This window comes from Vulpes vulpes, chromosome 5 (genome assembly GCF_048418805.1).
Source record: "Vulpes vulpes isolate BD-2025 chromosome 5, VulVul3, whole genome shotgun sequence".
Taxonomy (NCBI): domain Eukaryota; kingdom Metazoa; phylum Chordata; class Mammalia; order Carnivora; family Canidae; genus Vulpes; species Vulpes vulpes.
The window spans coordinates 97,918,124-97,990,212 of record NC_132784.1 but is presented as its reverse complement, the minus strand read 5'-3'; the positions used below and the strand labels follow the sequence as shown (position 1 = coordinate 97,990,212).

The following is a 72,089-nucleotide window of genomic DNA, read 5'->3' as shown; positions in this document are numbered from 1 at the left end:
ACTGCATGTTAACTAACTTGAATTTAAATAAATATTTGGTAGAAAAAATATCAAGTAGTATAATTCCTCAGCATTAATATTGTATACTTAAGATATATAATTTCTTTTCTTGGTAGATGGACTGGAGACCTTTACCAGATTTCTTAAAACTGAATTCAGTGAGGAAAACATTGAATTTTGGATAGCCTGTGAAGAATTCAAGAAAAGCAACGACCCTCAACAAATTATCCCTAAAGCAAAAGCAATATATGAGAAATTTATACAGACTGATGCTCCACAAGAGGTATAGTAAAGATGATTATAAAAATTTAAAACTCCTTGAAAAATTTTTAAGAGAGTCTGCCTTTATCAAATTGGTATCTTCATACATTCTACAAGAAAGGTCAAGATTTTATTGAAGCAAAAATGAGTATTTATGTAAATTCCTACATACAAACAGAATGCATTTAAGGCTTTTCCATGGAAGCAAAATTATAATTGAAGTCATTCCTTGGGGTTATTTTTATTCTACACTAAGAATGAATACAATTACTTGCAACATTTAGATTCATTCACTTATCCATATTAATCATCTAAGCATAAGCAATGTGCCATCAAAACTAATGATTTCTATATGTGAGGAAGGCAAGACAAATTGAAAAGTTTGTATAATATAACATTATGTGTGAGCACATCTACCTATGCAAAGTTTTGATTATCCCAAAATAATTATTCTCTTTGATAGACTAAAAGAAAATTTTATAATTGATAGATGAGGGAAATCGAATTTAACAAGGTTCAAGTGAAAAAACAGTTGTGATTTTCTTTGATTGCAAGCTCAATGTGAGATAACTTTGTGATACAAATACTAAAACTATAAAACTAGCAAATATTACCTGATTACCCTCAAAAATAATTTAAATAGAGTTTCTGTATTTTTATTATGTATTCAATAAATAGTGTTTCTTCACTGGAGTGGTAGAACTGGTAGTCTATCACTATTAAAATTTATGTTTCACTATAAATTAGTATTGTCCATAAAGTAGCATTGTCTATGTGGATATCATTTCACATGGAATGATGACTGTTTTTTCTTGTTTCAATATGATTCAATCTGTTCTGTGTTTCAATACATTATTCTGTTTTTCCCATGGCCACTTTTATACACAGATTTTTTTATAAACAGCTAGTTGTATGGTGTTATTCATGAGGGAAAAAGAAGGAATCCTAACTGAAAACATACCTCTATCAGAATCAGATATAGCAGTAATGCTTTGATAAAAAGCATTAAAGAATTTTTTATCTTTAAAAGACGTCCATTTTCAGCACAAACTTGATGGTAAGAAAGCATCATAATAAAATGAAAAGAGCATGGAAATAAAACAAAAGCCTCACATTGAAATCCCAAATATGCCCCAAACTCACTGTTTACCCTCATTCAAAATAATCTAATTTCTATGAAGTTTTAGTTTCCACTTTGAAAATGATTTAACCTAAAGGTCTGTATGATATTTACAATGTTTCATTATTCTAAATTAGAGAGTGAAAAGGGCCAGGATTATAAAAAGAGAAGAGCTAGATGAAATGCCAGCCCAGAATAAACCATTGGATCCCAAGACTTATAACCAAAAAACAAAAAAAACAAAAACAACAACAAACACACAAGCATCCAGGTGCATTATGCCCACTCCAGCGCTGGATCAATCCTGCACTGTTTTTCAAAAGTGTTTACTTAAGTAGATTGACCATAATCATACTTTTTTATTATTATCATTCCAGGTTAACCTTGATTTTCACACCAAAGAAGTCATTACTAAAAGCATCACCCAACCTACCTTACATAGTTTTGATGCTGCACAAAGCAGAGTGTATCAACTTATGGAACAAGACAGTTACACACGTTTTCTGAAATCTGACATCTATTTAGACTTGATAGAAGGAAGACCTCAGAGACCAACAAATCTTAGAAGACGATCACGCTCATTTACCTGTACTGAGTTTCAGGATGTAAAGTCAGATGTTGCCATTTGGTTGTAAAGAAAATTAATTTTGCTCATTTTGATGGCAAATTTGTAGTCTGCTTTTAAGATATAACATGCTTACTTTTAACAAATAGGTACATCTTTAAAATAAAATGCAACATGTCAAAGGATTTTAAAAGTGTAAATGAAAACTTAACATTTTAACAATACATACTATATCTGTCAATGTATTCTGTAAAGCCTTCCATTTGACTTAATTCCATTCATAATCAGAAAAACCTATTACATAATGGAAAGGGAGTAAAAGAGTAATAGCAATGTTTTATAGAATGATTCATAAGACTGTAAAGTTGAATAGAAGTTAAGCCAATAGTTAGACCAAATACCTAGTTTGGATATTTTTTTTCTAGATGTAAACAAATTAATGCCCAGATATCCATATATTCAGAATACATTTTTCATAATGATGAAGATTCTTTTTTGCTCAGTTATAGAGAAGTGGTCCTGTTCTTATAATAGGAGAGGGCAATCATCTGTTCTGCAGTTACAACCCTGGGTTTGAGAATAAACAATGTATCACTTCTAGTGATAAGCCAGAAACAGAAACTCTGGGGAACAGATTCACTTATATAGAACTTCCAAGTTAAACATAATCCACATTGAAAACTGATAATAGGATCCATGTTTGGGCTCATTTTTAAGTAAATATGAGCATGCTCCAGTAAGTGGAACACATTTCCTCTTTTTTTTTTTTTTTTTTTTTTTTTTTTTTGTGGAACACATTTCTAACAGTCACAGAACCATGACCAGATTCTACCTAACTCCAGACTGGGACTAGGAACATCTCACTTGCTAACAGAAATTACTACTAAAGTACTAAAGTAGTGGGCAGTCGGTGGTTTGAAGGAGGCCCAGGGAAGATTTATCCCAGCTGTATTTAGGTTTCATTTTTGGACTTTCAGGAGCGGGATAGAAACTAGAAATGAGAGGAGATAAAGAAGCAAGGAGTCCAAACCCTGGAGACTCATGTATCTGCTACATTGTCTCCTATAAAGAAAGTGTTCCCCCATTGAGCATGTTCTTGTTCCTCATCTCATTGAATCATTTCATACTATATTATTCAAATAAGATGCTCATAAGTTATATATATGTCTCTACTTTAGGGAAATATTTAATTTTAGATGTGTGTTGCATGTAAATGTCTATATCTAAAGATGTCATACATTTGGCTTTGGCAAATGTTGTTTTAGTTGAAATGTAAAATATAAAAACTGAGAATCACCTATAGTAATAAATATTTTTAATTTCTTCAATCATATAGTTAATGTTTATTTGACCACTAAGTGCTCTTCCTGACTGATTATCCTTTCTGTCACCAAACTACACATAGACATATTTTCTTATTTTAGAATGATACCGGGATAGAAAGTACTTATTATTTTTTCACTGATATTAATGCTAATTCAATTCTTTATACTATTATAAATATGAAGACAAGGTGCCATGCATTTCAAAAATCCACTAAGAGATGATTTTTAATTTTTCTTTGGCTGATTTGTAGTTTTCTGTGGAAGTGTCTTTTCAGAATCTGATTGCTTCATGCACAGTTAAGACATGATATACAAGCTTTCTGATCTCATTAGAAAAATCATGGACTGATTTTAATAGCATTATTCAGGACCACAAATACATATTATGTTGCTTTCTCATTTGTAATACTTTTCAGATGTGTCCAATATCTTGTTTAAAGTATTCAATGAGACCTTTCAAAAACACACCAGGACTTTCTGATGAAGTTAATGCCCGACTTCAAGGAACTTCTATCCATGGGAAGGACAATGTGGTCACAAACAGGAAACAAAACAAACACAGAAGTGAAAGAAGCCAAGTAAAAATGTGCAGACAGTACTGAGCACTGGCTGAAGGAATTACAGACATATGTAATGAAAGCCTGAGAACTTGAGAACCTCAGTGTCTGGGTTCCCGGAACAGATATGTGAGCCTCAGAAGCTCATTTAACTTCTAAACACCTTTACTTGACACATTTTTATATATATATATATATATATATATATATATATATATAAAGGCTCAGGATTTCTAATTCTAATCCTCTACGGTCCCTACATTTACTGATTCTAAGTAGACCACCTGATATTCTGCAAAGCACCTCTTGATTAATGCCCAAGCAAGGAAAAGAGGCAAATAAGTATGGCTAATTGAAGGAAAACTTCTGACTAAAAATTAGTATGGGCTATTGGTCTAAGAGTAAAAAGTCACATCTTTGTGTCTTCACAATATGTCTGAGTATATTTTGTAGTATGAGATTAGATATTGAATTGTTATCTTTCCACTGTAACTTGCTTTAAAATGCTTATCTCTAGAAACCTGAAGAGATCTCACAGAAGAGATAAATGGAATTCATTCACATAATTTGATTCATTACAGGCCCCTTTTAAATAGTTTTCAGAAATGTATTTATATTTAATTGACAGAAAATTACATAACATAGAGGCTTTGAAAGTAAATATTTGATTAAAAAAAGTGACATGCAGAGTATTAAGAGACTCTGATAAATGAATATCAACCGAAAAATCAGGTGAATAATATCTGAAACTATGAAATAAATTCATTAAAACATCATGATTCAAACCATAAAATTTTATTTAACTATTATTTATAAGCATATTTATTGTGGAATAAAATAAACATAGTCTTTAAAAAAAACACATGCTTCTGAATAAATAAATAAAAATCTTAAAAAAAAAACCAAACATAAAGCTAAATTCTTTCCAGGCACCTAGGTGGCTCAGTCAATTGTCTGCCATCAGCTCAGGTCATGATCCCAGGGTCCTGGGGTTGAGCCTGCATCAGGTTTCCTGCTCAGTGGGGAGTCTGCTTCTCCCTTTTCCTCTGTGTGTGCTCTCTCTCTTTTTCTCTCTCATTTAAATAAATAAATAAATAAATAAATAAATAAATAAATAAATCTAAAAAAAACCCTAGATTCTTTCCTTCAAATTTATTTTTGCTGATTTACATAAGTATAAAAATAAAGGTGTATAAATAAATATATGTAAATGTTACTGAATATACACATGTACATACATAATTGTTGAAAGAAATACAAACTATACCAAATCAATTTTTAAATTTTATTTATAAAATTCTAAAGACCTTACAGTTAAATCGAATGGTTATCTTTATAGCAATGAAAATTCACAGAATTTTATTTTATGGAAGAAATGAAGTAAATTAATTACAGGCATATCTCAGATATTTCTGGTTCAGTTCCAGGCTACTGCAGTAGAGTGAATATCACAATAAAGCAAGTCAAATGACTTTTTTGGTTTCCTAGTTCTATAAAATTATGGTTACACTATACTATAATCTATTAAGTGTGCAATAATGCTTTTAAAAACAATGTATACACCTTAATTATTTTTTATTTTATTGTTTTCTTAATTAAAAGATATTTTATTCCTAAAAATTGCCAGCCATCATGTAAACTTTTATCAAATCATAATCACTGATCATAGATTACTCTAACAAATATAATAATATAATGAAAAAGTTTGAAATATTGAAAGAATTATCAAAATATGAAAGAGACATAAAGTGAGCAAAAACATGGAAAAATGGCACTGCTAAGTTGTTCAATACAAGGTTGCCACAAGCCTTCAATTTCTAAAAAAAAAAATACCACAATATTGGCAAAGCATAATAAAGTCAAATACAATAAAAACAGACATGCCTGTGTATTAACTGGTCTAGTATCTGACTTTATCAGTCATAATTCATAACATTATTACAATTTTAATTATATGTATATGCATTTATATATGTGCAAAATTCTCAATTTCCAGATTTTGGAAGTACTGAGATACTTAACAATATGCTTTATATTAAAATTGTATATCTAATTTATATAACTACTCAATTATAAAATACTAAGTTTAGGTAGTTTGGTATTTGGCTTTTAACTGAGAATATGTGTCATATAATAATGAGTTAATCTCTTAAATTCATTTTAAATAGAAGTTATCTTAATTTTTTAATATTGAATTTTAATAAAACAACTGGAGCTGCTGATTTATTATTTTGTTTTAAAAAAAATCTTATTGTTTCTTTCATACTTTATATATGCTATATATACCTGAATGCCAGAATGAGTAATGGCAGTTAAAATTAATGATATAAAAAGTGAACATTTTAATTGTAAGTTTTGCCACAGAAGTTAATTTTTCTCTTCTACGTTATAAGACTAAGTCTTTAGCAAGGATAAAATGGGTTGTTTGCTCAAGTCTCTTCAAAGGGCAAGTGATAATTCAGAGCAGACTTGACATCAATGAGGAAAAAAAAAGAAGGATTCAGATATCCAATGCAAAATCACAATTATACATTTGAAAGATTTTGATGAATATATCCTCTTTAAAGCCTCTAATTCTGCCACATAAAGTAAAGGAGCATTTAACAATCTAGTAAAACATGGATCATACAGAAGGAAATGTAGCCTGTGACAGAAATGGGAGGGAAAAGAAGGGAGGTTGGAGAAACAGAAAATTAATCTCTATAAAAAACTTCATAAATGGGAAAGAATCTTGTATATATATTAATATGTTATATGTAACTGAGATAATTTAATAAACAATTATAGAATCTACAGATATTTTTGTTTCCCGGTCCCTGACGTCAAAAACTTGCCAATTTCATGACTTTATATGTGGTCATTCTTTCTTCTACATCTGAAAAAGAAAGATTCCTGAAAAAGAAATTGGGTCTCTTAATTCCATAGGCTTGGTTATTTTATCTCTCAGACTTCATCTTCTTAAACTAAATAATAATTTATTAAGATTGTTCTAAAATCTATAAACTCTGTCTTTACAGGTGTGATCCCTTTAAGCCTAACTTATAAACAAAACTTTTTTGGGTGGAAAAATAAACACCAATGCTTCTATTTTTGATTCTATGCTTGATGTTACATTAAAAAACACTTTAATATGAAAATTGAATCAGGATGTTTAGATAAAGGAAGTAAAGTCCATGTAATATGATTTCAGAGTGTTGAAAATAAGATGCAATGTGAATTTAAAATAAATGGTGTATAGGAAGCCCAAAGTTTTTCTCCTTCTTTAGTATACAGGACATCAGTGCCAAGAGGCATCATAAGGTTACATTTGCAAATTTTAGGAGGCAGCTGAGATTTTTGTGAATAGAAAATACACAAACTATAATTTTATTTTCCTCAGAAATCATCAGAGGTTAAAAACGGTTCTAAAGGGGCTCCTGGGTGGCTCAGTCGCCTAACCATCTGAATCTTGGTTTTAGCTCAGGTCATGATATCAGGGTCGTGAGATCAAGCCCCGTGTAGGCTCTGTACTTATAAGTAGGAGTCTGCCTATCCCTCTCCCTCTGGACTGTCCCCTACTCATGGACCTGCTCTCACCCTCTCTCAAATAATTAAATAAAATCTTTAAAAAAATGTTCTGAGAGCACTCTCAAAATAGAAAATAGTTTGTTATTTGTAGTAACATGCAAAATTTTGTTTCTAGGAATTGTTTTAAAGATTTTATTTTTTATTTATTTATTCATGAGAGACACAGAGACAGAGAGAGAGTCAGAGACATAGGCAGAGGGAGAAGCAGGCTCCACACAGGGAGCCCAATGTGGGACTTGATCCTGGAACTCCGGGATCACACCCTGGGCCAAAGGCAGGCGCCACACTGCTGAGCCACCCAGGCGTCCCTGTTTCTAGGAATTTAAGGTATTTTTATCCTAATAAATGAATTATTGGAAGTACAGATAGAGGATTTTCAGACATTTACAGAATCTAAGTGTCTTTGTTTCAATATGTGTTTCACCAATTTCAAGCAGCCTGAGGAAAATGTCAAATAGGCCAGTATATGGTTAGAAAAGCATCTTGAAATCCTGAAAATATTAAGAGCTAATTGTTGCAGTTACCTTTTTCTGTTCTACTCTATTCCAATATTTTAAACATTGTTATTTCATTTTCATCCTGAGACAAACCAAGTATTTTAATTTTCTATCAATTATCTAGGTTTTCATTTCATTATATAATAGGATTGATGACTTGGAATGCTAAAGGCTCTGTTGAACCTCAATAATGTAGAGGAAGAGACTTTTTTTGAAAAAGATTTTCCTAAGCAGATTCATTTTACAATTTAATTTCCTTCAATGAGGTAAAGGTCAGTGTGAGGCTATAAGAAAGTTAATTTGCATGAGGTATGCACATGGAATATGAAAACAATATAATATGAAATATTCATAATTCAAGCTTTAAAAACCAACCTCAAGGCTAAAAAAGCAATTATTATAGGAAATGGCTCAACAATTACAACCAAGTTTTTGTGATGATGTCAAATAACGTACTTTCATTCTTAGAGACATTAAGAGACAATATTGTAGAATAATGACAAAGCCTGAGTGTTAGCAATTGTTTTTATTGCTTCTTTTATATATTTATCAATGCTAAGTTTGTTGAGCACTAATATAATTCCCTATGCAATTCTACTAATCAAGTAATTCTATGTCAGTTTTATATTTATGCCAATTGTCTCTTTGCCTCCCATCAAACTTCTATTAGTATTTTTTTGACCATGGCAACCAACGCACATGCCTTTATTAACTATGTTCCATGTTTATCGATTTGAACAAGATTAAAATTGCATTCTTATTCACAGTAGTGTGGCAGATGTCTGTGGATCTGTTTCTTCTTTATATTAAAATCAAATTAGTTTAATAAAAGTATCATAGAATTACAGTCTTTCTCCGGGTCACCCAACTGGTTCCTACCCTGTTCCTTTTAAGCCAGAATAACTAATAATAACTAATAAAGAAGTCTGAATCTCATGAGCCTTACTGAGCATGTGAAAGAGTTTCTTGAAACTATATAAAGGGTCCTATAAAATTTTAATTCAGAAACATGATCCTGTTTCTCTGCTGCTCAGAATTGACATAATACCTTTAAAAAATCACATTTCATGACATGTCTTGCTCCCAGCTTTCTTCCTGCAGCATTTAGGTTTTGGTTATTAAACTTCTTATAGTGCCTCTTTGCCTCTCACAGCTTCCTCTCTCAAGACCTCCATAGCCACACAGTTCCATTGCTTCCTACAATCAGCTGTTGGGAACTGGAGAGGACATTGCCCAGATTTCTGTTGGAAAAACCAAAATCGAGCTTTGAGAGAAACAAAACATCTTCTTGCATAATTTTAGTTAGCTTCTTTACCATGGGATCAAAGTTAGGTTATGCCATTAAATGAAGTGTGGGTTAAATGCTTTTCATTCACTATCTTTTTTTCTTAAAATGAATGGAGATCTTACCTGTAGTAGTTTGCTTCTGTTTTCATTTTTATTGTCTTTCTAAGCTTTTGTCTTTTTTTTTTCCCCTGGGCTCCCTTGGTCAATATTGAGATAATCACTGCTAAACAGAAGTTACTCAGAATTAGAAGTTCTTTCCCTATTTAATTTTATACTACTCTGGGATAGGTTCTATCCTAGAGAAGTTCTAACATAATATGGCAACAGTGCTAGTTAAGTGTATGTGTGTATTTGGATCCTTTTGGTTTTTCTATAATATTTTCTTTTCTAAAAATCCAAAACAATAACCAAATTAATAGCTATTTATTGAGTATATAATATATGTCAAACATAATATCATATCATTGCCACTTACCAGTGTTTTCTTTGTGCATGTATTCTATTATAGAAATATTATATATATTATTCTATACTCTAACATATTCTCTATGTTATTCTATGTATTTTAACATCCTATCATTGCCACTTACCAGTGGTATCTTTGTGCTTTCTATTATTTAAAAAATAATATTAATGTTGCCTCTCTTACAGTTTCTGGAGGGTTAAATGAGCTAATGTTTCTAAAGAATTTAGGTGAGTGTCTGGCATATAATAAGCAGTCAATATATGTTAGCTATTATTCCATGAAACAAGTCAACTTCAAATAGCTGAATTACAGGTAGAGAAGAATCACCATTACTTTTTCCTTCTCTGTATTTCTGAAAGAAAATAACAATGAGAAAATGGTAACAATATTATTTTAAAGATTTTATTTATTTATTCATGAGAGACCCAGAGAGAGGCAGAGACATAGGCAGAGGGAGAAGCAGACTCCTCACAGGGATCCTGATGTGGAACTTGATCCCGGGACTCCAGGATCATGACCTGAGCCAAAGGGAGAGGCTCAACCGCTGAGCCACCCAGGGGTCCCAGTAAAAATATTTAAATGAGGAATCTCTTTGATTTTGCCTCAGATTGTGTGTGTGTGTGTGTGTGTGTACATAATTATTTATTGTAGTGGGCAGAATTCTAAAATCGCCCTCAAGCGTCTCAAGATTCTTGTTTCCTGGCATATAGACCTTATAGAATCATCTGCACTTGAATGTGATGGATACTCATTCCCTTGGTAGTTTATATTATATTGCAAACTATGATGGGATAGTCATTCCCATAGTTATACAACCCTGGCCAATTCCTTGATTTCAGTCTGGTGAGATCCTGAGAAGAGAACCCAGTTGAGCTCTACCCAGAATCCTGACTTTTTTTTACATTTGTGGTAGTCTGTTATGAAATAATAAAAACACTAATACATTTCTTTAAATTTCTAAACCCTTCATATATACCTTTTATGGCATTTACATAGTCATCATCTGATATTAATTCAGATATTAAGTATTTATTGAAGAACCACTATTACATATCATAGACATATAAGAAATGCTTGGGATACATGAACTGATAAATTTGACATGATCAATTACTCCTTTTTAAAACATTACACCTAAAATTGATCAAATACATTAGATGATTTCAGACCAGTGCAAAGTTCAATGGGACCATTGATCTGACTGTACACTTTGACTCAGACAAAGGGAGCAATAGATTTTCAGGGGCTATTTATTCAATGTTAGGTCATTTATTCCCATAGAGAAAATTCTTTTTACAATGACATTTTTAAAGAGATGTTTCATTTTTCACAGAGTTACTGTGAAGCACTACAAAGATATTTTAAAAGCAGTTTCAGCCTCTTGAAGGAAGCACACCTTATAAATGCAAAAGATTACTGTTAACAAAAGAAATTTTATTACCTTATTTATAAAGTACCTTTATCCAAATATTTTGGACAAATAGGGTGCTATTTAAGAACAGACTTAATTTTTAGTAATTTCATCATATCAAATATCTTCTTCCATCTTTGAAAATGTTAGGCAATGATTAGTGTTAGAAATGACAATTAAATTACATTTTCATAAGCATAATAGTAACTTTAATTTCAACAAGCATCAGGCTCAGTTGATTATGATTTTATAACTTCAAGTAGTATAGTAAATTAAAATACAACCTTATGTTTAATCTTATCATTAATATTCACACAGATTTCTTGAGACAAATGCCAGACTGGAATATTGTCTAACCTAATTATTATTGTTTTACCACCAATTCCTGTAGGTCTCCAAAAGTGACAAGTGTTACATTAAAATTCTAATGTCCAATTGCCTGCTGCCATACTTCATGACCATAGGAAGCAAAACCTTTGGGTCAGATTGTAACTCGAGTTGAAAAAAAGGAACACTATAAAAGAGTAGGCAAACAGTTTTTCAAAAAGTCCAATGAAATCTATGATTTGATTTGAAAAAGAACATTGGTAAAAAAAAAAATACTTGCTTTTCATATCACATATATACACACCTATCTGTCTTTAGCTTGCAGTAGAATAATAAATGTCAATTAGAAGCTACTACTGGTGTTTTGGAGTGAATCTAAACCTGAAAGCAGTGGACATTTCTAAAAATACATATTGTTATTGTGGTTTGGAGACTGATGCATAGTAAAAACTATTTCATAAGCACTTTGCACCATACTAGATATTTGAACTTCCTCTCTTATGACGAAAATGTGTCTTGCCCACTGGGAGACACATTGCAGGAAAATGAGGGGAAGGTTTGCAAGATCCTAGGAAGGCAACCAAATTATTCTGATGTTAGTTCCCCCAAAACAGGAGGCTATCAAAAAGAATCGTATATGGGGGAAAGTGTTTATGAAACTATGCTTACAACATAACTGTAATATTCTGGTCATTGTGACTCATGACTGTTTATTCGCCTGCCTTTCCATGAAATCCAGGAATTCCCCAAGCATAACACAGTTTGGCAAAAGAGAAAAACAGACTAGTGTTGAAGTCACTCAGACCCATGTTTTGTCCTGTTCACTTTCCACCTGTGTGATTTCATTAGCCAAAAACTAATAGTAGCTTTAAAAAATAACAGCCTAATTTTTCTCACATAATAAGTAAGCCATGACGGTCTTTTGGCTCAGTCTGACATCAATGAGCTAGGTTCCTTTTATCTTATTACTCTATTGTTCTTATTATTCTATTGTACTCTTTTGTCCTTGTGATTGCAGTGTGTTGTGGCAACAGCAGTAGGCCAGAGAAGACAAAGGGGAATGAAGAGTGCAAGGGGCTTCCTCTGGGTACAGCTATCCCTCCTGTATGGAAGGACAGTCTCCCAAGGGACCTCTGCCTAACACCATGGGCCAGAACTGTGTTTCATGTCCACAGGTGGCATAGGGATACTTACTTCAATTTTATGATTTTAATAAGGGTAACATTTAATTTATATATATGAAAAACTTACCACAGCACCTGACTCCTTCTGATACTGATGCAAAATAAATATCAATTTACACAAATTAATACAGAGAATATATTTATTTAGAAATTAAAAAGTATTTGCTGAAGTATTGTGTTTTTGTTTTTGTTTCATGGGATAGGGTATGGTGGTTTGTATTTCAGTATTTCATTAGTAAGCTGGGTTTTTAGAACTAAAAATAGATTTTTCTAATCACACAGCTCATTGAGTAGCCTATTTAACACAAAATATGCATACTTCTCTTTAACCTGTAATATACTCTAACTATGCCTGCAGAATTATGTATATGTTGTTTCTGAGTCATTGGAAGCTGAGCTAAAATGAACCACATCCAGATGTGGGGGAGGTATCTTAGAAAGTGTATATTGAGATACTTGTACATTTATTTATGGAAATATTTGTAAAATTTGTATAATATTTTACATATGATATAAATTTATGTGCTTGTATGTAATTAACTGTTTAAATGGCAGTGTTTCAGTTTTTATTTAAAATGTAGATTCCATTTATCTCAATTTATTTTTATATTATCCTTTGAAAGTCATGAGTTGGGATAAATTAATAGATTTATACCTAATAAATGTAAGCTAACAGATCAATTAAGGGTAGATTGAACAGATCAACTAAGGAGAACTCTTTACAGAATGACTCAAACTTTTATTTCTATACAAATTAACTCAATAAAGATGCCCTGAACTAAGGGATAACAATTTTGGTTGTTCTAGTGTTATTTACAATAGCCAAATTATGGAAGCAGCCTAAGTGTCCCCTGATAGATGAATGGATAAAGAAGATGTGGTACATATAAAATGGAATATTATTGAGCCACAAAAAATAATAAAATCTTGCCACTTGTAACAACATGGATGGAGCTACAGAGTATAATGCTAAGTGAAATATTCAGAGAAAGATAAACACCATATGATTTCATATATAGAATTTAAGAATATGTAGAATTTAAGAAACAAAACATACGAACAAAAAGTGGAAAAAAGGGAGAGAGAGACAAACCAAGAAAGAGACTCAATGATAGGGAACAAATTGACTGTTACTAGAGGGAAGGTGGGTAGGGAGATGTGTGAAAAAGGTGAGATTTCCAAGCACACTTACCATGATGAGCACTGGGTAATGTATAGAATTGCTGGATCACTATATTGTACATCTGAAACTAATATAACACTGATGCTAACTAAACTAGAATCAAAATTAAAATTTTAATCGAAAAAATGCAATTTGGGCTGTTCTAATTGCTTATAGAGCTTACTACAGAGCTTACCTATAAATATCAAGGGGGAAATACAACCACAGGTAAGTGAATTATCAACCCCACATGAAGTCATTCTTGTGGTAGATCTGAAAATGACTTTGGTACATCACTGGCCTCAACTGATTTCTCTGCTTTACACTTTAGAATGTCCCTCATTCTTTAGGGACAAGTACAGCTTTGGGTCTGTAAGTACTATGGTATTTGAATTCCCTTCCTGAGGTACACAGGAATGTACAGTGTTTAGAAACGTAGAAATTGAAATATAATGAAGCCAACTTTAAATCTCTGTTCTAAAATTTAATTGTTGCATAGATCTGCTCAAGTTGTTAATGGCTTTTTACTCATAAGTTTTCTCATCTATAAAATGAAAATAATTATTTCTACTTCATTTAATTGTTTAGAGAACTAAATAATATATTTATCTAAGTAATATGTGTTTAATATCTACTATGTTCAGGGCTCATAGTACAGGAAAGCTTCTTCAGTTTATTATAAATACATTTTTCTTTATCATCTGGCCTACTCAATATCTCTTGATTTTGCTTTTTGCTGTGTACTGGTGGAAGCTTCATATTTTTTCTAACCTTATATCACCATTCTGATGCAATTATCCTCTATCACATTTATAGTTATGTCTATTATATCTCTCTCATCCTCCTTATATAGAAGGCTCATTGAAGATTCTAACTATGGTTTATTCATTTTTGTATTCACCACAAGGTTTCATATACAGAAGTTGAAAAAAGTTTGAATCAATGAATGAATGGGCCAAAAAGTGAAACAAATATTTCTAAAACTTTACACTAAAATCTTTTAAATATCCACCTCCTGTTTTAAGCATTTTAAGATGATAGTGGTTGAAATGGTATTAAAAGTCAGATTTCAGGGGTGCTTGGGTGGCTCAGTCTGTTAAATATCTACTATCAGCTCAGGTCTTGATCTTGGGGTCCTGGGATTGAGTCCCACATTGGGGAGCCCTGCCCAGCAGGGAGTCTGCTTGTCCCATTCTCTCTGCCTCTTCTGTCCTCATGCTCTCCATCTCTCTCTCTCTCTCTCAAGTAAATAAAATATTTTTTTAAAAGTCAGATCTACCTCAAATCCAATGACAATGTCCCTCCCTATTACTTTCCCTAATTAAATCAATAAATGAGAAGTACAAAAACAGAAACATTTAAAGGTACAATTATAGTATTTATTAAAGGGCTTTTGGGGGGTTTAAAGTCAAACTAATTTTATATAAAATATTTTTAGTCTTGTACTAAATTAAAACTAGAAAAGAAATATAATCAGAACTGTTTTAAAAGAGGAAAAAAGTAATAGGTAATTTTATATGCATTGTCATACATCAGACCCGGCATATTTTGTTTTTGAGACTTTTATAATGTGGAGGTGTCTGATATTCTTGTTCGTATTCTGCCCAAACAGCTGCCATTCACCACCTGCTGTGCAAATCCCACTCATACTTTTAAAAGCTTCTAGAATTATGTTTAAAAAAAAAAAACCCTCTTCTTCCAAATCAGTTAACGATACTTCAAATGTCACCCACACCTTTGCTTGGCAGTCAAAAAAAGTATCAAAGCGAGAAGGTAAATAACACTAAGATTTACTTCTTACTCTCATCCAAACCCACAAAATCTTTCACATGCTAGGATAATTTACTTTGAATTATTCTGAAGAGTTAGAGAGTGAAATGAGTACAAGAGAAAAATGTGTACAAGAAGCCACCTATATTTCTATAGTCATGTCTACCTGGAACTCAAGTTGTTAATTCTCAGAAGACATAAATGGATCCTAGTTTTAGGACTCATGCCAGCTCTGAGGAGGAGACCCTTGTATCTATCAAATTTATAATGTTTGTACTACTGAAGCCAAGTTTACAATTATTTTCATGTAAATACCTGAACACTTTTGTGACATCAGCTTTTCAAGAACAATCCAGATGCTTCCACCAATATCTCAAAGCTGGGGTAAGCACGGTTGCATGGGCTCTGGGTTCAGCTTAGCTACTCTATCCCCAAATGAATAGTACATGTTTTTAGGGACATAAAGAGATTCCTTTCTCTTTCACAGTTATGACACTGCTCCTTCTTCAAGAGCCTTTACATGTTGGGGACAAAGAGGGACAAAAGGTGGTCAGGTGGAAAAGGCTTGCTGTGGAAAAGATAGTGGCAATTTATTTTAATTGATACACACATATACACATAAATCTATATAAATTTGAGGGTTTTTTAAATATTTTATTTATTTATTCATGAGAAACACAGAGACAGACAGAGAGAGGCAGAGACACAGTCAGAGGGAGAAGCAGGCTCCATGCAGGGCCCCTGACGTGGGACTCGATCCTGTGTCTCCAGGATCAGGCCCCGGGCCAAAGGCCGTGCTAAACTGCCAAGCCACAGGGCCGCCCAAATTTGAGGTTTTAATAAGGATAAACTTTATATTGTTTAATCGGTTTCCCAGGATAAGTAGCAGAGGACAATAGGAAGATGGCCCAGGACCCAGGAGGTTGGCCCTGACTCTTTTTACTAAAAATATATCAATATTATTCTATCATTTTCCACACACATGGTATCTTACTTGCAGTTTAGAAAACTAATAGAAAGCCATTTCCTTTCACACTTCAGAAGAATTGTAATACTATATGAATAAGGAAGATCATTTAAGAGTAAGGTTTTTCCTAGAATTTCAATTTTCAAATATTCAGAAATTCAGATAGCTATTCTCATAATTTCCAAAGTTCTACTTATGCAACATTGACTTATTCCACCATAGGAGATTTAAAAAAAATTCATAAGGTTGCCAAAAATATTGGAAGCTCATCAAATTGGGGAAGTCCTGACAAAGTGAAAAATAATAACCACAAAGAGAATTAATTCTGAAAAGTAATTTCCTAGCAAATAATCTAAATACCTTTTGTAATATCAAAAGAAAGGATACACAGTTTTCTTTCATTTCCAATATGCTAATAGGCACAAAATGCTGAAAAAAATAAAGATTTAATGCTCTTTCAAAGAAAAAAGATTTTAATCTAATAGGAAGTTATTTGAGCCATAAAATTTGATAAGAATAACAAAGAATGAATAAAATATAGGCTCTGTACTCTTATGAGGTTGTTGTCATTTGTCAAAGTCTCTAATGTTCAATGTATTGGGTGTCATATATAAAAAAGATTGGACCACTTCTTCCCTCAGAATTTAGGAGGTGACAGTTTATGCTTTGTTTCTGCCTTCTTTTATCAATGGACTATTTTGTATCATTCTTTGTTCTTACTGCTTACTATGCACGTTCAGAAAAATTACATTCTATTTCTGCTATAATAGTTACAATAATTAAAGGTGAAAGTGGGAACCTTTATAAATTAAAGCTACCGAGAAGATAATGGGGTGCCCAATAGAAGAGAGTCAAGGAAAACTGATGAAAACAGGCAACCACCTTCACTTTTAGGTAGTTATTATGGATAAAGATTTTGTAACTGCAACAATAAATAGAAATACAAGTTATCACTGGACAGATGTATATTACTATTGTCACCTGCCTTCTTTATTCTAAGTTCACGATATCTCCAGTTGGGATCTCTCTTGACTATGGTAATTGCAACTAATCCCTTGGCACAGTAACACAAAAATCCTCTGTGAGATGCTTATACAACATGTGTTTTTACATTTATCTTGAATAGCCTGTGGATATTATTGTATAGACCTCAAAATCATCATTGTTGAAATACTGGAAGCATAAGAAATGTTCAAGACTGTTTCAAAACCAAAGTGATATTGAGACACATCTTGGATAATGGGCAGAATTGTATAGATGTGGAAGATGGAAAAGGCATTTCAGGTTTGTGAGAAAAAGACAACCCAACCAGACATTTGAAAGTGCTTGTTATTTTCTAAGAATGGCTACAACTGGAACATAATGGTACATGAAGCTGAAGGGGAGGAGTTTTGTGGATGGTGCAGCTGCAACGAGACTTAGGAACAGACTGTAAAGGGATTCAATGGTCGTTGAGTTTTGAGTCCATTTTTTATTCTGTCAATCATTTAGAATGTCTTTGGGATATCTATTAGGTATTAAAGATTTTTTTTTATTCATGAGAGACACACAGAGAGAGACAGAGACATAGGTAGAGGGAGAAGAAGGCTTCCTGCAAGAAGCCTGATGTGGGACCTTGACCCCAGGACCCCGGGGACATGCCCTGAGCCAAAGGCAGATGCTCAACCACTGAACCACCCAGGCGTTCTGTTCTATTAGGTGTTAAATTATCTAAATTGTTCAGATCCAGTAATTTAAAAAAAAAAAGCCATAGTGTTTCACAGACGCTAGAATGTGATTGGAATGACAACAATTAGGCTATTAATTATAATACATTTTGATAAATATATGTCCCATGCCAGCCAGCAATATGAGGACACCCAACATTTGAGGGTGTCAGGAACAAATTTCTGAGGAAGTAACATTTAAACTCTGAATTGAAGCATGAATCATTGCCCTCTGGAAAGGAAGAAGAAGGCTAGCATAAAAGGATATTGGATTCCAGGGAAAAAAAATAAACTACTACAAAGACAAAAATATTAAGTATTGGCGAGGATGTGGAGTAATTAGAACCGTTATAAGTTGCTGTTGGAAATGAAAAATGGCACAGCATCTTTGAAAAACTGCCTGGTAGTTTCTTAAAAGGTGAAACATAAAAGTTACCATATGACTCAACAGTTTTATGAAAATGATACATCCAAGAAAACTGAAAACATATGTCCACACAAAAACATATGCACAAATGTTCATAGCAGCACTATTTATAACAGCAAAAAGTGGAAACAACCCCAAAACCCATCAACTGAGAAACAAATAAAGTGGAGTAATATACATACAATGGCAAGTTATTTGACAACAAAAAGGAATGAAATACTTATTCATGATACAATATAGATGAACCTTGAAACCATTATGTGAAGTGAAGGAACATGGACACAAATAATAATTATGTGATTCTATATATGACATGTCCGCAATTCACAAGTCTAAATAGACAGCAAATTAGTGGTTTTTAAGGTTGCAAGGGGGAGGGCTAAAGAAGAGAGCAGTCAAGGGAGATAGAGAATGCTTGCTAATGAGTTGGAGTTGTTTTTGGAAGTGTTGAAAATGTGCTTAAATTGGTTGTATTGATGATTGTACAATTCTGTAAAAACACTAAATGCCATTGAACTGTACACTTTAAATGGATGAAATTTATGGTGTGGATGTTATCTCAAGACAGCTATTAAAACTATTGCAAAGCTCAAAATGAAAGAAAAACATAAGCCCTTCAAGAAACATAAAAATCTGAAATAGTTAAAACTAAAGTATATGCTAGGTAGTGATACTAGAGATGTGAGCAAGGGTCAGATATTTCTGGACTTACGAGGCATGTTAAAAAGCTTGGATTTTTTTCTAACACTCAAAGAAAACAATTAGGTTTTATGAACTAGAAGAATGACAGAATTGAAAAAAAAATTTAGGTAGGTCATTAAGGCTGGCATTAAGAAAAATAAATTGGAAAAAATAAAACAAGGGACGAGGAGATCATTAAAATGCTGTAGCAATAATCCAGAAAAATGATGGTGAATGGTCGAATGTATTAACAATGGAGACATAGGAAATGAATGTGTTGAGAGCAATTTAGAATCAGGTACAATGAGGCTTGGTAATTACTTAGAGGGTACAGTGAGGAACACAAAACAGTTACAAACTACACCTTGGTTGCTAGGTTGGCTATTTGGGAAGATATTAAAATAATTCACAAAAATTAAAAATGAGAGCTTAGGTTTTATGATGCTACATAAAAGAAGTTTACAACATTACACATACTTACTTTCAAACACACATTAGGGTAGCCCTGGTGGCCTAGCAGTTTAGCACCGCCTTCAGCCCGGGGTGTGATCCTGGAGACCCGGAATTGAGTCCCACGTCGGGCTCCCTGCATGGAGCCTGCTTCTCCCTCTGCCTGTGTCTCTGCCTCTCTCTCACTCTCTCTCTCTCATGAATAAATAAATAAAATCTTTAAAAATAAATAAATAAACACCCATTAAATGATCAAGTAATATAGGTGAAGGAGTAAAATGGCTCCAGAGCCTTTTTTTTTTTTTTTTTATGATAGTCACAGAGAGAGAGAGAGGCAAAGACACAGGCAGAGGGAGAAGCAGGCTCCATGCACTGGGAGCCTGATGTGGGATTCGATCCAGGGTCTCCAGGATCGCGCCCTGGGCCAAAGGCAGGCGCTAAACCGCTGCGCCACCCAGGGATCCCCTCCAGAGCTTATTGATTAGAGATGCATTAAACCCATAAAATGCAAAAAAAAAAAAAAAAAATCATGATTTACAATTTTATTCTTCACAAGAACACATATACTAAAGTTTCCTATTTCTCAATAACATTTTGCATTATCTTTATGAATCATAGAATCTGTAAAACTTCCTTCCATTTTGAAAATATATTGTAAATATAATTTTTAAATTATTTTTGTTGGGTCTATGATACTCTGTAAATCACAAGTTGACATCAACATGTACAAACAAGGCAGTAAATTAAATATTCAGCATTTGATATCTGTATGCATTTTTAATGCCATTTGTTTTTCTATAAACCTATCTATCAAGCTTTTAGCAATCTGAAACAATATAAAAATCTTGTTTATTTTTATTTATTCAAGTAAAATATCAAGTAGAAGTGTTTACTGAGGCATAATGATAAATTTCTGTCACATTAAGATCTTGGCCAATTTCATAAATAACAAAATAACAGTGGAAAATGTTTTCCAAGTCTAAATTTAAATCAGTAAATTGTACTTAATCTTTGAGCCAATGTATTTGATATAATATGGTATCTTGGAAAAGAAAGAATGTTTAAATAAAGTTTTTAAATGAGTCGCTTCTATTTGATGATTGACACGCAAATAAAATTATAAATGCAATTATATTTTAAAAACAAGAATAATAGTATTAGATGATAGTGATTTTTTAAGGCAACATAAAATTAAATGTTAAGTAAGTACTACAATCATAATAATAATAGTAGTGACATGATCATTTGAGCATCCATTATGTACCAGGAATTAAACTAAATAATACATGCACATATATCCCTTACCCTCACAAGAACCCTGAAGGAAACGTATATTTTATAACTGAGAAAACTGAGTTGAGAGAGAACAGTAGAAGTATCAGATATCTAAGAGAAGTAATTGGATCACAATAGCAGTATTTACTCACTCCTCCTCATCTCAAATTCCAAAAGACCAAGTCTCCTTACATTGCATCATAATGTTTCTAGAAAACGGTGGAGCAGATTCTGTTTTATTTAATAGAAAATAGTGAGCATGGTTGTATCTCTGTTGTTGAATATACTTATTATAAACTTAAAATCATGCACTTTCTTTATTCAAAGTCTTAGAGCTTTAAATTATTGTAATTTTAATCTTCAGTGATGCTTAGTATTCACATTTGGATTGCAAATTTTACCAAACCTAATATACATTTTGCCCATCTCTTAATTTTTAAAATTTCTTTGTATTTGGTTTTGGATATGTATGTGTATATGTAATCACATATACACATAATCACATTTCAAGATGATTTTCTTGAAAATCATGTTTCTTGAAAATCTTTGTTTTATAATAGTCAAATATAAACTAAAATAATTTGTTTTTATCCTGATTATTATTTGGATTAGTCACATCCTAATTCTTTTTATTTTTTGTTTGTGTTTTACCCTTAACACAGCCTTCTATAATATGGAAAGTAATCTATCTTCTATGCAAAACTAATATAAGGAGTAGGTATTATTTATTTCTCATTTTCTCCTTTCAAATAAGTGCAACTTAAAGTTTTTAAAAGATTTTTCTCTTAAAATTTTATAAGCATATTTATATTTATTTAATCTTATATTTAATTCCAGAGATGTTAAAATCTGCTAGACTTCAATCTTGTGAGAGAGAACACTGAGGTCAATCTCATTTTAATTTTTGGAATTTTTCTTTTTTTGCTTTTTTACTTCTAGAGTTTTTAAAAATTATTCTTAGAAAGCAAAATACATCCACTGTACAGTAATCATGGACTAAGCAATTCAGTTCAGAAAACTTCTGAAAACAATTTAAAAAGATAGAAGTATAGAAAGAATCTTCCTTAAGTCATGGAAAAGCCTCAAAAGTCAGTAAAAAATTATGTGATCAAGATCCATGAAAAGAAAACATCCCAGAGAAAATATATTCAACATTTTATGGCCTTTAGCTGTACGAACTTCAAGCCTGTTGTGATGTTCAAATTGTAAGAGGTATTTCTAAGGAGCTATACAAACAGAAATGGAATCTAGGGCACTAAGGGAGAGTATACCTGATAAAAACAATCTCACAGAATTTGCACCCTGAAGGCTTCCATGCAATGGTAAAGGTGAAAGCCAAGCTAGGAATAAAGTGAATGCTAGCTTCTAGATGTCTCAATCTCAAAAAGTGAGTTAAGAACATCTGAGATGACCAGTCAGTCCTTTAGCAACTCAGATCAAAAGCAAAATAAATCTTCTCTGGGGCAGATAACATCATCTTAACTCTCAAATTATCTTGACAAGTTTTGATATAAACTATCCATAACTCAATTCAAAATAAGAGGATGTTGTTAAGATAATAAAAGGATAAATAAATAGGAAAAAAAAGTCTGTAGAAATAGATTAAGAAACAACACCAAAAATTGAGATACTATACACAATGATTTAACAACTATTTTCAACATGTTACAAAAGATAAAAAAACAATTGGGCAGAAAATAAAAAATTACAAAAATATAAAATGAGAATTCTAGGACTAAAAAAATGAATGGATAAAAAAGTGAACATTGATGGGTAGATTTAACAGGAGATTAAACACAGATAAAGATAAAATTATTAATCTGAAAGGTAAGTCAAAAGAAAATATCCAGACCGAAAGTAGAAAAGAAAAAAATAATAGCAATTTCAGAAAACAATAAAAAACCCTGAATAATAGAGTAAAATGTTCTAATACTTATTTTACTTAAAGTACACTTAAAAAAGGGACAGAGGAAATAGGAAAGAAAATATTTGAAGAGGTAATACCTGAGAACTTTCAAAAGCTAATGAAATGTTAGTATACCTATATATCTCAAGCCAGGATTATTACAAAATTAATCTAATTGCACCACAATAGAACTGATGAAAATCAGAAACAAAGAAAAAATCTTAAAAACTTCAACAACAAAACAAAAACATCATTGCTGGTGGGAATGAAAAATGGTGCAGCTTATTTGGAAGACAGAGTTTGTCATTTTCTTGCAAAAGTAAACATACTCTTACCTACTATTTAGAAATCACATTCCTTGGTATTTATCAAAAGGAATTGAAAACTTATGTCCACACAAAAACCTGCACACATATGTTTATAGAACAGTACTGTATTGTGGTACAACCAGACAATGGAAACAATGGAATTTTATTCAGTACTAAAAAGATATGAACTTTCAAACCACAAAAATACATAGAGGAATCTTAAAGGCATAGTGTTAAGTGAAAGAAACCAACCTGAAAAGGCTGTAAACTATATGATTTCAACTGTATGACATTCTGGGAAAGGCAAAACTATGGAGAGAGTAAAAGGATCAGTGGCTACCAACAGTTTGGGAAATTTTAGGGCAGTTAAACTACTCAGAATGGTACTATAAAGGTGGATACACATCATTATATATTGGTCAAAGTATATAATGACTCATAGACCATACAACAACAAAAGTCAATCCTAATGTAAATTATTGACTTCAAGTTATAATGATGTGTCAATGTTGGTTTACCCATTTTAACAAATATACTGGTGTGGGATACTGATTGAGGAAGGTGTGTATGTGGGAGGGGGCAATATATGTTAATTCCCTGTAATTTCTGTTCAATTTTGCTGTGAGCCTAAAACTGCTATAAAAAAAAAAAACTCCATAAAAAAGACCCCAAATAGAAAGACAATATATTAACCAGTTCCAAGCTACAGAAACTACATAATCATTTGAATAAAGAATGTTTAATTTAAGTAATAACTAACTGTAATAGGGGATTAAGGTAATGAAGAATTGGCTGAGAAGTAAAGAAAAATCTAAAAAAGGAGACAAAGCAGATATAAGGAGCAGCCAGTATAATAAAACACCCCTTCCCTATACTGAGATCAAGGCCTCATTCAAAACAGTGCAACTTTAGCACATGGAATAGTAATGCTATTAATATGTAGTGCTGGTGGAACTAGCTAGAAATCTACCATCAAGAAAGGTGAGGGAAGCTATTCAAGGGAAGTGTCACACCTAAGAATTTGATGCAAAGCCACAAGACAAGTGGTAAGCCACTAATGGAGGTGGCTCTCCCCGGTGAGGTCACCCAGTGGCATGCGAGGGGCTGGGTGCTGACAGCTTCTCTGTGTGCAGGAGATTGTGCTGGAGAAGCCCTGCATGCCCACAGGAGCCAAGCACTGGAGAACACCTACACAATGCAAACACTGGTGATAAGGTCACCTTGGAACCAAGAAGAGAACACCTTCATTCCCCACTGTCTCTTCCATGCCCTCTGCTGACAAAGCTTAACTGCAAAGAGAATTCCAGAGTTTGGCCATTTGATCCCAGAACAGGCAACAGTGAGTGGTTTTGGAGCTGAAAGGCAATGAATCAATAACTGGCACCATCAGAGATGTTTGTAGGAATCCAAAGCAATGCAAATAATAAATAAGTATATATAAATCAATACTGACTGTACAAGGTATAATAATCATTTATTTTCAGCTTTAAATAACACAGAGAATGAAAATAGCATCACTTACAGTAGCATATATGCTCCTGGATATGAAATATGATATAAGTAATCCACTCACTATTGAAATGGTAAAGGAGGAGAACCTGGATAGCTCAGTTAAGTGTGGGACCCTTGATTTCAGCTCAGGTCAGATCTCAAGGTCATGAGTCTGCTTGGGATTCTTTCTCTTCCTCTACTTCCTCCCCTCTCCCTATTCCTGCACTCCCTCTACCTCTCTCTAAAGAAAATAAATAAAATCTTTAAAATGCTAAAGGAATACCAATAACTGAGGTAATAGAAGGAGAAAACAAAACTGTTAAAATATATATGTATTTCAAACGAAAAGCTGAAAAGATAAAAGAGAATATGAAACAAGTCAGTACAAATAAAAAGCACATTGTAACATTGTAAGTTTAAACCCAAATATATCAATAATTATGTTAAGTAAATAAATATGAATAAATGTGAACAAATTAAATATTGCATTTAGGATTGCTAGATCATAATTACTTTAAAAGCAAACATAGCCTGTTTTTAAGAGACAAAGCTTAAACATAAAAGCACAAAAAGGTAAAATATAGAAAGATGAGAAAAAAGCAACTGACAATAACTACTCCAAAGAGGCAGTAGCTATATTACTATTTCAAAAAACAACCTTTAAAGAAAAAATACATCAGAATACAGAGAGATATTTCCTAATAGGTGAGAGTTAAAACTAACCAGTATAATATAAAAATTCTAACATTTTATGCTTCTAATAACATGGCTTCAAAAAACAAAACAAAACAAAACTATAGTGACTGAATAAAACAGCTACAGACAGAACAATAGTCATAGCAAAATATCATTATGCATCTTTCAAATAAATAAGGATTAGTTATTATTTAGAAGTGAATTTAGGAAAGTTTCTGATGCAATTTCAATAAAGAAGCAACATGCTCTTGAAGAAAACAAGTTGGGTGGACATTCTTACCAGATATAAACTTATTAAAAATATGATAAGTTAAATATTATGGCATTAAAAGAAGTAGATACAAGCAGTCCAATGTTAAAGACTGAAAATAATTTAAGGGATCTTTTTATCGATTATCCATTAAAAAAAAAAGTTAGGCTCAACATTCAACCTTAAACAAACTTCAATTCCACATATTCCATCTATATGTGACAAATAAAACAATAAAACAAACAAAAAAGCTACCACACAATAATTCAGTAGAATATCCTATGGCCTTGGGATAGAAAGAATATATTTTAAACATGACAAAAGAAGATTTAACCATAATAAACATTGATATATTAGTGAACATTAAAATTAAGATTCTATTACTCACAATACCTGTAAGAGAGTGAAAAGGCAAGTCAAAATGAAAGGAAAAGACTTTTGATACATCAAAGTTAAAGAGCTTACATCCAGATTATATATATACATTTTTTAAAGAAAATAAAGTCTATTGCTTCATAAGACTGAAAACCCAATATGAAAAAAGACAAGCATCATGAACATACAAACAGAATAGATGGTAGCCAAATAGCAAATAGACATAAAAATGTGTTCAACGTCATTTTCCATCAGCGAAATGCAGATTTAAATTTAAAGTACAATGGTACATATATGCAACACATGTATGTGTCCACACATGTGTTATCTACCAGAAATATGGCTAAAAATAAAAACTAATGAAAATATGTAGCTAAAGAGCAATGAAAACTTTCACATAGTGTTGGTAGAAGTACTAATTTGTAAGTGTAGTCTTTTAACAAATGCTGAAAGAGAGGTGCCGATGGACAGAGAAGTACTATTTCAGGAAGACATTTTCATGGAGGAATTCATATGGCTTATCAAATGTCTAGTGTAGCATTCATTTCAGCCAGGCCAGATCCTAGGGGCTGGGTGTTGGCCTCCAATGGTGGCTCTTCCACTAGGTATTTGATTTCAGATTGGTAGAAAATATAATGACTACTATTTATATTCCTTACTTCTATGCCAGAGAGCTTTGATACAAGAATAGTTGTTCCTGGTTTCTACTTCATAGATATTTTATTCTTTGTTTTCAGTATGCTTGAAAGTCTTATTTCCTTTATCTTTCCTTTTGTGAGCTTCTTTTTCTCCCCTTATAAATGTCTTTTTGTGCATCTTATACTATTTTGGGAAAAAGTCATCAAGTTGCCTTAGCTTGTTAACAACAGCTTAAAAAATAAGTTACCTAAGCACATTTCAAAAAAACATATTTTATTATGCTTTTTTTATAATCCCCTGAAACCCATGCAAACATTAAGTGGGCAGATAACATTCTGGTTTCTACTTCCCTCAAGTAGTGAGGGCTAGGAATGCTTCAAATACTACACATACTATATTTTTCCACATGTTAGGAAACTGCTTAGATTAAAAAATATATATTTGACCCTATCAAAATAATTGCCATGCACACTAATCATTTTATTAGCTAAGTATGATTAGTTATATTTCATTCTAGATTATTCTCTTTAGCTCAAAAAAAATGATAGAGTGGTATCTGTCATCATATGTTCTTTTAACAGGTTAAAATAGTTATTCTTTTGAGAACATTTTGTTAACTTCACTTATAGAGATATAAATTCTATCTAAACCAAAAAATATGATAAATGAAAAAAAAATCAATTGGAAAAAATAAGTAAGTAGTGTTTTATGTTGTAGAAATAGACTCTAAAATAAAATTGCAATTTCATAACTTTATTGACCTTCCCTTTTGGTAGGATATATGTAGAACAAAACTCAGTTGTCAGATGGAGGTGAAAAGAATATGATATATAGAAATAGTGAAGGCTGTGCCTTGTCCTCAAGGGACTGAGGCAAAGAGGAGAAAAACATTCAGTGTCAAACACTGCAAATACAATGAATGGCATTTAAGACAAAAGAATAGAGTCAGGGTGTGTTCTGAGAATGTGAACAGTAGTGCTATGCATAAAATACACTCAGAAAAAGACTAAACTGCTTATAGAATCTTTGCAATTGGTTCAGAAAATTCCCCCTAACAACCTGGGCTGAATAAATTTATTTTCTCTCATTCAGATATATTTACACATGTTTCTTTTCATTATGGTATATATTTTTAATTTTTTTTAAATTTTTAGTTATATAAATCATCTCTTGTGGTATAATTTTTTTTTCTGAAAAAAATTTCTCAGGTATAGCTACTAGCTTCACCCTACAGGAAAGTTATATGCCAGTTCTCTGGTTGATTTTACTCTCATTTTTCAATTTCTAACACAGTGATCATATTTACAGATGCAGAGGGGAATTCATCGGAAGCAGACTGTCATCCTTAAAGATGATGTAGGTGAAGGAAATGCTAGTGTCAAGCATGATAACATTTACAATTGTTTTGACATTTTATTTCGAATCAAGAAAACGGAAAATCAAAACATATCTTTCTCTTATTTTGGTAAAAAAAAATTATTTATCTACTTGCTATTGTTACTCCAAAAAGCATCAGAAATATGGAAAAGTACAAATACTGAAGATTATTTTTATGAGAGTAATTGTATAATTAAGTAAAGCATATGACACTACAATATAAAAACTATGGACTGCTTTCATTGAATGATCAGAGGGTTGATCATTGTTCATTGTTCTATTCTAAGAACTAACTTTTTTTGAAGATTTTTTTTTATTTATTTATTCATGAGAGACACAGAGAGAGAGAGAGGCAGAGACATAGGCAGAGGGAGAAGCAGGTTCCCTGCAGGAAGCCTGATATGGGACTTGATCCCAGGAACCCAGGACCATGACCTGAGTCAAAAGCAGATGCTCAACCACTGAGCCACGCAGGCATTCCTCTAGGGAATAACTTTAAACAAAGTTCTTGAAAGCAGAGCCTCTAGGTTTTTAGTTGTACTTGGAAAATTTGATGAAAATTTAGGATGTCTTTCAAGCTTATCATCTTGAAAATAGAATTTAACAAGTAGGATGAGAATGTTCAGTTTGTTGATGTTTTTTAAACTTCATCTTGTTTTCTTTCCTCTTTTCTTTCTGAACAATTCTCCTTTCTGTGAGATTATTTGATTCAGGTATCATTTCAGTCTTGGTTGCTCTAGAGACACCACAGGTGAATGAGAAAGCAGTAAAGATCCAATAACTTGGCAAAATATTTATAAATAAGACATCTGGTTCCCAGTCTGACATATATAAAGCTTGGAAGTCATCACTTCCATCCTTATAATAAGAAACCAACTGAACAAACTGAAAATCACCTCTCTTTAAATCCAGCAGAATCGAGGTCACAGGACAAACTACTATCCTGAAAACTACACAGATGGATATGGAGAATGACATCTTACCAAGAGCAGAAGCCCAGAAGCAAAAGCCCACAGCTCAGCGAATATCAGTAGGAATATTTTAACCAAAATTGACTGGTTGTTGAAGCACAATGAGAGTTAAAAACTTCAAAGGGATCTGGGCTTAAAGGAGCTCCCACATTTTACCCCACCACCTCAACAGAGTTACTGTAAAATAATAGGGAATTACAGATAAAAGAACCACAAGCTTCAGATTTAACTTAAGTTTTTGGGAACACCTGAAAACAACATGAGATACAAAAAGGATGATGCAAGAGAAGAGCTAAGCTTCTGACAACAAAACTACAGCAAACAGTAAAAACAACCTAATTTCTAGAAAGATAACCATAAAACTCCATGCTTAAGGTCTATCTACATCAGTTCCTTTTACCTGATACATCATCCCTAGTTTCAACAAAAAAAATTACAAGGCATGCTAAAAGGCAAAAGCCGAAACTAAATGAAATAAATTAAGTCTGAGAACCAGGTTGATAAATGGCAGAGATTTTAGAATTATCAGACAAATAATTTAAAATAACTATGATTGGGCAGCCCCAGTGGCCCAGCGGTTTGGCGTGCCTTGGCCCAGGGTGTGATCCTGGAGACCTGGGACCGAGTCCCGCGTCAGGCTCCCTGCATGGAGCCTGCTTCTCTCCCTCTGCCTGTGTCTCTGCCTCTCTCTCTGTCTGTCATGAATAAATAAATAAAGTCTCTTTAAAAAATTAAAATAACTATGATTAATATGCTAAGGATTTGGATGGAAAGTGTAGATAATATGTGAGAACAGATTAGAATAGAAACGGTGATGGAGACTCCACGAATCAAAAGGAAATGTTACAAATCAAAGATAATTAAAAAAATAAAAAGTATAGTTGAAGAGTAGACTGGACTTGGTCAAGAAAAGAATCCAAGAACTTGAAGATATGTCAGTAGGAAGTTCCAAAACTGAAATGTGAAGAGAAAAAAGAATGAAAAAGATGGAATAGAATATCCAAAAATTGCAATGGAAGTCCCAGAAGAAGAAAATAAGAAAGGAACAGGAGAAATATTTGAAGAAATAATGACTGAGAATTTTCCAAAATTAATGACAGCCACTAAACCACAGATCCAGGAAGCTTAGAGAACATCTAGCATAATAAATACAAAAAGAACAACAACAAAAAACACACAAACAAAAGCCCTCAAGGGATAACCTATTCAAATTGCAAAAATCAGAGACTAAGAGAAAATCTTAAACTAGAAAAAGTTGTCCCTCTGATTCATCTAGATATTAACTATCTTTGACAAGACATGGGAAAAAGTGATTGAATAAAATATTTGACATATGGAATATGAGACAGGTAATAAGATGTCATATAATCAAGTACCCAAGAGTACATTAGGAAAACAGAGATTTAGAGGAATATAGTATACAGCCATAGCCTAATAAACCAGGTAAAATATAATATTTCCTTTGGCTGATGCATAGGATTTTATTTAGGGGTTGGTCAAAAACTTGGATCTTCCAGGAAGGAGAGCTACATGATCAATTTACCAACCAAGAAGTGTGTATTTTGTTTCTGTTGTTTGCAAGGTACCTGGCAAAGTGCAATGGATCATAAAAATGCATCAGCCAAAGACTTATTTTTCAGTAATTTAAAATCTATTGGGAAAGAAATGGTAGCCATCATATAAAAAGAACATGCTCCAGTTAGAAGTCAGAGATCTAAGAATCACTTATACTTTCTGAAATTAATACGTTGTGTGACTTGGGGAAATTATTCTATCAGTGAAAGTTTATTCCCTTTTAAGATGAAAACAATTATATGTATTTTATTTGTGTTTTGTGAAGATTAAATAAGAGTGTATGTGAAGTTACCTAGCTCCTATTAGTGGTTTAATATTGTTGAATTTGTTGAGTAGGGCATTAAGGCATGAAAATTAAAAAACAAGAATTTAAGAGCAACTCAAAGCAGCCACAGAATTGATGTCAGAAGATCTCAGGGTCTTATGATTGAGCCTGCAACCAGCTCAGAGCTCAGGACAGAGACTCTCTCCATCTCCCTGTTTGCTCTCTCTTTCTTACTCTCTCGAATAACTAGATAAATAAATACAAACATTTTTTAAATGTTTATGGACATCTAAGCCAAAGAAGCATTGATTTTAATGGTCCATTAATTAAAAACTCGAAGTGAGATTTGGAAAGATGCATTTGTAATAAAAGGTATTAATGAGCACACGTTATAGGCTTATATTGGAGGAAGAAGCAACTGGAAGTTCCCACCCTGGGAGTTATTTGAGGAATATAATTCTTGCTGCCCTGAAAAGGTTGTATTTAATTCAGGGGAAATCATAACAAGAGCATTTAGCAGGGAGATGATTGCAAACAGCAATCTGACAGTAAACGCTTGGGTCAGTGATGCTCCTGCACATTATTCCCTATTCAAAGCAACTGTGGAAACTGCATTTCTAGGAAGTGACATTTAAAAGACAGGATAAAGTTTTCAAAAATGTAGTCTTCTACACCTGTAGTGACCATTTCAATGATAATTGCAGTGGTGTGAGCTTAAAATAAGGTAAACAAAATTTCATTTTCATACAAAATGGTAGGAAAAAATAGAATCAGAAAATGGGTAAGCTTTATATTTATTTTAATTGGCTTATTATCTATTTTACCATTTGCACAGAATATTTATCAACATCTGTGGTTTGTATTTTTCCTACTTTTCTCAGTAAGTCCTTCTTTATAAGGTAAGAAACACTTCAGAGATTTTAGGTCTCCCCCCTTTTTTTTTCCACAATGAATCCCATGGGCCCACTTCACATGTGAAAAGCATGCTAAAAAGATAGGTAGATAAATTCCTTCACTTGGAAACTTTCAACTTAAAAGTTTCCACAATAAAGAACACAATTGCACACCAGAGTAAAAAGTGAGTTAACTATTCCTGACACCAAAAAATGGCAATATTGGTCACTTGGTCATCTTTAAACAAATGGCCTTAAGAAGAGCCATTGGGAGAAAACCTGCACACAACTAAAAGGGTCTTATCAATTACCGTTGTCAGTTCTTAACTCTGGTAGAGTGAGATTCATTCCTCCGAGTCTGGTGTGGGTCATTTTCTGGTCCTTTGAGCACAGCCGTTCCAAAGACTGAACACACTAAAGGCAACTGCAAATGAAGATTTGCAAAAAGCTTTGAGCAGTGGTACCATCGTTTCAATACGTAGATAGAGCAGACATTGTTGATGCCTCACCGCATATTACAACAGTCCTTCATGTTTATCTGCTACTGTAACTCCCAGCACAGCAACAGCTTCTCACCTTACATGTCTCGCCCCACCCCTTCTCTGCCTTAGGTTTTCTTTGGCACCCCAAAAGATTGTTCCACTTAGTCCAGGAATTCATCTCCTGGGGGAGCTCTTCAAACAATAGTAGATGGGGGACAATGGATAAATGTTCCAGTCTCCCCACCATCTGGTAGAACAAGTGTGATATTTGCTTCTCAGGATGTTTTCTGTAATATTGAACCCCAATTTCCCACAATGGTAACCCATTTAATAAAACATTCTAATATTTCCTTTTCATCTTCTCCTTAGCCTACAGTCCACACTTCTCCATTTGTGCTTTCTGAAAACATCTCCCATACAAAATACTTAAAATCAAGTCTTTATCTTAGGTCTGTTTTTAAAGGAACAAAATTGAGAGTTGGTGCCGAAAGTAGTTCCTGAAGATGAGATTCAGGAATCAGTCCATTTTCTAGTCAGAGGACAATAGGGATCACATTCCTGGTAGCTACCTAGCAATACTGTAGAATCATAATTATTAAAACTCTCATTTCTCCTGGGTTGGACTGAAATAAAGGTGGAAGAAGTACTAGTTTACACAAGAGCTGTAGGTAGCACTTGATGTGGAGGCAAAGGTAACTATAAGGAGCATGGAGTTACCTGCCCAAGAAGCCTTTATATAGAACAATGATAAGCTTGGGGCAGCCAATTATCAACTAGCATCATTTGAAGAGACTTTTCTCTTAAGTAGCTAAATATACATTGAACTGAGTATTTTTGTCTAGAATTTGATCATAAACATCTTGAAGATACAAAGAAGACTGAATATACATCCACAGCAGGTCACCTATGCTAAAATCAGGGCCCTGACAGAGAAGGAGTGAGACATTGAGACTCGTATGGGAGTATTTAGTTGAATTCTTGAGAGGCATGAATCCTGTTGTTCTGAGCGCTCTAGGCTGCCCAAGTGTCCCCATTCCCCAATCTTGCTGTATAGAAGCCTGACATTTTGTCACTGGATAGAGATTAAGCAAAGGCTTCACCTGAGGCACATGCCTTTGTGACAGTATTTGTCCTCATAAGTTTTTGCTCCTTCCTCCCTGCATTGTCTCCCATCTATTGGAGGAAGCAGCTTATTTACCAAGGGAGCTGCAAGACCTGGTAAATATGTGTTAACAGGAATAAGGAGAGTCTCTATACAGGAGAATCTTGAAAGTCTTATGACCAGCAGGGTGGTGGACTATAAGACTGGTTACAGGAAGAATTATTGATATAGTCATCCTCCAATGACTCAGTATTTAATCTAAGCCAGCTTTGTTGGTTTGCTGAGATGGCTCTCAGAATCTCAAACATGATGGTGGTGGTTAATTAGTTGGATATGCTGGAACAGCTTTGAGAGGTTACTGAGATAAAGATCCAGTGGCTCAGGGAGGTAAGCAAGTTTTAATGGATTTATTACCTGATATAAGATATCCCATTAGCTGGCTATATTCCCTGGGAAGACCCAGAGGACACTCCCTTCACTAAACAGCAGAGAAGCTCTACAACTGGGGATTCTCAGCACCCAGCCCAGCTTCCTTCAAAATGTCTACTGCTCTGGGGCAGCCCAGATGGCTCAGCAGCTTAGTGCTGCCTTCAGCCCAGGGCATGATCCTGGGACCCGGGATCGAGTCCCATGTCAGGCTCCCTGCATGGAGCCTACTTCTCCCTCTGCCTGTGTCTCTGCCTCTCTGTCTCTCTCTCTGTGTGTGTGTCTCTCATGAATGAATAAATAAAAAATCTTTAAAAAAATCTCTACTGTTCATTAAATTCTCTGCAAGCTCAGCTTGGAGGGTGATCACTCCACACCCTGAAGTGCATATGGGTCAGTTAAAGCATACTCCAATTTTGATGCTGAGCATGATGCTCTGAACATTGAAATGGCCATCAAGACCAAAAGTGTGGATTAGGTCACTATTATCAACATTTTGATCAACCACAGCAATGAACAGAGACAGAATATTGTCTTCTTCTACCAGAGAAGGACCAAAAAGGAACTTGCATCAGCATTGAAGTTAGCCTTGTCCAGCCACCTGGTGACCATGATTTGGGGCCTATTGAAAACACCTGCTCAGTATGACACTTCTGAACTGAAAGTCTCCATGAAGAGACTGAGGATTGGTGAGGACTCTCTCATTGAGATCATCTGCTCAAGGACCAACCAAGAACTTCAGGAAACTAACAGAGTCTACAAGGAAATGTACAAGACTGATCTGGAGAAGGACATAATTTCTGACACATCTGGTGACTTCGTCAAACTGATTATTACCCTTGCAAAGTGTAGAAGAGCAGAAGATGGCTCTGTCTTTGATTATGAACTGATTGACCAAGATGCTTGGGATCTCTATGATGCTGGAGTGAAGAGGAAAGGAACTGATGTTCCCAAGTGGATCAGCATCATGACCAAGAGGAGTGTGTGTCACCTCCATAAATTATATAAAAGGTACAAGATCTATAGCCCTTATGACATGCTGGAGAGCATCAAGAAGGAGATCAAAGGAGACCTGGAATATTCTTTCCTGAACCTGGTCCAGGACATTCAGAACAATGTCCCGTATTTTGCCAACCAACCATACGACTCCATGAAGAGCAAGGGGACTCATGATAAAGTTTTTATTAGAAGCATGGTCTTTTTCAGTGAAGTGGACATGTTGAAAATTAGTTCTGAATTCAAGAGAAAGTATAGCAAATTCCTGCACTACTACATCCAGCAAGACACCAAGGGCAACTACCAGAAAGTGCTGCTGTACCTGTGTGGTGAGGATGACTGAAGCCCACCATGGAATGAGCATCTAGGAGTTGTGCTTCTTTGTTTCCAGTTAACAGTTCTAGAAAATAGCCTGTGACTAACAGTCCCCTTTTACCCACCCCCACAAGGATGATGGATGTTAGCATAGTTCCCTCCCCATCCTTATTTCAGTTGCCTAAGCGTTGGCTGCCTTTCATGTCTAATCTCTCCTTTTAGCCAAAGAAATGAACATTCCAAGGAGTTGGAAGTGAAATCTATGATGTGAAACACTTTGTCTCTTGTGTACTGTGTCATAAACAGATGAATAAACTGAATTTTTGTTATAAAATTTTTTTTTAAATTTTAAAATCAGAGAATATATTAAAGAGGTAGACAGTGACATGATTGACCAAATGGTGGCTGTTCTCTGCAGGAAAGCTTAATGCTATAAGATGTTGTTATGGAATTAGGCTTTATAGGATGGGCTCCAACCATTGTGTGAATTATAGTATTCTAGAATAGCAGAGACCAGGAGGTGTCTGAAGTAAAGTGGGCTTTATTTTATATAAGCGACAGTTTCTAGGTGGTAATTAGAATCCTAACCCTGAACGATCTATAGCAATGGTTTATGAAGCTCTTGAATGCAACATAGTTGAGGAGCTATTCGATAAGGATACTGCTTGGCTATTAACAACAACAAAAATAAATCAATATGGGTGAGCAGAGACAGTTGAAGCCAGACCCCACAAAAGAAAAACACAAGCAGTCTACTAATTTTCAAAACTCATTCCAACTGACTAATAGGTTCTCCTATTATTATGGGAACTTAGGGATGACAGTGAAAAGTGAGGTCCTAGTTTCTTTCCATCTGACAAAGGGTCCCATGAGTTTGTGGACCCATTCTATATCTGCTTCCCTGTCTCATTGCATATAATTGAGATGGATATGCTTAGCAAAACCTCCTGGCCAGTGGCAAAGGAATCATTATGGTACAAAAAGTCTAGTCAAAATCCCTAAAACTATCCCCATTAGCCATAATAGTGAATCAGAAACAATAATACACTTTGGGGGAATCCCTGGGTGGCTCAGTGGTTTAGCGCCTGCCTTTGGCCCAGGGCGCGATCCTGGGGTCCTGGGATTGAGTTCCGCATCGGGCTCCCAGCATGGAGCCTGCTTCTCCCTCTGCCTGTGTCTCTGCCTCTCTCTCTCTCTTTGTCTCTCTCTCTCTCATTCTGTGTCCATCATGAATAAATAAATAAATAAATCTTTAAAAAATTATAATACACTTTGGGTGAAATTATAAATATTGGTTCAAAGTAGTAAAATGACAGTTTTCACTCTATCCCCATTCATCACACCAAGATGGGTTTAAAAAAAAATGAATGGATCATGGGGCTGATAATGAATTATCACTAATTAAAGCAAACAATAGATAAGTTGCAGCTGCTGTGCTCTATATATGGTGGTACCTTCTGCCAGAGGTCAACATTGCTTCTGGCACTTGTTCTGCAACTCTTGATCTAGAACTGGAATCAGCAATATTTCTTCATAAAGGGCAACTCAGTAAAAATTTTAGACTTACAGGCCATATGTTCTATGTCACAATTACTCAACTCTGTCATTACAGCACAAAATGATCCTTGCACAATATGTAAATAAATGGATGTGACTATGTTCCAATAAAACATCACTTATAAAAATAGATTTGGGTTCAGATTTGGGCCATGGGCCATAGTTTGCCAAATGTTGATCCAGAGAATATTATTTTTCTATCAGGAAGGATGTTCATCTTTACTTGAGCAAGAAATCAAACCATATTCACTATCTTTTTTAGGGCTATTTTAACTCCCCTATTCTCTATTTAAAAAAAATAACTAACTTGACTCTTTAGGTATGTTTCACTGGTCCATTATATTGATGACTTTATACTAATTGACCCGGTGAATAGGAATTATCAAGGATCCCCTAGTAACACACAGGGAATGGATCCCCTAGTAACACACAGGCACCAGAAGGTGGGTGAGAAACCCTACAGTAAACAGAACTCTGCCCCATCAATGAAATTTTTGGAGGTCCAATGATCTTGGAATGAGGGGACATTCACTGTATGCTAAAAGACAAGTTACTAGATTCTTACCACAATGAAAAAGATACGTGATACTGTTTTTTTTAGGTTTGGACATAGCATATAACATTCTCCGTAATACTTCTTCAAGTCATGTATCAGGTGACTTCATAGGTGGAGAAGGTTCTTCATCAGATTTAGGATGAAGTACAAGCACTCAGATTCTGGGACCATATGATTCAGAAACCCAAAACTAACCCATATTAGATATGCATGCTATGTGGAATTTCGTGTATGTCTCAAATGAAGTTGAAGTGCAGATCTCAAGGAGAAAACTACTCATCATATTAAAAGGAACTTCTGGGGACGCCTTGGTGGCTCAGTGGTTGAGTGTCTGCCTGTGGCTCAGGGTATGATCCTGGAGTCCCAGGATCAAGTCCTGCATCGAGCTCCCTGCATGGAAGCCCCTTCTCCCTCTATGTCTCTGTCTCTCTCTCTGTGTCTCTCATGAATAAATAAATAAAATCTTTTAAAAGAAAAGAAAAGAAAAGAAAAGAAAAGAAAAGAAAAGAAAAGAAAAGAAAAGAAAAGAAAAGAACAGAAAAGAAAAGAAAAGAAAAGGAGCTTCTGGTATGCTACTTTTTAGTAAGGACTATGTGTCTGACTATGGAATGCCAAGTTGTAACAAAACTAGAGTTGTCAGTATAATCTAGATACTATCACATCCACTAAGACATAATTTGAGTGTACATAATAGAATTCCTCTGTATGATGGGAATGGGATATCTGTAATCAAACCTAATTTGATCCAAAAGACACATATATTACCTGAATAGGTGACTACATAAACTTCTCGCCTATTCCTGTTACACAATTGGCTCTCTCTAAAGTCATACACCCTGATGGTCTTGTTGATGTTCCCTATTCAATTGAAAGAAAAGAAAAAAAAATCCTAAATCTAGTTTACAGATGGGTTACCTTGATATCTGAGGGAAAGCCAGAAATGAGCATTCTCACACATAGCTCCATTCAAAGTTTCAAAGGACATAATGAAGACAAATCTTCCCAGCGATAAGAACTTTGAGCAACACACTTGATCGTATCCTTTTAGGGAAGAAGTGGTTGAGATAAAGACATATATGGGTTGTTCAGCAATGGCAAATGATTTGGTTAGTTGGTTAGGGGACTAGAAGGAATAAGATTGAAAGATTTAATAAAAAAGTTGTAATGAAGAGAAATGTGGATGGGACTATGTGAATGGACCTTAAATGTGAAGATTTTTATGTTCCATGTCAATGTCCACAAGAGAACACGCACTGCAGAGGAGATACTGAAGAACACGAGAGATAAGATGATTTGTCCAGTAGATGTCAGTAAGCCTCTATCCTTTGCTAGCCCTTTGCTTGCATGATTAGCTAATGAGCAGGACAGCTATGATGGTAAGGACAAAGGCTATGAATGAGCATAAAGGTAGGGACACGCTTTTGCCAAGGCTGTGAAAGTCATAGACATTGCTGAACATCTGAACTTTCAACAGCACAGAACCACTGGCTAGCATGTTGCACACACCAAACCTCTTATATCATGAAGGGAACAATGTTTCCCTTCAGTACAATTGAAACTTACTTTGGAACAATATTTTTCTTCCTTGCACCAATACTACTATCCAAGTCTTTGACAGATTCACTACTATGGTATATATATATATATATATATACCATAGTAGTGAATCTGTCTGTATATATATATATATATAGCCTTAGACCCAAGGAAGTAATTTTATAGCAATAGAGATGTAACAATAAATATGTGCCCATAAGATTCACCAGTCTTATCATATAGCACATGACCCATAATTTCACATCCTGAATTTTAGAATGAACACTCAAAAGTTTAAGATAACAGCTAGGAGGAGATATTCTGCTGGGTTGGAGCAATATCTTAGAGAATGTGGTATAAATATTGAGTCAGTGGCAAATAGATGGCATTGTGTGTCCAGGAGCTAGAACACATACAACCAAGAACCTTGGGACAGAGTAGGAGTGGCTCTTATTGCCATTCTCAGTGATCTCTTTGGAGAATTTTTATTTACTCTCCATGGAACTTTAGTCTCTAAAATTGTCTGGATTGGTTTCATCAATGGGACTGTAGTTTGCTTCACTAATGTTTAGTTTAAGATTTTTAAGAGATTGTAGCTGCCATCATCCTGGAATACCAGTAATTAAGTATTTTCATAAAGTATTTAAGAAATGCTAGGGATTAACAGCGGCAGTACTGCTTATATTTTATCTCATGTCCCCTTGATGTACCTGAGTTCACCTAAAATTGTAGTTTCTGACAAGAATGCATCAGGGATAAAGATGTTTCAAGAACGATCTTCTGCTGAAGATGGAAGTATAGGCATAAAGTCTAAGGTATCCTTTCGGGAAAACCGAACATAAGTTATATATCTCAAAATATGTAATGTAGAAGTTAAATATATGTAATAATATGAATATGTGTTCATGTATATATGTATATACATATGTAATATATGTGGTATATATGAATACATATAGTAATATGAATATGTATATATTAAATACACATAACACAAAACCAGTTACATCACTTTATATGGATACTGAGTACATTGTTTCTCCTCACAGACAGATCTTGCCCAGCAGTCTTGTAGGCTAAGAGAATATGTGAGTCATCCTCTGATCCTAGCAATAGGAAACATACTAAAACCGTTCTAACTCATAATGAATATAGACACAATATAATTAGATCAGCAAATCAAGCAGAGAATTCAAGGTCTAAATGGAAGACAATTAAAATGGTCCTCATTATTCATGCTGAGAAACTGATCTTGGACAGCACATGCATTGCAAGAATTGTTATGAGATAAAAGGGCAAATAGCCTGCACAGTCTGACCAATAGCACATTCCCCAACATGTTCTTGGAAAAGCTTGTAAGAGAAGAATTAAACCTACAGAATTAAACAGTGGAAAAATGGTTCCTTTTGCTGCAGCAAGAAAATCTTTGGTTTATAAGTTTAGAAATGTATAGAGAAGGCTTATTAGGCACCAGGAATAATCTAGATGCCTGAAATAATGTGTGAAACACAAGACACCATCACTTTAAATTTTCTTCTTCTATTCATATGGATGTCAAGGGTCAGAGCCAAAACCTGAAACTTCAGTTATCATTCTCAACAGTTAAAATTAATTACAAATAATTCTTAATAAATCAAATGTTGAAAATATATTCTTAAGATAGAGATAAAATAAATGCTGATAGAAATAGTTCAGAAAAGCAAAATAATTTAAATATGTAATATTTTCAAGTCATTTTAACCCAGTTTAATATGGAATTAACTGTTTTGATTTACTTCACTTTGCTTTACTTTGCTCAATCCAGAGTTGTTTCTTTTTTCTTTCAATTCCTTTGCTATCACCACCATGTTTAATAAATAATCTGTTCTGTTACATATTTTTATTAATTTAAGTTTATTTAAATTTTTTGTTGTTGTTATTTGGCCCTTAGTACTTTCATTTTGTGGCAGGTATTGAGAGCCTGAAGGTGGGAGCGGAAAGAGATTTAGATGAGTAACTTTATTTTGGTACAAACACTATGGTAAAAAGACAAAGGGAAGAAAATGAAAGAAGTACTGAAAACTGTACCTTTTCTGACCTGCTTTTTGGTTTAATTTATATCTTATGAGAATTTAGAAAATCAGACAAAATTATTCATTGGAAAAATATAAACTTTCAAAATATCATTGCACTGTAATCTCCCAATAAATTAAAGTGCAATGAATATTTTTATTAAAACTTAGTAGTCTGCACTAAGTAAATAGATTTTCTGGGGAAAAGTTACCATTTTGTTTTTTATTCAACTTTTGTAGAATAAAAAATTTTCATTAATAATCTAGATATCATTTTAAGCATTGTCCAGACTTGAATTTTGAGTTAATATCCATTTCCATAAGTATATCATATAATTCATATTTTCTGTCTTTCATATCAGAGAGGTATTAGATAATCTCAGAAGAGAAATATAGAATTATTGCTGAATATTGGGTATCCCTGGGTGGCTCAGCATTTGGCGCCTGCCTTTGGCCCAGGGCGCGATCCTGGAGACCAGGGATCGAGTCCCACGTCGTGCTCCCAGCATGGAGCCTGCTTCTCCCTCCTCCTGTGTCTCTGCCTCTCTCTCTCTCTCTCTCTGTCTGTCTATCATAAATAAATAAATAAATCTTTAAAAAAAAGAATTATTGCTGAATATTAAATTTTATAAAAACTTGAAACTTTTTACTATTAAAAGCAAAGTGTCTATAAATGAAACAATTTTTACTCATAATCATGATGTCATAAATAGAATAAACAAGAGATAATCTAGACCAATCCTTGTTTTGCAAATGAAAAAAAATCTGTGCTTGGGGACATTTAATGACTCTAATCATTTAATCCTAAGTGACAGACACTGAATAGTAAACAAAATATCCTCTGAATTCTTTCTTCCATACTATCTTAAATGTAAGGAATGACCATGGTTTTGGATTAGATGGTAATCATATCTTTTTTTAAAGATTATATTTATTTATTCATGAGAGACAGAGAAAGGCAGAGACACAGGCAAGGGAGGCTGTAGGACTCCATCCGAGGACCCTGGCATCACAATCTAAGCCAATGGCAGAGATGCCATTGGCATCACAATCTAAGCCAATGGCAGAGATGCCTGGCATCACAAGCTAAGCCAATGGCTCAGCCACTGAGCCACCCAGATGCCCCCAGGCAGTAATCATTTCTGATTCCAAACAGATAGGGAGAAACCTGATGGGAAAGAAACTATCCTTCTTAAGGTATAGGAGATATCCTCCTATTTCTGAAAAAGTGCTCCAAAACTCTAGACTCCTTCAAATTTGAAAAACTATCATAAAGTATTATTTAGTTTTCCTGAACATGATTTTTAAGTGATCTTAAAAGCAATCTGTGAGGGGAATCTGGTGGTTCAGCCAGTTAAGCATCCCACTCTTGGTTTCCCTCAGGCCATGATCCTGTGGTTCTGGGATAGAGCCTGGCCTCAGGCTCTGTGCTCAGTGCGGAGTCTCCTCCTTCAGATTCTTTCTCCTTCTCCCTTTCCTGCCCTGCGCCTGTCCCCCCACCACACCCCCCCCTCCCCGCGCCCCACCACTGCCAGCTCCTCCTTGCTTGCTTGCTCTCTAAAATAAATAAAAAAAAATTAAAATATAACAATCTGCGACAAAAATTAAATGTTGAAAATGAATCATGAAGATATGAAGCAACATTACCGATTTTACATAAGAATGTAGAAATCTAAAAGTGTGAATCAATAGGTATGAAAGAAAAAGCCCTATCTACATTAAATATTGTTAATCATCCATACTGATATGATTCTTTTTGGCTTCAAACTTCCAACACTTTATCTTAACTTGTTCCATTATTTGGTTCTCAAAAAAGGTGATACTAATTGAGAAACATAACCTGGTCTTTTCTATAATTGGGCCTAGTAAAAGTAGGGCAGATGCTGTCATGGATGACACAAAAACTGCTGTAATCTGCAAACCCTAAGTTTCTCAAAGGAATAAAGGCAATTTTCTTTAAGAGTCTCATTCTGAACCTAAACTTAGGTAATTTTTTTAGGGACAAGTTGGTTTAGAAAATTCCCATCTATCTTTTCTCTTGGTTCCAATAAAGATTGCTCCGCAGTGAGGGTTGTTTAAACAGCCTCCTTTCCTTGGGCAGACATAAAGCTTCTCTACTTCATTTGCAAGCTCTTCCTTCAAAACCCACCCAACAGGACTTTCTTCAAACTGTTTCTAGTGCAGCTGATGGAGACAATAACTCCCACACCCTACTCTCCTAACAATTTGGATGTCTTCTTAACTGGAAATAGTAGGGAAGCAAAAATTGAAAAGAACCTCCTAGCAAGTGAAAGAAAAACTGTTTGTTTTTTAAAAACCACAACCAAAATCAAATTAGAAAAGGCATTACTCCTATTTTCTTTTTCATATCCTCAGAAAAAAAGGATACAGCAGGTGACAGAGTAGACCAAGGGACCATTGAACAATAAGGAACAAGGAATTTAAAAAGTGGCTGTATGCATGCCTGTGTATGTGTATGTTTATATTTGTATATATGTGTAAGCATGTAAGTATATAATATTAAAGTGGGAAGAAGCTTTAGAAATAGAAGCATAATAACATGTTCCCTGTATCACTATTGTAACCAAAGCCAAATTTGGTTGGATTTAATTAATTATATTCATACAATTATACAATTACAATTACAAAATACAATTATATTTACACATGAAATAAAAATAAAATGATCAAACTGTTCTGAGGCAAACATGGAAGCATATAAAATGCTAAGGTACATTGATAGTTCTGATTTCAGTGTCAATTTGGAGTTGAAGGCGCAAAGCTACAGCAGTCGTCTTAGGCTTTCCAAGGCAAATTAAAAAATAAATACATAATACAACTGCAATGAAAGATGTAAGATGATCTTTCGTAGAGCCTTATTAAATTTGCCTATGACCCATTTAAGAAGAAAAAAGTTTTAACAATTATCAAATAATTGTTGCCTCTTCATTTTCAGAAATTTGTGTTGTTCCCTCTAAATCTCAAAACTGCAATGCACACTTTATCAAATTGTCACAGTGAAATAACTTGGTGATGTGAAGTGTTTTATAAACAATTAGAAAAATTAAGAATAATCATGGCTTTAATTAAATATATAGTTAAGAAATACTGAGCTAGGAATAAAATCCAGTAATTAGCTTTGCAATGCTTCCAAGTCAATGTATTTTTCATTCATATCTACAAATTTTAGCATGATTATGAGGCCTACACATCTATACAAAAGCATCATAGAACTTAAATATCTTTGCTATTAAAGATTTATTGTAGGTGGGTGTGGAGATGGGTTAAATAGGTGACAAGGATGGAAAAGTACACCTATCCTGATCAGCACCAGGTGTTGTTTGGAACTGTTGAATCACTATATTGTATACTTGAAACTAATACTACACTGTAGGTTAGCTAACTGGAATTTGAATAAAAACTTTTAAAAAAGAAACACTCCTTCAAGTAAAAAAAAAAAAAAATGAGTGTAATGTCTGATCTAACACTTGATCACTTTTTATAAAGCAACATCTGCCTGCTACTTTTGAAATGTTTTAAAAGTTTAAATCTCTTTACAAAAGTTGCACTAGTAAAACATTGTTTCCCTGTTAAATTCTTATAGAGAGTATAGTCCCTGAAATCATTTGGAGCTGTAGGAGGAAGATAGTTCAAAATTTCTGTCATTCATGAGCTCTTCAGTAACATCTGCCCTGAGCTAAAACCTCCCACATAGAAGTAATGGTAATAGATGAAGGGAAGGGAGTAGTAGAAAGGTCCATTGACTACCATTCAATTTACTGAAATTGCCCACTTAGAATACTTATTTAGACATTACAAGCTTCACTTTCTCAAGTGTGAAGCCTGAGTGCACCGAGCTGATGTGAGGTGTAGAGGCTATCTCCCTCCACGCTGCATTTGCAGAAAAAAAGGAGACGATGTACATTGAGTAAATAGACAAACCACATGGAGGCAGGTGCCTGTGATACACAGCGGCCGCAGGTACATTTGTACCTTTATCATGAGGACTGAGGAAAAGATGTTGGCCAAGGGAGCAAGTTAAAAGCAGACTGTCTGACTGTTTAATTTGTGTGAGCATCTGGCCCTTCCACATGTCAGAAGCCTGGCTAAAGGAATTATGTTCCTCATTGAACGTTTTCAAAGTAGCCACATTTATTTCTTCTTACAAACATCTTCTTAAAAATAAATTTTTAGAAAAAAATAATATATTTTAGGTTTTTTGGTCATGTGAGTTATCTGGAAAATTAAATACTATATCTTGATGTTCTTAAAAATAACCTTTACCTTTAACCTCCATGTAATATTTTTGAGAAATAGAAGGATTAAAATTCTCCTTGTGTGATTGAATTTAGCTAAAGAATATCATTCTCTTCTTAACAGAGCATAATTTTCTAGGCTGATAGTAGCTTTTTCTTGACAATTCATAGTATTGTGAATTTGAAGGCTTCCGTCCAAAATTAAAGGGTTATTGAAACTAAAATAATTCAGTTTCCTCTCATCCAAAGTACAGGTAGACCATAAATAACAAATATCATTACCTTTGGTCATGGAGCAAAATTAATCTGGAGAAGCATAAGTGTGTAAAATACACTTTAAAATTTTTCTGTCATATAATTGTTATGCTTCTTTTGTTATGGACATAGGAAATCTATGCAGTTTCTCTTGGTTACCAAGTATTCTATAAAGTGTCTTATTCACATTTACTTTGGTTTCAGGTAACAGGCATGCACTTTGGGCTCACACAAGCAAAGAAAAAATATTGGAATATTATTCAGATCCTTGCTTTGAATCTTAAGCAAAATTGTTCTGAGTGCTCTATCCCATATTCTGTAGGCAATTCAACACCCTTACCCATATGGGAACATTTGCAAGATTTACTCTGGCTTCATGTCCTTGTATCTATTTAATTCTCCATTTCCCTCCGTCTTCTCTCCACATCCCTCCACCCCATGCCTACACAGATGTTTAGCCCAATTCTTTAATCTTCTCAAAACAAACAAATAATAACAAACCTCCATAAAAGGCATTTTACGGTGTCACAGATTTGACAGAGTTCTGGGTTACATTGGGGATAAGCACACAGTAGCACGAATGGTTATAAATATTAGATGCCTCTCTTCGTAGAAGCCATTTAGTCGCACAGGCATGAAACTCAAAGTCTCTCCCTCAAGACTTTCTCACCTTTGTATTTCCCTTACTTCATTAAGCAGAATAATTGAGCTCAGTTTTTTCCACTCAGCTCTAGAGCTTACCTTTGTATAAATGCACCCTGATAAAGCACATCCATCTATGATTTTCTTCCCCCTCAGTTTCTTAAATGGAAACGAGCAATGTGATAATTGATTTTTTTTTCTTTGATATCAGGGTTTCTCATTATAGCCATTAGTGCTGTCTTTGAAACATTTCTGATTCTTCTCCCTTCCGGGCACATGGTAGGGTTGTATTTCCTGGTTCCTCTGTGATTAGATGAAGCAATGTGGCTGGTTCTGATCAATAAACAGTGAGTGGTGAGCAAGACTTCTGAGCAGGACCATTTAAATGCCAGCGTGTGAAACCCTCTCTCTTCCCTCAGGTTGGCTCCCAACAATGCTTGTGGTATTGGCTGCCTCAGTGTACCTGCGTGGCTAGGAGGAGGAAAAACCTCTGATGACCCGTGGTAGACACGCTGAATATATAAGAAATAAACCATTTTGTCTGTACTGTTATTATAGCAAAAAGAATCTATTCTGACTTTACTCACTACTACTATGCACATGTACAAAGAAAATGTAGTTTTCTTGGTGTCTGAAACAGAGCTGACCTTCCTCAAAGCCCCCACAGGATGGGTAGCCAAAGGAAAAAATAAATAAATAAACCCGATGACTAGTGATATCTAGTACCTTGAAATTTAAACATTTTTTCCGGCAGCTCGGGTGGCTCAGCAGTTTAGCGCCTGCCTTCAGCCCAGGGTGTGATCCTGGAATCCCAGGATCAAGTCCCTCATCAGGCTCCCTGCATGGAGCCTGCTTCTCCCTCTGCCTGTGTCTCTGCCTCTCTCTCTCTCTCTTTCTCTCTCTCATGAGTAAATAAATAAAATCTTTAAAAAAAATGAATAAATAAACATTTTTTCCCTCTGTTTAAATAGTTTATCTCAGTTAGATTCACGGACTGGGGAATTTTCTCCAGCACATGGTGATGAGAGGTTGTTGGTTCCAAATCTACACTCATTAGCTAGTGCTACTCTCTAGTACTTGCTGGGCCCTACAAGAATGATATTTCATGTTGACCTGTTCAGTGCTTCCCCTCTGAGCAGAGAACCCCATGATGAGCAAGCTGTTAGGTACAACAAAGTTGAAGAGCTGAACTCTTCCTCCTCAGGTCTTCTCTATATATTTTCCTAAGGTCTGGGTATGATTTGGATTTAATCTTTGCCAAAGGAGCCTCTCTCCAACCCCTAATTTAAGGATCAGTTGGCCTCAATAAGAACAACCTCACTCTTCTCCCAAACTTGATGGCTAGCTTCATTGATTTTGATACATTTCATATTGTTTGAGATAGATAAGAGACTCTGGGCAATCCTTTCATGTAAGCACTTCACACTACTGTTTTTTGTTTTGTTTTGTTTTGTTCCTTTATGTGGCCATCGATGGTACAGTAGGGTTATTCTGCAAGAGATTTTGCTCCCAGAGACCTCAATGTGAATGGGACAAAAGGCTCCTTGGTTTTGTCTTCTATTTCAACAAACATAATGTAACATACATCCTACTTCTGGGACTTGAGTCGAGAGACCATGATGCTTTCCCCACTTCCAGGCTCTTTCTCCCATAGTCAGCTAGGTCTGGGAGGAGTGGTCATTCCACATCTGCTTCTCATCTGATGCCATTAGTCAATTGCATTCTTTCCCTTCTCTAGGGCTGAATTGGTAAAAAAACAAAACAAAAAAAAAAAAACAACAAAAAAAAAACTGTTTGTGAACATGTCTATGAAGAACATAATATAATACATGCACAGTATTATCTCCATTGCACTAATCATATAATTATACTTTATGAAGCCAAAGGAAAAAAAAAAGAGTCATTTGATTTTCTAAATAACATACCTGATTATTTCATGGTAACCAGGAGCAACTATGCTTCCCAAAGGACTAGAACTCAAACCGCAAAATCATTAGAAATCTCATTTGTCTTTCTCTCTTATTCTCATATTCATTCTCCATCTCTATCTCTCTGCAAATATACTTCATTTTAATTTATTTTGCTTTCCTTCTGCAAACCTGATTTTGTCTTCACCAAAAATATTCTCTTACAAAAAAATCCCTTCCCAAAGTTGACAACCTCAACTTCCAAGGTGATATTAATGAAAATCAAATAATCAATCCATGCGGAGTAGAATTGAAGAACCCCAGCTTCAAAATACAGGAACAGAAGGAATAGATTTCTTCCTGGTTTTTCTAAAGTCTTCTGTATATCTGAAAACATTAAATGTATCCAAGAACATAAAGTCATTGTGCAAAATCATGATTTCTATAATTCGGTCTTATCAATAGGGAGAAAACTCTCAAATTAAGAAATAGACCTGATCACAATGAAATAAATAAATAAATAAATAAATAAATAAATAAATAAATAAAATCCTTACAGTAGCTTACCATCTTAATGCCTTTATTCTTTTCCTAAATGCACATAGGATGCCTTGATCAAATGGCTTGGGTGTTGAAGACATTGTGTTAGTATGCCACTGCCACAAACTTTGAGGAGAAATGACCTGGAAAGCTGCTAACCAGGTAATGCAAGCCACTGCTCAAAAACAAAGCCATCAGAAGAAACTAGCTCAAAGGGCCATTCTGTTCTGCCTCTTTCCATCACTATAATGATTTGTTACCTCCATCTGTACAACACTCTTCTAAGCTGCCAGAGGAAAATGAACCTATCAGCTTCTAGTTATTAACCAAAACACATACTAATAGGCAACTTCAGTTCCATTCCTGGATTATCTGTCAAAACATAATCATCTTCATATCTTTAGTTATGGGGATAGCTAATTTATTCATGTGATTTTCCTATTCCACACTATTATTTACAATTCACTTATTATTTTTTTTCTTTCATTTCTATGTCAGGCAAAAATAACTGGGGAGAGAAAAAAATATTTTCAGCTTAGGTTATTACAGTTTTGGTACTTTAACAAAAGTCAAATGCGCATCTACTAAGTAGCAGGACATTTTCTTGGCCTTATAGATGCTGTTATGGACAAGTCAGGAAAGCTTCTCTCCTTTGTGAAACTTGTAGTCTGGAAAGAGGAGAATTGTCATAAAGAAACAAACAAATAGAAATTAAACTCAGATTGTGATCATTTTAGAAAGAAAATAAAAACAGGGATATCATCAACAATGACTAGATGTTGAATGTGTCTTTAGTTTGTGGTGTCCAGAGAGGCCTCTATGAAGTGACATTTGAGATGAAACTAGACAGAAAAGAATAAATCTTCATATGGCATTCTGAAGAGCAGTATACTCCAAAAAGTTGAAACATCAAAAAATATTAATATAAGTGGCGTGTTCTAGGAACCCTAAAAAGGCCAGAATTACTGTTGTACAGCAAAAAAAAAAAAAAAAAAAAAAAAAAGATGGCAAAGTATAATATTATTTTAAAGTAATTCACTAGTGAGGATAATAGGTTAAAATGAAGAGAGGTGCCTGGGTGGCTCAGATGGTTATGTGTTTAACTCTTGGTTCAGGTCATGTCATGATCTCATGGGTCATGAGATCAAGCTCCGTGTCTGGCTCCATGCTCAGTGGGGATTCTACTTAAGATTCTCTCCCTCTGCCCCTCCCCTAACTTGCTCTCTATCAAATAAATAAATAAATCTTAAAAAAATTGAAGAGGGGGAGACAGAAAGAAATGGGGGAGATTGAAAAGAAAGTTATCTACCATGAGTAACAAAGAACACAGAATTGCTTATTGAAAAGGGAATATCATAATATCCAAAGAAAGTAAGGAAGAAAAATATCAGTTTGAATAAATCAGGTAATGTGAGATACTCCGTTGGTTGGTTAATAGGGCAGATAAATATAAGAGTCTAGAATGCATACAAGGGATTTGGATGTACTATTTTTTCTTAAATTATGTTTTAATTGCATAACTTTTATCATTTCTCTTCTCCCCAGTTCTCCAGGTACATTTGTAATACCAACTATATTGAGTAATAGTACTTAAAAATCCTTAACATAGTTATTTTCATTCCTTCCTTTACCTTTCTAGTTGCTGTTCCTTCTGTTTCTAATGCCCTCTCCATCTGTCTTTAATCATTAAAGACAGTATATCTTTCAGGGATTAACTAAACATCACTTCTTTTATCAGTTAGCTTGCATAGCATCCAAATAACTGAAAACTCTACTTAACTGGCTTAAATAATGACAGAATTTATTAGCTCACAAAGCTGGAAATCCAAAGGAAGGAGATATTTCTAAATGAGTTTACTCCAGTGCTTCCAGCTCGATCAATTTCTTCTTGTTTCTCTTGGCTGTAAACATCTCCGTGTGTTACTCTAACCTTCGGTGTTCATAGATACAAAATGGCTATGGCATTTCCTGGATCTCATTGAAGGAAGGGTCCTGGATTCAAAATCTGAAACACAAAGTTTAATATTTGAGTAAGCAAGGAAGAACTGTCATTTTTGGCAGACTTTCCTGAGGAGAGTTGATTCTATACAGTTTTTTTAGGAAACATGGAATTCAGAAGTGAGACTGTTTGCCCACTAGTTAAGCCTTGCCTTTGGGAATATGGCTCCTGAAGTGTGACTCTTCCTGACTTTCCGATGTTCTGAGGCACGGGGTTGCCATTAACATGAGGAGTATTGTCTCAGATTAACTTAAAAGATTAAAGCTGATTCTAGGGCAATATTGTTATAATAGCTGCAGAATAATCAGCCTTTTCTAAGAGTATGGGAACTGAAAATTTTTCATTTTATATCTATAAAATTCAATATCCAAAGAAAGAGAATAGAGTCACTTCTGGAAACTCTCCAATGAGGTCATAGAATCTACTTTCCTAGAAATTCCTACCTAGCTTAACACATTACATATCATTGGCCAAAGTCAGATTGCACGCTTATTCTTGAATATATCTCTGTTGATTTTAAATGCTACATACTAATTAGCTAGGAAATTACTTTTTCAGGAGAAATCAACAAGGGAAAGGGAATGGTATCACTTGATTGTCCTTTCCCTGCAGCAGGGATGAATCCAATAAACAATATGGAGAAGTTGAGCTGGATGTTGAGAGATGATAATATTGCTCACCATATTCCTCTGGGAACCTTCCCTGAATCATCTGTTTTTATTCTTGCAGAACATTTATACAGTTCTGGCTGCTCCCCCAGCTTTTCTGGCAAAGGACTACCTACTTTCCTGACTAACAGGAGAAGGTAATAGGTAACATTTCCAAAATGTCATTGATTATTTCTCCAGGACAGAGTAAAGTAAAGCTCAATTCTTCAGAAATATTTCTCATCTGTCTAGGGTTAATCCTAAAATGTTAAATGCTAAGTTTGAACTCAACTTTTTATGTTTATAACCGTAATGCATGTACATCAATGAAATCTAATTTGAGGGAGGAAAAGGCAAGGATTCTCATGGAAGATCATATCTTAAGTGAGTCTTCATGGATAAGGAATTCTTAGCCAATTGGCTAAGGGTGATCTAACACTTCCATGCTGCCTTGTAGGTGAACATTGACAGTTCTACATGTGATGCTTCAGAGGAAAGCTACAATTGTGAGCTTTCTTTCATGTGAATGATCAGGCACATTCCTTTTGCCTCTATCTTTATTCATGAAATCTTTTATGTAATGGTCTTAATGGGCACAGATGTCTCCAGAACACCAAAAAAAAAAAAAAATGAGGAAGCAAGAAAAAGGAAACGAGTGCCAGAAATAGAAGTTAAAATGTGCCATAAACTGGTTTCATGCTCCCAACATTTTCCAGTGGCATCATGAGATGGATGCTGCAATTTGCTGCCTCTGTGTGCCTTCAGAAATGGACTCACTATTCCCCAAAATGCTGCCAAGAGATGACCTTCTACTATCAGCTCTCTTTGTGTATTGTATCGAATAAAGAAAACTGACTTGTCTAAGGTCATACATCTTTCCAAAGACAGCCTGCAGTCAATGATTGGCCATAGTGAGGGTCAAGTCCAGTCCATTCACCCAACTTGAAAGATTCTGAAGACTCATCTCAGCTGCAGAGTACCTTGTGAGGTCAGTGTAGGCCTCAGTTGATCTTCATTGCAGACTAACATCCCTTTTTAGCCAACCTGGCTTCTTTCCTCTCCCTTCTACAGGTATACTAGTGAGCTCCCTAATAAAAATGCTCTATGGTAATATATACCTCATAATCTAACTCCCAGGGAATCCAGCACACAAAAGTTGTTACCTGCATCAGAAGCAGTCCAAATAAACAAACATTCTGAGATGGGGTGTTAGGCTGGATTGCTTTCTATTCATCTGACAATGAAGATCAAGCCCAGGACTCAATTGTAAGGGTAACTGAGCTCAAAAGAAGTGAAACTCCCCAACCAGGCAAGTTTGCCACACTAAGATCAGAGCCCTGGTTGGGAAAGAATAAATCCTTGAAACTTGCCTAAAAATCTCTGGCTTGACCTCCTCCCTCTAATTTTTAATTTCCAGATTGCCCTGAACTATTTGAACCTAAAGAATGAGCCCACTTCTCCAAGTTAAGAGCTGGTATTCCCCATCTTTGAGACCTTATTGCAGAAAACAACTGCTTCCCTCATGAATTTCTTCCACCCATGGCTATTAGGCTAATAACTGGTGGTAAGAGCCAAACAACATGCTGATTAGAATGAGTAAAAAGAATATACCATGAAAGAATGGTAAAGGATCTTGAAAATATGATTAGTAGAGTCTGGGATAGTACATTCTGAGGTCATGGCCTGAAGGTAATGGGTAAAATACAAATTATAAATATATGAAATATAAAAATAAATAGAAAAAATGTAAATTGTGTTCCTCTCCAAATTCATGTGTTTGAACCTTAATGGCTGGATATAAGAAGGTAATTAAGGTTAAATGAGGCCATAGGGTGGGACCCTGATTTGACAGGATGAATGTGCTTTTAAGAGGAGACACCTGAAAGCTCACTCAATCTTTCTTTTCCTGTGTGTGCACAAAGGAGAGATCACACAGAGAGATGGTAGCCACCAATAAGCCAAGAGACCTCATAATGAAATCTACCTTCCTGATGCCTTGATCTTGGGCTGCTAGCCCCCGTAACGATTAAGCAATACATTTTTGTTGTTTAAGTTACCCAGTCTGTTGTGTTATATTATGACAGACAGTTCAAACAGAATGACACAGCCACAAACTGGGTAATATGAAAAGCTGTATGTATAAAATATAAAGGAAGAAAGAGCTCTGCAGGAAATCCAGACTGTGGTACAAACAGCTCTATGCTTGGTGCCATTTGACATATAAGACTAATGTTTTGGAGCTATCGATGGTGAGGGAAGATGCTGTGTAAGGGTGCAACCTCCATAGGCCAGAAAGTAGAGGTGAACTGCACCTGTTAGGCCTGCCTAACTTTTTGAGTTGGTAAATCCAATAGAAAATGCCTCTGACTGGAAGTTTTGGCTTCATGGCTATTGAGTTTCCTGTTCAGACACTGTATCCATGCCAGGACCGAAGACCCAGTGAAACAGACACTGATTTTCAAAAAGTATATAATTCTCCATTTTAGTTCATATTGCCTTGCTCCAGAACACTAGGGATCTGCATTATGATTCCCTAATTGGTCACTGCATAAGCCCTATACAGCATATACCTTCCAGATCCTTCTCCAGAATGAAAAAGATATTCCCCTATTTGCTGGAAGTCCTGCCAAAGGACAGCTGTCACTGTCTGTGCTCTCTGTATTGCCTTAGATGAAGAAACAGGCCTTTCTAAGCTCATGCCTCCATCCAAAAGCATTCTTCATTAAATAACTGATAAACATGAGAAAGGGAACAGCCTAGAGCCCGGCCATAACACCAGACAATTCTGAATCCCACTTCTGATGTCCCTGTGGGGATTAATGGAAGCCTTTATTAGGATGACTTCAGAGCTGAGTATCTCTGTAGTTCCACCTCCTTTCTCTCTTTCAGAGCATTGATCCCCAAAGCACTCCTTAATAAACATCCTATATACTAATCTCTACCTCAGACTTTACTTCCCAGGGAGCCTATCCTATAACCAGGTACACAATCAATAAAAATGATTATGTGAGTTACATTTGTTGTTATGTCATTAAAGATTCATGCCATACCCCATTTTATCTCTGTAAAATCAAAGAAAAAATTAATTTTTGTATGCAATTGCATTGCAGTGATAGAATAACTACTTTTTAAGTGCTTATTATCTGTGAAATTGACTTTTAAAATAGTCTGACAGTTTTAACCATCAAACAATATTACAATTAGTATTGTACAGAATATTTTCTCCTTTGCTTTTAGTGCCCGTGGGAGCAAATTCATTAATAAATATATTTTGATTTCCAGAAAGATTGAACTAATAATAATTAGAATATCTGCATCTTAAAAAAAAGATTAAAAAAAGATTAAAAACCGCAGGCCTAGTGGCTCAGCGGTTTGGCGCCACCTTCAGCCTGGGGTGTGATCCTGGAGACTTAGGATCAAGTCTATGTCAGGCTCCCTGCATGGAGCCTGCTTCTCCCTCTGCCTATCTCTCTCTCTCTCTATGTCTCTCATGAATAAATAAATAAAATCTTAAAAAAAAAGATTTAAAAAATAATTTGAATACTTGCAAATGAAGTCCTAAAAAAGACTGTTTTCCTTAAAAGTTAGACAAAGAACAAATATTAATCCAAGATTGTTTTTCTTTCATGCAGTTCTCCTCACTTCTCTTACCATCTGGTAGTAAAAGCATAACACTCATAGATGTCCTAATATCACTATTGGAAGTATTTTCGAAGGGTCTTTGTAAATATGTGTCTTTTTAGAGTCCTAGACTCAAAGTAAACATTTAGGCACAAGAAAGAAGAAAGAAAGAAAAAAGAAGAAAGAAGAAAGAAAGAAAAGAAAGAAAGAAAGAAAGAAAGAAAGAAAGAAAGAAAGAAAGAAAGAAAAGAAAGAAAGAAAGAAAGAAAGAAAGAAAGAAAGAAAGAAAGAAAGAAAGAAAAGAAAGTCTAAAATTGACTAATATTTCTTAAATATGACTAATATGGACTCAACACACTAACCCCTAAAAATGAAAGCTTGTGCAGGCACTGATTTTGTTAGTGAAGTTAACTTTTACGCTTACCTCTCAAAAGCATTTGCATGCCAAATTCAGAAACTCTATTTGCATATTGCACTGAAGATTAACTAAGGCTTGCCATAGCTCTGAAAAGCAGAAGAGAGAAAAAATCATTAATATCATTAGCTTAATGTATTGTTTATGACAATTCCAAAGAAGGGGAATATAAAAAAACTGGAACCTCAAGAACAGAAATTAGAAATAAGTGTTTGTTTTTGAACAGAAGAAGATTTGTTTAATAGTTTACTAGTTCAAGTAGCACAGGAAAACAACCAAGGTAATTCAAATAGTAAGTAGGCGTTATTTGGGGAGAACCAGAACATTTAAAGGAATGAATCTTGATGATCACATTACTCCTGCTCTTTCTAAATGGTGCTATAACCTCGTATGTTTTATATACTTGTTGGAAAAGACTTTTAAACATTAATTTGTGCTGTAGTAAAATTATATTATGTAAAGTACTTTAAATGCTGAAGTTTAGTGTGATTAAGCAATGCCCAAACTATTGTGATGTTCCAGAAAACTAGGGAAGTTATCTCCAGTGAAAGAAACTGAGAGCTTTGGTGCTCTGCCCATGGATTATGATTTGAATTGGTGTACATAGGCTTTTGAAAAGAATTTTACAGGAAATAAATCCCATAAATTTATTTAAGAATTTTCTGTGGTATTCAGGGCCAGTTTATTTCCATGTCAACTTTTCAGGATTTATAATAAGTCACATATAATATCAGTTATCCTTTCAAAGACATAGATCAATCTTTCCTGTCTTTATTGACACACTGCTTCACGGATTTCAGACTCTTGGGAGTAAAGGACCAACTTCACCATTTGGGTGTCCAAATCACTGATGCTTCAGTCAACATATGTGCTCCTCTGGTTTTCTTCACATCTCTAAATCATATATGATCTTCAAAGTCTTTTGAAAAACCCTGTTTGCAGGAAGCATTCTAACTTTTCCTCAATTTCTTCTTGAAATTTGTATTACATTAATGTCTGTATGACACAGGTGAGCTTTTATGTTAAACTTTTTTATCATTATGTCTACTTTGTCTCCTTGAAAATCCTATAAGTAATTTTAAGACAAATGTCATGTTTTCTATCTTTGTATCTCCTGATGTACACTGGACACAGAGTAAGGTTCCAAAATTATTTGTTTATATATTGTACAAACATTCTTCTCTCGTTTATGTGAAGTTTCAGACATACTGAAGCTAAATAATATAGTGTAACATTGGTTTCAGGAGTAGAATTTAGTGATTCATCACTTCCATATAAAACCCAGTGGCGGGACGCCTGGGTGGCTCAGTGGTTAAGCATCTGCCTTTGCCCCAGGGCGTGATGCTGGAGTTCCAGGATTGAGTCCCATATCGGGCTCCCTCTAAGGAGCCTGCTTCTCCCTCTGCCTATGTTTCTGCCTTCTCTCTGTGTCTCTCATGAATAAATAAAATCTTTAAAAAAAGTAAAAAATAGAACCCAGTGGTTATCCCAACAAGTGTCCTCCTTAATGCCCATGATTCACCTAGCCCACCAACCCTCCAGCAACTCTCATGATTGTTCTCTATCATTAAGAGTCTCTTATGGTTTGCCTCCCTCCCGTTTCAATTTTTCTTCCTCTCCTATTTTTATCTGTTTTATTTCTTAAATTCCACATATGAGTGAAATCATATGGTATTTGTCTTTCTTTGACTTGTTTCACTTAGCCTAACACCCCCTAGCTCCATCCACATCTTTCCTTTATCTCTAAGCATGATATCCATTAGTTCTCTGAACATATTTATAATGGCCTATAGTGGCTATTTGGAAATCTTTGTCTGTTGAATATGACATCTACTCCCTCTCATAAACAGTTTCTGTTGCCAATTTTTTTTTTCCTGTATGTAGGTCACGATCTCCCATCTCTCTGCATGTATCATAATTCTTTGCCCAAAACTGGACAATTTTGATAAAACATTGTAAGCAGTTCTGGATACTGTTGCCTCCCACCCCTCCAGGGAGCTTGTTTTTGTTGTTTTCTGTTTTGTTTTATTTGTTTTGTTATTTAGTTAGGCTTTCAGTAAAATTTATTTCTCTCACAGCATAGAGCCTTCATGCCACTTCTCGGAAGATGGGTCTTTAGGCATGTCTTCCTTTCCATATTTCTCTGTTAAGCTTTCTGCCTCATTTTTTAATTACACCTACAAGTTAGAGCCCATTAATTAATGGCTGGCTATTATTTTCATCAGTGACCTGTACACACATTTACTAACAACCTGTTTCAGTTACACTCAGAAAGGGTAGTTTTTGAGGTCAGTCTGAGATTTGTTCTGATCCTAGCAGGACTCTTCTAAGCTGCCTCATTTCCTCTTTCTCTGTTCAACTATCTGACCTAAGATTTTATTTTTTAATAATTAAGAGAAGTTGCTTTTCTAGAGCACCATTAGCCTTGTACTTCCACATAATCTGTTTTAAATAAAGTCAGTTCCTTGAGGAAAGCTTTAGACATGTGTTCTTATGAATTATTTCACACTAAGCAAAACCTCTGAGTCACTATTCTGTACACCTATAAAGGCAGTAGCCTTTGATCTTGGCTTGTCTCTTCTAGAATGGAACCTCTGCCAGATGAGTAAATTGGAATAAGGGCAATCAGGGCCTCAGAATTCTCAGCCGGCATACCTACAGTGTAGCCTCCATCCTATGAACGGGGTATATGTGGAGGAAGGGAGTTCCTGACCTTTTGACCACACTCACCAAGAATTGAAGTTCTTCAGCTTGGAGGGAATAAGAAATTCTATGGCTTGTCCCTTCCAGTTGAAGCATGCTAATTCCTGATTGGAAGCTAAGGGGAGAGGGAGCCCCATTTCTTAACTATACCCTCCCAGAGTTGAACTTCCATCAAGCTGAACTGAGAACTAGAAGAGGGAATGAGTTTTGACTCAAAGCCACAAAATTTTTGCTGTTTTTTTTTATATTTAGATTTCCTTGAATTGTTTCTTAATTTGTTCTATGCACATAGTACAATTTCCCAAGAAAACAGTTTTTTGTTTTTGTTTTTTTTTGTTTGCTTTTTTTTTTTAGCAAGAATTGGATATTTTTTCTATTCTTTTGGTTGTTCTTAGAAGTACGTCAGTATTTATCCAAAGATGTTTTTAAAGTATTCATGTGGGTATTACAGTCCAGGTTAAATATAATACAATATCGGTATTACTAATTAATGAAATAGAGGGTTTTTCCTTTGACTCTACTTTGTCAAGTGAGCTGTCTTTAATGTCTGCGTAGAATTTAAATGGGATTTAATGTCCTAGGAATGTAAAATCTACTCAAATTTTCCCATAGAAAACCTTTCCTTTTCATTAGGAAGAACACAGTAAAATTTGTAGGGTTCTTTTTAAAAATAAGATGTGACTTTCAGATGTCTCTACAAGAAAAGGAATGCTTGCTTGGAGAACTGAACAAGTAGATCCTGGAAGAAATAATATAAATAAACAACTTGCCAACTGTTTGGAAAATTTGGTATAAATATTTTTAAGTTATCAATTTAGAACTGGGCATATCAAATATCCAAATCCCAGAAATGACCAGCTGATGAACAAAGGGCCAATGCCAGGCATTTCAGAGAACTGCCCTCTGTCCTTCAGGAACTGCCCTCCTTCCTAACCTGGGCTAGGCTAGCTGTACATTTATTTGGAATATACGCATTGATCCCTCTTTACTTTTTAAAACAAAAACATAAGACGTCTTGGATAAACACAATTGGTGAGAGACACAGGTAATGCGTGAGCTCTGGGAAAGACCATTCCCAGCCTCTCTGAATGAAGCATTTTATCCTTCTCATTGTGTAACAGAAACTGACCCAAAACATAGAAGATGCCCCCCCCCCCTCGAGGCACAGGAAGAGGCTGCCATCCAGGGGCTGTGGCGTGTGTCCAGCTGCGGCGTAGTCAGTGAAAGACAAGTTTACAACCCACATTACGACAAGTGCATGAGGAGAGCCAGACCTGAGGCCCGTTTACGTGAACACATGGACTATGGCATCTTGTAGCTGTGGCCCATTCTTAATAGTTATCACCAGCTTTCCATGGAGCTCCTCATGTCACTATCATGGAAGTGCAACCAAATGCAGTATTTTCACTTCCATATTTAAAATGTATAAACTGTATTTTATAACCTCCTAAGTCCATTTACCTAGTGAGTAGCAAAACTCAGATATGAATCTAAGCATTCTGCATTGTATCACTACATCATGTTGACTACCATGACAAGGATTGTGTGTGTGTGTTTCTATGTGTGTTACCTTAATAAATGAAGAATAGCATTGCTTCATTTACTTAGCATTCATTTACTCTGCAAGTCATACAGTTAGTATTATCTATGTGCCAGCCTAAGAGCTGGAAATAATAACTATTAAGATGAGCAATATCTCCATGTAGCTTATAGTACAGTAAGATTGATTGTTGAAGTAATATCTATTTATCTTTTGCTGAGCAAGATATTGCTGTGAGTATACTCAGTGACTGTGCAAGACCCTGACTTCGGTGTCTAGTGGATAGCTCAAATTTATCATGAGCTAAACCCTATTATCAAACATTACTTTCCCCAATTTGTTTCTACACCAGTTTCTTCATATTAACAAATGCAATCGCTGACCTCTTGGGTTCTCAAGCCATGGAAAAGGGATCATTTTGATTCATCCCTTTCCCTTACCCTTCACATCTCAATTCTTTTTTTTTTTTTTTAGATTTTATTTATTTATTCATGAGACACACACACACACACACACACACACACACAAACACACACAGAGGCAGAGGGAGAAGGAGGCCCCATGCAGGGAGCCTGATGCGGGTCTCCATCCCGTGACTCCGGGATCATGCCCTGGGCCAAAGGCAGGAGCTAAATCGCTAGGTACCCAAGGATCCCCTCACATCTCAATTCTTAACAAGGCATGTCGACTTTCTCACTGAAAAATACATCTCAGGGCCATTCAGTTCCCTCCTTCACTAGCAGTTTCTCAGTCAAATATACCTCAAATTCTTACACTGCAATGGTCTCCTAACTGGTTCCATTTTTTTCACTGTTTTGAGCATAGAATCCATTTTCCACTTAGCAGCTACAGTGAAATCCCTTTAAAAAAGTTAAATTGAGATTATAACTCTCTTCCAATGGTATTCTTTTGCCTATGTAGAAAATTATATATATTTTTTGATGTATAAGGCCGTTTATTAGTCTTTACCTACCTTTTCAGTTTTGTTTTTTATCAAGTTCTCCTATGTTTGCATGTTGATCCTCTTCTTATCTCTCAAGTATTTCAAATTTATAACTCCCATATGGCTGTATCAAATATTAATTTCCTGGAAAAACTCTTGAGTAGGTACCTACTTTATTGACTCTTCCTTAATCTCCAGTTCTTATTCCATTTCTCACAGAGATTTTATGAGATCAATGACTGTGATGTAAACCCCCTAATACTATTTATACCTAAAAAAATACTTCTTCATATATTTTTCATATTCTCTTTCAATACACAGATCTAACTTAAATAATCTTATTTACTTATTACTTATTTACTTATTTATTTAATTTTATTTATTTTTTTAATTTAATTTTATATTGTTGCCTCATCTTCCTGGAAAGTAATAAGGTATCTAATAATGCAAATTTTAAAATTTTAAAATAAGTAAATGAGAGATTGAATAAATGTGTAAATAAAATAGTGTTCTACAAGCTGCATGTTGAGAAATGTCTTTAAAAATATTAATTAGGATTACGCTACCTAAAATATATAATTGTTTGAACATAATGGAAGTTTATTTCTTGTTCACGTTAATTACTAGACAAATGTTCCTGACCAGTTTTAATCCACGTGATCTAAAGAGATTTTCAGGGATCTAGAGTCCCTCCATCTTAAGAACATATGACTTCCAAGATTATCAAAATTGTCTCTAGCAAGTCAGTGGAAGAAGAAGGAACATGTAGAGAAACTGGACCTTTTACCTTTGCTTTGATCCAGAGTTAACAAACTTCACTGTGGGCATTATTCATAGGTTAACACTTAGATACAAAGGAGGATGGAGCTGCTTCCAGCCACAACCTTGTGCTATGGGATACTCATAATTATCTTAAATTCTGGAAATCTGTCTGCCATTATTTTTTAAATGATGACTATATATATCTTAGTTATATTTTTTGTATTTTCTCTGTCAAGCATATGAATGAAATTAATATGTAGAAACCCAAACTTACTATATTATCTCGTTTGGAGAGCATACTCAGAGACATTTATAGATAATATCTGGCAAGCTTAATTCTACCATAAGTAAGACCTCAGAAGTGTGATTTGCTATGTTTACCTCATTATTTTCTTTATACTATTTTTCTTCATTTTATTTCTCATTTGTCCTGGTTTCTTTATTTTTTATTTTTTATTTTTGTCCTGGTTTCTTTAAATGATGAAATAAAGTTCCATTCAGAACACATACAGGAGAAATAAAAATATATTAAAAACAATGTAGTAACATATGCAGCTGCATGTTTAAAGATAAATACTTTTGAAAGGTTAATCTATAAAAGAAAAAATTACAGAAAAGAGGAGTTTTGGTTCTTGAGCTATTTCTAATCTCTCTTTTGTAGATTCTGTGTTGTTCTCAGTGGTGAGTCCCTTGGTCCCAAGACACTCTGGTGTGACATAACTATATCCTTATACCAGTCTTTTAGTTCTTATCTCTAATTAAGAATTTGCTCAATGTTCACTTTTTATCCTATGGTTAATTTACAGGAGTAATGTTTCACTTCTCTCTAGCACCACCCAAAAAATGTCTTAAGTGCTTATAAGTTTTCACTATGGTATGCTGGATCAATAAACAGGTAAATTAACTTTTGTTTTTCTCAATTTTATCCTCTCTAAAGGGCAATAATAATAGCATCTATCTCATAGAGTTATCTTAAATGATAAATTCATAGCCTATGTGAAACAAGAGAGTGCTTAGTACTTTGAATAGGCCACTATTTAAAATGACACACAATGTTCACTGGATCTGTTTAGTTATGGTAATATCATATTCCACTCATGTGGGAGCTGCTCTAGTCCTTTTTCTGAGTAATCCAACTTCAAATTCATAACCATTTATAGTAGAGGAAACTGTAGCAACTTGGTTTTATATTAATTAATTTCTGCATCCTAACTTATGTGAACAATACTAATAATGGTGATGAAGGATTTTACCTTGTTTTGTTTTCAGATAGAAAGTTGACATTACCGCATAATAAATGGAAGCTGCCATGACTTTGAGTCCCTTACAATTATGAACAGGTTAAGGGCAACTTTTTTCTCCTCCAAATCTATACTCCACCTTCCCTCATAAAGTGTGTCATTCTACCCACAAAGAGCTAGCCAAGATGGAAAGTTTCCAAAGACTGCTTTCACTAAAGTTTCCCAAAACTACCCTCAAGTTTGGGTTTCCCAAAACTACCCTCGGTTTCAATGGTTTACCAGAAGGACTTATAGAACTCATTTAAAGTAATTATGGCCATGGATATGGTTTATTACAATGAAAATTATACAAATAAGAATCAGTGACAGGGAAGACACATAGGCAAAATATGGAACTCTGAATCTTCTGTTGTTCCTAGGAAACATTACCCTCCCAGACTGATGTGTGACAATGTACAAGAGTATTGCCAATCATGGGAGTTTACCAGGGTCTCAATGTCCAGAGCTTTTATTGAAGATTGATCATATAGGCATGATGGATTATTTGATTGATTGCCCATATGGTTGAACTCAGTCTCCAGGTCCACTGATTAGTGTATAACCCAGAGCTTCTACCCAAAATCACACAGTTGGTCTTTCTGGCATGGCCAGCCCTCATTCTATGACCATTGGGTATGGTCAGTCTCCAATCTAAACAAAAGTACTTCCTTCTTATATAACATTGGTTACCTCTTGGAAGCCAAGGGCAAAGGGTCAACCTCTCTTTGGACAAGGCCAAATTCTTTACCATACAATGTCACCAGCGAGAGACTGCTGATAGTGTGTATATATGTCAACTTTTGCCCCTAAAATATCTGAATCTGTGTTTTACATCAAAATTTCCCAAGAAAGAAATCTTTCCTTTTTAAATATTTTGTTTATTTATTCATGAGAGACACAGAGAGAGAAAGAGACAGAGACATAGGCAGAGGGAGAAGCAGGATCTCTGTGGGGAGCCTGATGCAGCACTTGATCCCAGGACCTCAGGATCAGGACCTGAGCCAAAGGCAGATGTTCAACCACTGAGTCACCCAGGTGCTTGCCAAGAAAGAAATTTGATTGGCTTGTCACTGCAGGTCATTTGGAGATTTCACCTAAACCACTTCTCCAAAGACTTCTAGTGTACAATAAACACCAACCACTATGATTTTATTAACATAATCATTGCACGTATAGACAATACATATTTACTCATTTGCCTAAAAGTAATTATTTTATGTACCTAATAGAAAGGAAACATTGATATGTAAAGCAAGCAAAAGAGAAAGTAGTCATTTAGAGTTTATCCATTGCTTTTACTTTATTATCCATATTTTAACTTTCTGATCCAAATCATGGTTTGTCCATATTTAACTCAGTGAATGGAAAAATACTGCTTTCATCAGTAATCCACTTTTATGTCTAACTTCTCTTTGAACCAAAAAGACTTCTCTTATGCTTGATCCAAATTACTCTTGCTTAAATTTAAATGAATTTTCTTTGTTCTGTTTTTAGCAGTCAGATCAAGCACTTCATTGGAGATTGAAGGTAACACAAAGCATTACTACTAACCACCTCTCAAATACATCCAAGTCACTTTAAATTCTAATTCTTTCTTCCCAGATTTTAACTATTCCTCCCACATGGGGTCATAGCAAATCTAATAAGAGATACAGAGTTCAGGAAACTCTCAAAACTATTCAAAAATATACTTTTTAATGAAACTACATGCAAATGGGTTGCCTGGATTTTATTTTTTTAAAGTTGTTCAAGGTATACAATAGAAAAAATTGTCTCCATACTTCACAATAGGACATGGAAGCAATATAGGGTTATGTCTTTTGCATCCTCAGTTTCTAGTAGTAATGTTATGATTATGTTGCTAGGCAATGTGCAAATCAATGGCTCCTTGGGATCTTGTATCCTTTGGAAGAAGCTATATTTAACAGTTTGTTTATAATGTATTTTCCTAAATGTAAAATATCTACAGCATTGTTAGAACACCTGGCTTTAGGGTCATCTAATTAAACTCATTGTAAACACATCTTAGGAAGGTTTATTTTCTAACTACATTATATGAAATAAAATATGTGTGTGTATAAATAACATACTATTTTTACATGTATATTTAAACTAAATGTAGAATTTCTGAGTTTTCTATATGTGAACTTACAAGTGATTTACAGGAAAAACTGCTAATACTTGTTAACTTTCTCAGAAGTTCTAACCATTGAACTGAGCCAGAGAACCTTCTACCAAGTCTTTGCTAAAGCCTTTTCTTCTACACAGTCAGGGAAGCTTATTAATCATAGCAGTCTAACCTAGGTGGAAAACCTGTCAACATTTCCTAATGTTTCAGAGGGGTGCAAGAATAACTCTTGTTAAGTCCCAGAACTTCTGAGGCCCCAGAACTGAATCTTATAGGAATTAATAAATGAGGTGCATTAATATATTTTACCTGTTCATTGTTCATGAACTTTGAATTTAATGAAATATTTGCTGAATGCTAACTACATGTTAGACAAAGATCATATAGAGGCAAATCCTATGTAACATATTTCTTCAAGATACTTACATTAGGTTTGTATAAGCTAATAAGGGTAAAAGACATTATAATTGCTTTGACAAAAACATATGACTAAAGTATTAAAGGATGGAATGGGAAATGAGATAAGAAGACAAAGGGGGAGAAAACCCACTGAGAGTTAGACACAAAGACATAAAATGATCTTGTGTGTTTAGGTAAACACAAAGACCACAGTGTGGCTGGAGAATAATTTGAGAGAGCAGAGGAAGTACAGTAAAGGCCTTGCATACCATGCCATTCCCAGTGGCAATGAGAGAAAGTGATCAACTTGAGCCGATTATTAAAAATACCAGCATTGAATTTAGAATAACTACATTAATAGTAGTGAAAGTGATAAATTGGAATTGGAGACAGAGGCAGTTAAAAGTAACCTCATAAGCAGGGAAGCCAAACTGGAGAACAATTTGGAGATGTTGGGGGTTATTAAGTCACCCTATTAAGAGATTAGAAAAAAATTGAACTAAGTAGCTCTGTGTTTGGAGAGGAGAGGATTGTGTAAATGATATTCAGAAATGATTACTGAGCTATAGCAGTCATTTATACTGTTCACTGAACATTTCTGGGTTTCCATGTTGTGATCACATGGAAGAATGTTACTTCCTGGACCCAGTTTTAGATGGTAAATTATAAGCCAAAGTAGGTATTTCACTTTTGCATTGGAGCATTTATTTAATTGTCAACACAAAACTCTCTAGTTCTTCCTTCCCTGTAGCCCATGAACAACAATGCACACATTGTGTATTGCTCCATCAGCCTGTGTTCCTGAGAAACTAAAATGATTGGAGTTCCTTGCAGATCTGCAATGGCTATGTAGCATGAGTGAGAAATAAACTTCTTGTTCTAAGTCACTAATGTTTTTGAGTTTTTACCACAGCATGATATAGCCTACTCAGACTGATTTTAAAGCCATTGGTGCAAAGCACCTGAATGAACCAATAGGCCAAAATGGAGAGCTCACAGACAGACATGCATATGGATCCACTATGAATAGGGTACTTCACAAATCACTGAGAAAGTGAAAGATTGTTTGGTGTAGAAAAACTGGCTCACTATCTGGGTGAATATACAACTGGATCCCTACCTAAGACCACACAAAATGGAAAATCTAGATGGACTAAAGATTTAAATCTAAAATAAATATTCAGTAGAAAAAAATACTGGAAAATTACTATGACCAAAACCAAAAAATAACTTCTTAAGTAAAATGTTCAAAACACAATCCAATAAGGAAGACGTATAGAAATAAATCTGAAAATCAACAAGAAAAAAACTCTGCAATCCAAAACCAATAATAAACAAAGCCATGCCAAATCCTTTCCAGTAGAGAAAACCAAGTAAGATGACAAATAGAAGATGTGATGCTCAAAATCAGTTATTGGGGAAATCCAAATTAAAGCAATAACGACATATCATTTTTCTCCTGTTAGAAAGCTGTCTAATGCCAAAATGCCAAGTATTGAGCATGTTTAAGTCCTCATTTCCTGCTGTAGAAAGTTATACTGGTGAGACCTTGCTAGAAAGCAGTCTTGAATTACCTACTTAAATATAAAATATATACAATCTGCTCCTGATTACACATCCCAGCAAGATTTTCACAAAGATGGTGTGAAGGACATGTAAATAAATTCTCAGTGATGGATTGTTTATGGAGATTTGCAGAATAGATGGGTAAACTGTGGTGGCGATACATCATGAAATATTAGGAGCAACACGTTAGAGGTAACTCTGGAAACATAAATAATCTTAGAAATGTACTGATTACTTTTTTAAAAAACTAAATTATGTCACATAATCCTATTTGTGTATATTCAGTGTCTGCAGACAAAATGATTATTTTAAAAAGCACTTAAGATAATAAACAATAAAGACATTAATATTGTTGCCTATGTTGATTGGAGGTGTAGAATAAAGGATAGAGGATAAAAAAGAACAATTAAAATTGAGCACCAATAAAAAATAAATTTATAAATAAATAAATAAATAAATAATAAAATGAACAATGAATAGAAAAGAAATTGTTCTACAGTTCAAATGCTGATGATCTTGCAAATCGAGGACCAGGTATCCTGTAAAATAGGATAAGAAATGCCATTCATTTGGGTTAACATTTAGAGACTAGTTATAATCATCCATATAAATTGTCTAAGATGGAGAAATAAAAATACATTGTGATAATATATGATTGTGTTGCAATTGTTATAGACTAACCTGTTTGATTCAGGTGTTATCAGAGTACTTTGAATGCATGGATTCCAAAATGCCTCTGGGATTCAATATGTACTGTCATGAGATATTTTAAACTTATCTCTGCATTGTGAAGTTGGTCTGTTGTTATTTTTTCATGTTTAAAGATAATACTTTGCTGTGCACACTCTCAGATTTAATTCCTTTTCCCCCCACTATTATTTACCTATTGCTCATTTTTCAAATTTTGGGTTATCCATTCTAATAGAGGACTGATCTCTATTCTTGGTGTTAAGAATGACAGATATTTGCAATCAAAATGTGAAAGATCACATGAACTATGACTTTGCAAGCTTACCAAATGGTTGTAAAGTGAACAGATAGATATGAACACCTATAGCATTTACAAACAATTCCATAAACAAAGGCAGGAAGAAATGACTTAGATGAACCTCCAGGATATAGCTATGCAGGCTGCCTGGTTAAAAGGGATTTGTGTGTATTAATGTGTGTGTGTGTGTGCTTGTGTGTCTATTAATGATCCATTACTCCAGATCCATTACAAGTCCGGCATGTTGTACCAACTATATTCAGAAAAATGTGAATTGAACAGACATCAAGAAACCAAAGAGGGTCTAGTGGGATTGATTCATGTTTCATGCGGTCAGTACCTAGGAGATCTGTAGACTTGAGAAAAAAATTACCAATTCTGAAAAGAAAGTATGACCTTTTCATGTGCAGGAGGTCTAGAAAAAAAATGAATGTAAGCTGCAATGATTCAGAATTGCCATTTGGGTAACTGTTCATGGGGTGACTGTATTTCACAGGACATTGCTGGTCAATTTTATGTCCTAGGAGAGAAAGTAAAGAACACATTCAAGAGGAACCAAGGGTTAACATGTAACAGAATACATTTTATATCAAAATTAAAATACAGTATTCACCATGAGGAATAAGAGAACAGAGGTATTAGTAGTACACAATGAAACTTTTAAACTTGGGCAACAGAAGAGCACTTACTGGTGTCACAGAACATTTTTAATTGTTCTGAAGATATAACAGATTCTATACTTAAAATACCACAGACAATTTAGAAATTTAACTTGAAGTACAAACTCTGCAATTATCATTTCATGTCTTGAATTGTTTATTGCAATTTTAATAATATATTAATAATCTGCTTTTCTCTAATTTGTCACTTACTCCTTTCCTATAAGCAAAGCTAGTGACAAAATTCACACTCATTCACATCTTCCTATAAAAAACAGTTTCTTACTTGTGTTTTGTTCAACATTAATTTAAACATACAAACTTTAATGGGAATTCAGGAGAGCACTTGCTGTGATGAGCTAGGTGTTATATGCATCACTAAATTCTGCTCCTGAAACCAATATTACACTATATGTTAACTAACTGGAATTTAAATTAAAAAAAAAAGAATTTAAATAAAAACTTGAAAAAAAGAAAGCAATAAGTAATCAATAAATGGTGCTAAGATGATTCAACAATAAAAAAAATAAGTAAACATAAAGATTTTAAGTTAGTATCAGAACTCTGGAATGAAGATTATACTTACCTGACATATCCCTGTTTTATATCAGTATCTTTTTTTCATATATATATATATTTTTTGTGAAAGTTCAATTTGCCAACATATAGTAGAACATGCAGTGCTCCCATCAAGTGCCCCCCCTCAGTGCCTGTCATCCAGTCACCCCAACCCCCCTCCCACCTCCCCTTCCACTACCCCTTGTTCATTTCCCAGAGTTAGGAGTCTCTCATGTTTTGTCACCCTCTCTGATTTTTCCCACTCAGTTCCCCTCCTTTTCTCTATAATCCCTTTCACTATTTCTTATATTCCCCATATGAGTGAAAACTTATAATGATTATCCTTCTCCTTCACTTAGCATAATACCCTCCAGTTCCAACCACACTGAAGCAAATGGTGGGATGTCATCCTTTCTGATGGCTGAGTAATATATACAGTGGAATATTACTCAATTTCTTTTTTTTCTCAATTTCTTTTTTATCTTCATTTCAATCAATGCTTTTCTCATCCTATATCTGATTAATAGTCCCTAGTTATTTGCACATTATCATTAAACATCTTTTTCCATATTTATCTCTCCCAAAAAGAAACATCTATAACACTGATAATAGTAAATAATAGCACAACTAAATTAGAGACTTGAGATAAAGTGTTTTCTAGTGGGTTAAAAAAAAATTTTGGCTTAAAATATTCTGAATATACCCTCACCATCAGCAGTTTTCCATTATTTCTCACATGGAAGATTAATAATAAAATTATTAAAAATCATAAATAATTAGAATTATTTAAAATGTATGTTTATTTTTATTTATATGAAGTATATATTTATACTTAAATCTTTAATATATTGATATTTAAATACATAAAATAAATATATATTATGTAAAATATATATTTATACAATGTAAGATATATATTTTTCATACGTATATTTCATTATATATATATTTTTTCCCTTCAATTATCGTAATCAGAAGTGGAGACATGGAGGCTTTGCCCACTGCTGTTATTTCTTATTACAACTCTAATGTAATGACAGTGGAAAACTTTGAAAAGAGAAACAACTTTTGGGTTAATATAACCCATTTCTGTGTGTGTATTTCTAAAAGATAATGGCTAACTATAATGATGAACATGACAATCTTAATGCCATGGAAAAAACATTAACTCAACATCAAGATAAAACCAAAGCAGGAAGTAGAACACTTAGCAATACCCAAGAGTGACATCATTATTTGTCAAGTAGCTCCTACTTACAGACAAACATTTTCCTTCTTTCAAAGGAAAACAGATGCTTTTGCTTTAGAATTAAACAGATTTTTGAGTTTTTAATCTCACCTAATTTTTAGTACTAATATTCATATTCACTTTAAATGTCTTGTAAAGTATCTAGCATTTTTGAGTCTTGTTTCTTCCAGAAACACAAATTAAAAATGAGTAACTTAGAACATATTAATTCCTCAGAAACATCACACATAAATTGAATAAAAAGCTACACTGCACAATTCGTATATTAAAAAAAATAAAGTAGTGCAACTAAAAATAATAGACTTAAATAAACTTAATAAAATTAAGTTCCTTCTCATGAATAAGGAGATGGTGAGAAGAAAAGTCTCAGATTTAAAATCTTAGAAGACAAATATTGGGATTTTTCCTTATAAAAAAATGCCTAGAGTTTAATATAAGTTCCCAGAAAATATTTTGATCAAGAAATTAATTTTAGGGGTGCTTGAGTGGCTCAGTTGGTTAAGCATCTGCCTTTGGCTCAGGTCATGATCCCAGGGTCCTGAGATTGAGCCCCACATTGGGCTTCCTGCTCAGCAGGAAGCCTGCTTCTCCCTCTCCCTCTGTCCCTCCACCTGTTCATTCTCTCTTTCTCTCTCTGTTCAAATAAATAAATAAAAACTTAAAAAAATTAATTAATTAATTTTCAGGGACACCTGGGTGGCTCAGTGGCTGAGTGTCTGCCTTTGGCTCAGAGTGTGACCTTGGGGTCCTGGAATCGAGTCCCATATCAGGCTCCCCACAGGGAGCCTGCTTCTCCCTCTGCCTCAGTCTCTGCTGCTCTTTCTGTGTCTCTCATGAATAAATTTTTAAAAATATTTTTTAAAAAAAGAAATTAATTTTCAGGAGCACCTGGGTGGTTTAGTTGGTTAAGGGTCTGACTCTGGATTTCAGCTCAGGTCATTATCTCAGGGTCTTGAGATTGAGCCCAGCCTCAAGCTCTGTACTCAGCATGGAGTCAGCTTAAGATTCTCTCTCTCCCTCTGCTCTCCCGTCCAGCCTTTGCATGTGTGCATATGCTCTCACTCTCTCTCTCTTTCTAAAATAAATAAATACAATCTTTAAAAAAAGGAATTAATTTTCAGAGAATTATATCCCTTATTTCACGACTGTTTTTAAAGTATGTTTGTGACCTAATTCCAAGGAAAGTGACAAAATGCAAGTAAAGAAGAAAAATTCCCACAAAGTGTGTTCTGTGTCTAAGTGTCATTTATTTATATAGATGCCAAGTTAACCATGCTGTTGCATTTTGATAACATAGGAGGAAACACATGATTATATTTCACCGTAAAAGGATTGTCCTCTTTTACTGTTTTACACCTTTAAATGTGGTCTTTCATTTTTGTGTACTTATATAAAGTTTTCTTTTATATGAAATTTGTCATTTAGAGCTTAGTGGTTAAGAGAGTTTCAATTAGACTTTTTCTGGGTTTAGAAGTCTGCTCAGCAACTTGCCAGATTCATCTTGAGAAAGTTTCTTCTGTAACTGTTTCTTTATCTGTACAAAGGAGCTAACAATGGTATTTACCTTATAGAGTCTTTAAAGGATTAAATGAGTGCATCTAGTTAGAATTCAATACATGTAAACTATTTTTTAAAGATTTGATTTATTTAATCATGAGAGACACAGAGAGAGAAGCAGAGACACAGGCAGAGGGAGAAGCAGGCTCCCTGCAGGGAGCCTGATATGGAACTTGATCCCCAGGACCCCGGGATTATGCCCTGAGTCAAAGGAAGATGCTCAACCACTGAGCCACCGAGGTGCTCCCATAGATATAAAGTATTATTAAAATTGTTTTATCTAGATTAGGAAAGAGAGATGCAGAGGGCTAATTACAATAGCAAGAAGAATAAAAATAAGTGACATGAGAAATTTATTAGCAAATATGTTATGGTGCATTTAATTCTTCCTAAAGTGGTCTTAGGGAAGGACAAATGGATCTGGGACACTTCAGTGGAGCCTTGGAGAATGAGTAAGTTTCCAACAGATATATATGAGACCTGGGACTTGATCCCAGGTCTCCAGGATCATGCTCTGGGCTGAAGGCTGCGCTAAACCGCTAAGCCACCCAGGCTGCCCCAGAGAAGGAATTTTTTAAAAAGCATGGATTCATGAAAGTGCATGATACACTCAGAAAATATAATATGGTCTTGTATGCTTGGAAAGTATATTTAAAAATAAACATCTTCACTTGATTAATTCATTTTCTTTGAAATGGTGGTA

The 72,089-nt window shown here is 34.5% G+C and overlaps 1 protein-coding gene and 1 pseudogene across 1 annotated transcript in view; both read left to right on the top strand.

Moving 5' to 3' along the window:
- The window catches only part of RGS18 (regulator of G protein signaling 18), a 14,792-nt gene extending 11,518 nt beyond the window's left edge, over nt 1–3,274 (top strand). Inside the window, exons 4-5 of the mRNA XM_025991329.2 lie at nt 117–283; nt 1,759–3,274. Coding sequence (XP_025847114.1) covers nt 117–283; nt 1,759–2,016 — 425 coding nt within the window. The 3' untranslated portion in view covers nt 2,017–3,274. The remainder of the gene's footprint in view (nt 1–116; nt 284–1,758) is intronic.
- Nucleotides 3,275–22,774: 19,500 nt separating this feature from the next.
- LOC112914588 (annexin A2 pseudogene) lies at nt 22,775–35,100 on the top strand (annotated as a pseudogene).
- Nucleotides 35,101–72,089: the final 36,989 nt, after the last annotated feature.